Source organism: Lepeophtheirus salmonis, chromosome 6 (assembly GCF_016086655.4).
Source record: "Lepeophtheirus salmonis chromosome 6, UVic_Lsal_1.4, whole genome shotgun sequence".
In the NCBI taxonomy this organism is placed as follows: Eukaryota; Metazoa; Arthropoda; class Copepoda; order Siphonostomatoida; family Caligidae; genus Lepeophtheirus; species Lepeophtheirus salmonis.
The window spans coordinates 43,029,448-43,101,536 of record NC_052136.2 but is presented as its reverse complement, the minus strand read 5'-3'; the positions used below and the strand labels follow the sequence as shown (position 1 = coordinate 43,101,536).

General features: G+C 31.3%; 1 protein-coding gene and 1 long non-coding RNA gene across 3 annotated transcripts; both read right to left on the bottom strand.

Moving 5' to 3' along the window:
- Positions 1–60,477: 60,477 nt before the first annotated feature.
- Positions 60,478–63,011, bottom strand: LOC121120384 (uncharacterized). Of its 2 annotated transcripts, XM_071889531.1 has the most exons (4): positions 62,932–62,969; positions 61,740–62,870; positions 61,211–61,671; positions 60,478–61,143 (listed from the first exon to the last, which is right to left on the bottom strand). In XM_071889531.1, exons 2-4 carry the CDS (start codon positions 62,431–62,433, stop codon positions 60,640–60,642), a joined length of 1,659 nt encoding a protein of 552 aa, XP_071745632.1. In that variant the 5' UTR covers positions 62,434–62,870; positions 62,932–62,969; the 3' UTR covers positions 60,478–60,639. The 2 variants fall into 2 exon arrangements, with proteins under 2 accessions (XP_071745632.1, XP_040571185.1); XM_040715251.2 differs by having other exon boundaries at positions 61,740–63,011.
- A 3,660-nt stretch (positions 63,012–66,671) lies between these two features.
- Positions 66,672–70,646, bottom strand: LOC139905800 (uncharacterized). The gene is made up of 3 exons (XR_011780861.1): positions 70,177–70,646; positions 68,975–70,013; positions 66,672–68,896 (listed from the first exon to the last, which is right to left on the bottom strand). It is a non-coding gene; the product is annotated as an uncharacterized lncRNA (long non-coding RNA).
- Between the last annotated feature and the right edge of the window lie 1,443 nt (positions 70,647–72,089).

Below are 72,089 nucleotides of genomic sequence, written 5' to 3'. Positions count from 1 at the left end.
TTTAGTTCAAGACGGAATGGTCCAATTCCAAATGGTAATTGTTTAGTTCAAAATGGAGTAATCAAATTTGAAATGACAATAGTCCATAAATTTTTCTGGATTTCTATTTTTATTTGTAACATAGTCTCCCTGTAATTCTAAGCACTTGACCCAGTGATGCTCCCATCTCTAGGATCCGTCCAAATAGTACTAGGCGTTTTTCTCTTCAAAATAAATTTTCATTGATTAAATTTATACCAAGGTTAAATTTTCAAAAACAAATATTTAATGACATGATGTTCTCCAATTTCATAAAACACTCACATCAACTCAGTCAAACGACTGTTAGATAACATCTGCACGTCCAAAATAGCTAATACTTTGGTGAGTAACTGTCAAGAGATGCTAAATAGATGTGACTATCTTTGATTTACGAATGCTGCCATCTTCATTTAAAGATCGGAAACTTTTCAAATCACCTTTGTTCATAAATATATGTATAATAATGAATATATTAAATTCAAAAACACATTACTTGGATTTATACTTTACAAGCTCTAAATAACGTGTCAAGGCTTTGACATTTACTTATGATATATTATTATTTATTACTGTCAATTTTGTATATTAATATGTTTTTGCCTACCCTTAATAACTATAAATATTCTCATTTGGACTGGTTATAATTTGAATTGGTCTTTTCCATTGTGAACTGGAATATTCCCTTTTCGAATTGTCCTATCCCTGTTTGAATAACACTAATCACATTTCGATTTAGGATATTCCATTTTGTACAAAAATATTTCCATTTTGATTTCGACTTTTCCCATTTCGGGTACAATTATTTTCATTTTGCATGAAGTATACACTACATACTTTACAATTACTATAAGCCCACGAAGCTAATTTTTAAGGATGGCTTATAAAAATACTATATTTAAAAAAAATTAAACTAAAAGTAATGACCTGTACCTTAAAGGTCGGTTTTAGGCGGCATTTTCATCAGTAAGTATTTCCGTACTAAATAGTAAGTGATATTTGTTTTGTTTTTTTCTTCCTCTCATAGCTGATTGTAGCTTATCTAATAAAAGTCATGATAGCTCAGCTACTAGAAAGTTCTTCAAATTGTCAGGGTTACTATGTATATTTCTGGCTTCCTTCCTAATTTTGGCTGGATACACCGGACATACCACTGGCTACGCCAGTGATCAGAAGGGACCTTTTTATAGGTAGAATTACATAAAAGTCATCTATAGTTACAATTCTTAAAGGCAATTCAAATAGAACAATTAAGGCTATTTATTTCACAATAATAAAGAATAATAAAAATTCCATCACTCTTTATAAGTGGTAATGATATCATTTCCAACTTGCATGTGAGCTGATGAGACTAGAGAGAATTAGATATATCATGGTAGAGAATGACGTCTTAAATGCTTCTTTTTTCTTTAGTACCACTTCTACTACTACTACTAATAATAATAATAACAAAAAGAACCCCCCTCCTTTTTAATAATAAAAGATGGATTTTCAATCAATAAAGGTAGTGGTAGTCCAGGAGCAAGGAGAAGCCAGATTCGTCTTGGGTGGTTGGCCTGTTGGCTCTATGTACATATGTACGTTTCAAAGATGATCGATCAAAAAATAATGATACCTAACTTACTTTTGTCTCTTTCATTTTGTGGGGCCATTGGAATGCACCCCTCCCCCCTCACAACCACCTTCTGATTTCGTGATGGTAATATTGTTGTTTTACACTATTGCCTCTATTTTTGTTTGTCATCGTTCCGGTTGTTGAATGTCAGCAGTCAAAATCACCTTAATTAAAGTGGTCTCTGATATGGCTGTTGCTCAAAAAGAAAAGACTCAAATCATCATGTCGACATAGTGTGTTCAATGTATATAAATAGAATTGTAAATTCACAGCACAGTCAATTTAAATGATGCTAAGAAGATGGAGCAGCTTAACTATCATGGCATTTATTAGATTAGTTACCCGGTGGTCTCCTGAATTCGGAAAAATTCCAGAATTCATTAATTAGTTAAGGTCGAGTGATTGGAATTAATTCATATTTCAATGTATCAATGCATAAACAATTAGTTACTAAAAAGGAAATGATCTCTCTTGCTTATATACAAGTCAATAAAATCGAACACTCTAAGGAGATCTTGTTGTTTCACACCCGAGTGCCCATAAAGCTATAAAAAAGTGAATGGAAAGAGCCTTGTAAGGGTGGAGAAGCTACTTATGACACAAACAATGAAAGAAAAACATCTCCTGTTGCAAGACTCTTTTGAATGAGTCTATTGATTTCTTTTGAACTCTTTTTGGACACTTATGACCTCCCTACAGCCTTAATACAAACCCCCTTGACTACACATTCTGGGTGCATATCGAAGGGAAGGCCTGCAATGTCCTTCATTCGTACACTAAGGCCCTCAATGCCACTGTCAGCCAGCATGGAGACGCCGTGACGGAGGACAACCTCCGTAGTGGGTGACAGACCTTCCACTGCCGCCTGGAAGCTGTCATTGGCGCTAAGGGAAGCTGCATTAATGATTAATAGATCAAAGTCACACACATATTAATAGTATTTATTTTGTTGAAATTATACAGTTAATCAAGAAATTATATCACGTTGGAGCTTAAAGTACAAAGTGCTCAAGGACCACTAGGTAGAAGCATTTATAAGAGGAAGGAAATTAACACAAATCCTACTCCGGATGTAGCAAGTGTGGGGCAGGAATTATTCTAATGTCGATCTTTAGGTAGTACTTTAGTCTTTTGAGCACTTTCTGGCTTAGCTGCACGCTTGTTTCTAAACCTCATCTAAAGTAATTCTTTATTATTTTCGATTGGTATTATACTCATTATTAGTCCAACAGGGACTTATACTTATAAGCCCCAAACAAATATTTGATGTCACACTACATTTTCAATGAGCCCCCATTCTATTAATTACTTTACTTAAATGCTTTCTCTTCAAGAAAATGCTAGAATGGACAGCTCTAGGTATACATATATAAGTTGCGTAGAAGTCGGTACTTGTATTTTCAAATAATACAAGTTGCAACTAAAAAAAGAGACAAATAATTTAGAATACATGTTCATTCCAATAATTTAATAATGAAATATTCTTTGAATGGTTGCTATATTAATGGTATAGTTGTTGAATTTTCGAATTAAAATTACTAGTTGATAATAATTATTATGTGTTACACTATACAGTTCAAATGCCCGCAGTTATTGTATTATTTGTAAATGCATAATTTTAACATATTAAAAAAATAAGGAATTAACTTTAGTTAATAGTCTGTAATACAAAAATCACAGATGTAGTAATTAAATAAAATGTAATGATACGAGGAAATTGAAACATGTACAATCTGCTTATACAAGTTACAACTTGTACACGACATATTCAGAATTAGATAAAATCACTAAGAAGAAAGTAAAATTGAGAAAAAAAAGTCCAATTTTGGAGGAAATAATGATTTTAATTTAATTTTTAATGGATGAAGAAACATACGAAAAATGCCCTCTTGGAATAAAGAGTGCTAAGACTTGGGTACTCCCCTTCTAGTTATGAGTACTATATTAATAAAGCAAAGTTTATCTATCCCCACGTTTGTTGAGGCCTCATTATTTAGAGTAGGCTTAATATCTTGGATATGCGTGATAACTCGATCTAAGAAATAACAATATAGCATTGATCGACTGAAGCTAAAGCTGAGTACGTCATATTTAAAAACAAAAGAAAAGGGAATTACATATCTATATTATTAAAAAACATATACTGATCTTCTTGGTCTGCCACAAAAGTAATAAAAGATCAAAGAAGGGTCATTGGAAAAGTCCATGCAATCTACGAGAAATGGCACTACTGGAAATTATCGAGATTATGTTTGGTGTGTAGCATCTCTTGGAAGAACACACACCAACTTTTAACCAGATCGGTATATTTCTTTCTGTTTGGCATTCGTTTATAATTGATAAAGTGGAGTGATTTTCAATTTTTTTAAATTTTCTCAGTTCCAAATTTTGATGGGCTGCATTTACTTCAATTCTTTTACAAAAGCTGAGGAAAGGTTGGGAGCTTGGGCAGAGGTCGGGTCACTTTTTTTTAGTGTTACTCAAAATAACTTGTAGTAAAATTAATTTATCCCAAATTAGTGTAGGAATATTTAGCGAGAAGGGGGTATAATTTTTTTTTTTTCTAAAAGTTTTTTCAAAATATTTTCAAATATAAAAAAAAAGAATAATTATTATTTTAAAAAGAACTTGAAAATGTTATTTTTTAAATTTTTTTCCAAAAATCTAAAGATGTTCACAAGAAAATTTTTTTTTTGGCAAAAAACTTTTTTATTAAATTCTTTTGCAAAAATTTTTATTAAATTTCATATATTAAATTCTTTTTTTTAAAAAATTTATTTTTATAGATGAAATTTAAAAATTTAAAAAAATTAAATTGGGAAAAATAAAACTTTTTAGAAAAAAGTTTCAAATATTAAATTTTTTCGATTTGTTTTTTCAAAATGCAAAGCTATACACAAAAAATAAATTTTTTCTCCTAATTTTGTTTAAAGTTTTTTCATCCTGACCAAAAAAAAAAAAAAATATAGTAAAAAGCAAAAGTCCTTGATTGACTGTTACTTCAGCCCACACCCTGCGGACGCCCCTTTAGTGGCAGGTTCTTTATTTGTTTAGTTCATTTAACACTAGGAAGTAGATCTCCCATTACTGTCAAAAAAATTCTACATGATTTTATTGAAATCCCTCTTGATGTATTTTATTATTTTTTTAATCTTTATTTTGTTCTTTCTACTATATTGATAATTTAAATAAAATCCAAATTTCAAAAAAAAAAAAAATTCCTTGTTCTATAGAACATAAAAAAGAATCAACTGATTAGTTGATTAAATTATAACATTTAAAAAATATATATAATTTGTTAAAATGTTGTGACATCCTTATTTATAAAAGAGTTGAATGAGGAACTCGTTCACCATCTGTTGCTTTTTTTTTTTTTTTTTTGCAAAGTAAAAATAAAAAATCCCTTTATCAAGTCCTAGTGCTTCTTTCTACAACTATTATGTACAAACAATGAATCCTGGAATGGAAAGGAAAAACAATTTTGTATCATGTTTTTTCGTTTTCTTGAGTCCCTCTAATAAGAGTAAATGTGTTGTCTATAACGTAAAAATAATAGATAGTAAATCAAGGGGAGAGATGAAGAAGCAGCTGCTGGCGCTTGTTATTAGAAAATGTAGTACCCATGTAATAATAGTCATATACATATATATTTTGATTATAAAAATACAACAAAAAGTTAATAAAAGTAACATTTTCTTCTTAAATGTAGAATGTATCTGTCAACTTACTAGGTCAACTTACACCACTGTCATCCAGTGAGCGAGTGGAGGACTCCAACCATCGCTACCACCACCTGCTCATCTTCATGGACCATCTAGCTACTACCTATGTGCATTTGTTTATGAATATACATATTATGTAGGGGGGACGGAAGAAAGTTGCAACACTTTTTCTTTTGATGGTTTGACTAGGAGTGACGTCCGCAAGGGGTGGGATAAATGAACTAAAACAGTACCGGAACAATAAGGAAATTGCCCCCCAAAGAACTATAATAATTATTGTATAACAAAAATATATGGTTGGATGTCTATGACGTCACCATTGTATAATTTGTCACACTCTCAAATTGCAAATGCATGTTTGACCCGCTCACTTAGATACAGGACCAGATTTATTGAACACTTGCACATGGCTCCACTTTTGAGTGGTGATACTGTACAAGCCATAATTTTGAAGAAAAAAAAGAAAATTGACTTTTTTTTTTTAAAAGGTCCTTTTAAAATAGAATAAAAAATGTCATTTAAAAAAGTATTACATATTATTTTGTCAAAATTAAAAAAAAAAAATCAATAATGACAATATGTTTTAACTCAAGCCCGATATTGTGGGCACGTGTACCTGTCCCATTATTGTTTGAAGGCCCCGTGCATGTCGAAATTTGAAACGATATACTAGGCCTGATATCCGTATTTTGATACTTTATAAACAAATTAATTGTGCAGTACATAATAGATTATGGAGCTAACTCATCTGGAAGGATTGAGTAGTTCCGAAATTTGGGAGGTTGTGTCATCGGTGGGACATTTTTGTTTGGTATGACGGTTTTTGACATCTGTTGCCAATTTCAATATGTATTGAGGATAGTACCGTTTTGAATACGTCAATACCCTGGTGCGACAAAAGTACTGGTATATCGCACAACACTTGTCAGCTGCTGGAATAAATAGCAGCTATGGCATAGGGTATAACATAAAAATAAACAGTAGTAAGAAAATTGCAAAAATTGTTGCAACAGATCCCCTAAATACTCAACGTTACAAGATCTCAAATTTCTCTCCAATAAGTGAGTTACTTTGGAATTTTGATCAATTATATCAAATTTTAGGAAATGAATCAATAGTTCAGAGGATATAAGATACGGCAAAAACGTCATTACTACAAAAATATTGGCCCTTCAAAAAATTACTTTAATTCCTCAAAATTGTACATTAGTTTTCCATAATAATTTGATATTATACTATATAGTTGTATTGTAAATTTGGTAGATATAACTTGTTTGATGGTTGAGAAAATGGGCATCTTGCTACCATCCCTTTATCCCCTATGCATTTTTCTTTTTCTTCATATTCCTTTTAATAAGGATGAACCAAGAAAATGCAAATAATAACAATTTGTTAAACAAACCAACCAACTGCAATTAAGACATTCCAAAAAAGAAAAAGAAAAATGGAACAACACTTCCAGCTGTGATAATTACTTTGTACCAACATCATTAGTTATTTATTATTTGGTTGACACATCTTTTTTTAATGTTATGTGTGTTTTTTTATTCTTACTACCTAGTTGATTTACACAAAAAAATCAAATTCCACCCCCCTTTCATATAGAGCTGCAGTAAACCATGGTGGTTTTTTGCGTGTTTCCTACCGGGTGGCGAATGGTATTTTTAGTCATTTCTCCCCCATTGTACACATATTTACTCCATGAATGTGTATTTTGTCAATAAGTCACTAATCTCTCAACTAACAACAGGGATTATTTTTCTTTTTTTTCATTCCTATCCCACTTGTTGTGATTATGGTGGTGAGGTATTATTATTATTGATAATACCATAGGAAAATGGTTCTACTGGTTGAATGTATGGGACAACTCCTTTAGGATGGATTATTATAATATTCTACATATCCCCACTCAATCTCTGAGATTGACGAAACAGATAAAACAAACATGAGTAATTAAAATCTGATCATTCATTTTGACTGTATGGAAGTGTATTTATATCTGAGTATCTGTGAATGGTTTCCTTGGGTGGTTGTTGTTGAATAAATAGGTGGATTGCCATAAAGCAGATTTCCATATTATTACTCATGTACGCGATATTGAAAAAGGATTATCCTGTTTATTTAAATAAGTGTAATAGGAAATGCACATCAACTCAAATTCCTGATAAGCCAAATTCTTAATATATTATTATGTGGCAGACAATAATATTTTTTTTAAGTAACAGTATATAAATTAAAAAAGGAAGCTAAGAGTATTAAATCAACTACCCTCCTCCTGTCAACTACTGTATCCGTATCCAACATCTGATGGAAGTAGAGTGAACCTACAATATCCTTTGGAGACAACAGGAGAAACCTCGAAGCCTCCGATTATTTAACTACAGTTATAAAAATATTATATGTTGCTGCTAATGTAGAAATTATTGGAAGGGGTGTGATAATTAATTTTCCTATTTAAATGTATCTCTCAAAAAAAACCCGTTAGAAATACCTTCATTCTAAACTTCTTCTAACAATGGGGATTGCATTGTTTTTTAATCAAATTACGGAGAATCATTTTACCTCACAATCTAAAATTAAGTTAAAATCACCATTGACCACTCTATTGGAAATTTTATCGATTGTCTGGGCATTTTGCACATTGCCTGGGAATTCTGTATATTGCCAGACATTGTGCAAAATGCCCTATTTTCCACATTTCCCCTAACATATACATACTATATGATAGCGAGAGAAGAGTTGCTCTCAAGTGACTTCCTTTAATCATATAATCAGAGGTAACATATATATGTATGATACCGGACGGGGATTTTAAAATGGGAAATTTAAGAACAATGTAAATTACAATTTATTTCTGAAAATTAATTCCGCAAATCACAAATCTTTTTCTCTTTCATTTCGGGGTCCATAGTCAAATAAATCACTCAAATCAACTTCAATCAGCTTCAATTACAGTCTTCAACCTGGGCCTAAAAGCTGTCAAAGCTCTTGATTCTGAACTCCTTGCATATCCTGGCCACTGTCTCAAGAATGGAAGCCCGAGAGTCAACCGCGTTAATTGCACGCTTATTAAAGCCTCTTTCTATGTCGCCCGACACATAGTAGTCCAAGGGGTTCAGATCCGGCAATCTAGAAGGCCACATTACCAATACCTAAAACATGTCCAGATATCTAGAGTGCAATTTTGCTCTCAAACGGTCATGAGTATTCTTTGGAGGTGTATCCAACACATCAGACTTATTGAAAGCCTTGGCAACATCGTAAACAGTTGATTTGGCTTGCTTTGCACATTATGGTGACACATAATAATGGCGCATTACGTTCGTATTCGAAGGACATCTTATGGATTTTGTATCTTTTCTTATATAGTTTGTTATCTAAGTCTTATGAACACACCTTCATAAGCATAGATCTCAGGGTTGCCAAGATAATGAGGTCTAAAGTTGTTCCGGATTTAAAATCCTGACCCTGTATATATATACAAGTAAACGCGTGATAGATGTGGTAACCCCATTAACAAAGATAATTTTCAGGATTATTATTTTTTTTTTTTTTTTTTTGAATAACATTTCTTATTGATTATTTATTCTCATTTAGATGGTAAAATGAATGTCTCACAATTTGAGAAACCTTTATGGAAGGGTCAATTTAATTTCATAGTTCTTCTTTATATTTTTGCAGTGAGTCTTAGATATTACATAAATGGATCACAATATTATGTAGACCAATATATTTTTACACCTAGTTTTGATATTTAAAATCCCCCCCCGCTTTTTTATCAATATCATGGTTATTTTTAACAATAAAGATGTAGTATTCCTTCAAATCTACCCTCATCATCAAACTTGATGAACTTTTTCATGTGTATTATTTATGGTGGTACCATAAATCAAAAACCATTTTAGAAAGAAGTAAGAAAAAATTCCTCATAAAAATCAAGAGGTTTTTTTATGTGTAGTACCCGTAGTTAGGTTGCTTGCTATAAAGAGATCAAATAAAAAATAAAAAAAAAGAGTCACGAATCAATCCGTTGTAAGAATAGTTTTTTTTTTTTTTTTTTTTTTTCAATTAGAAAAAAATTCAAATTATATTTTTGAGGAGGGAAATGTGTAATTAAATTAGATTTTTTGGGTGATTCTCCTCCCAGGAATTTATATTTACATAAAGCCTTTCAACTGAATAGCATTCTATGTATTTATGGTATATGTGGTTGGCCTAAATAGTGCTCGCCCAAAAGAAGGAATTTTTTCTTTTATCAAGAAAAGTTTGAATTTTTTCCAAAAAATTAAATAATTGAAATTTAATTAAATTTTTCAATTTTTTTCCCAAGAAATTAAATTTTCTGTAAACAGCTATAGATTTTTAAAATGTTCTAGAAAAAAACTAAATATTTTTTGTGAACAATTGTAAATTTTTTGAATTTTTTTCTGAAAAAAACAAACATATTCAATGTCTTGGAAAAAAAAATTCAAAAACCAAAGCCCTCAAAAAATAAAGAAAAATATATAACGCTCTACTTCTGGCTAGACACTTTATTTAGGTGCTGATGGTGTGACAGTTGACTCCAAGCTGCTCGATGTTCGATTTGTCATGGCAAGCAAGGATGAAAGTAGAAATATCCAATCTTTTTGTTTAGATTTTTGTCCAGTGATGAGATAATTTTTTTTCAATATCTCGTTTGAAAGATAATACCAACAGCGTTTTGTTAATGTGCCCAACTTAATGATTAAAACTCTGAACACCTTTCAAAAATAAAGTTAAAAAAGTAATGTAATACTTATTCCTTAAAATATAATATTTGAAATTTGTTTTCAAAAAAGTTTAAGCCTGAAGTTTAATAATTTAAATTTTTTGTAAACAGTTGAAATTTTTTGAAATTATTATCTTAAAATTGTAATATTTGAAATTTTGTTCTAAAAAAATTAATTTATTTTAATGAATATCTTTGAACTTTTGAAATTTAATAAAAAAAATGTAATATTTGAAAATTAATTTTTGAAATTTTTTTCCAAACAATTTTATTTTTTGTGAATAATTATGGGCTTAAAAATAAATTGTTTTATCAAATTTTCTTTGAGAAAAATTTAGTTTTTCATTTTTTTTCCAAATAATTGTAATTTTATTTTTCAATTCCAAATATAATCCTGCGGATATTGTTCAATTGGAACAAATTTGAAACTCTTCCTTACCCCCCATTCCTAGTATGTACTTCACTTATGCTTTAAACTTAATATAATTCTTTGTATATGTAGTTGGTACAACAGGTGATCCGGCTTTATGTCTATATATAATGTACATAAATGGGTCATCAAATAAATGTGGATTCAAATATAAGAATAAAATTTTTCTCAAGTTGTTATTTATTAATTTCTACCAAGGTCATCATTCATTCTCCCCTCCCTCCCCATCTACTTCTTAATAAATGAATTTTGCGAATCACAGGTGGTTGCGTAGATGTTGTCATTTAAGGAGACGACTGGACATCCAGGAATCAGCTGGAGAATGGACAATGGTGATCTGTTATCTTCTCGATCTATCTACATACTAATAAAAAACATGACGAATATGATATCAAAAGAAATATTCCGTCATAAATTCAATTGTGGGAATATTTATAATAATGGACCTCCATACCATTTGAATGGTTTTTCACTGTGGGACAAAAGTGCTGGCTCATTTATAAGAAAAGTTGTGTTGAATCGACTCAATTCAATAAATTAGTAACAAAATTAAGTAGCTCTATTAAGAAAACTCACGGACCGACAAATGCAAATGTTAACGACCGGTCGCAAGACTGGACTGGACCGAGTAAATAAAGAACAACACAACACTCTGTGCCATCACCATTTGAGTCAGTTTAATCATTGTTCGAGTATACACAAATCTACAGAAGAGGTATTCAATAAGAAGCAACAATAGCATGATCAGTTCACATTCATTTCTAAAATAATTATTTGTATCAAAATACTTATATGCAAACCATTTTTTTGTTAAAACAAAAAATAGATGAATTGAGGTGATAAGAAAAAAAAGGTTTATTTGTTCGTTAAAAGTAAAAAATAAAATAAAAAAAATCGATATTTATTTATTATCACCTTTTGGTCATAGGCAAGTAAGTTTGCCTCAAAACGTTAGAGTTCCTTATCTATCTATAACTTTATCTAAAGGATTTTTCTGTTATTTTATTTTCAGTGATTGCTCCCGAATGGTTGCTTGCTTGGTTGATATAGGGACGTACAAAACATATATGTCAATTCCTAGTGAGCCCAAAATACAAACGTTTAAGAGAGATAATAATATAAGTATCTATCTCTTTAGAGTAAAACCATAAATTCAAACTACTTATTGTCACGTAGGAAGACAAAAAAAAAAAAATAAGTAAAAATCAACTAAATGGTTTTGTACATACATAGACCGTTCATATCCTGATTTTTTTTTTTTTTTTTTTTTTAAGTCGTCTGTTTTTTTATGTCTTTTTTTAAGGGGTGATGATGAACCCAAGAGGGATTGATCATCCTCATTCAACTCGACACACACCTGTCTCAAACTTTCACCTTTGCAAATCCTCTGATCGTTTTATGATCTACTTACACAACATAAAAAGTCATGTCCAAGTTGTGAATACCAAAGGGTCAAACCTATATTAAGCGGTTAGGCAAAGTAAACTGAAGAATCGACCCTTTCGAATTCCTAGTGGCCTCTTCACTAAGTTTCCAAATTTGTAAAAATTATACATTTGAAAAATTGATATTCTGCTTATTGGGATGACAAACTTAAAACGAGCTATACGAGTTTTGACAAAAAAAAATCGGAAAATACGTGCTACTGTGATTGCCTTATTATATTTTTTTTTTTATTGCCCCAAGCTAATATCATTATTCTGGTTTAAATAGAGCAGATATAAGTATAAACTAATCAATAGTGTGGGAAAGACGAAAATAACACTGAAGATTTGTTGCAGACTTGAGTCTGCCTCCTCCCAAACCATTCTTCAAATTGTCAGGATTACTCCTTCACTTTTGGTTTCTTTTATTTTTACAAAACGGTTGTTGCGAGTCCTCCATCTTCTTTTTTTGTTCCTTATTTAATAAGGCATGGGTGTGTTAACATCTCCCTCATAAAGAGGAATTCTTGTCTATCTTTGGTGTAAAATGATTCAAAAATGCATAATAAAATCAATATATGTGAATTGAAATCTAATTATAATATTTTCCCTCTATTAATGCTATTTAAAATGCTGAAAGTTCTCCTATTAAGAACAGTAATTCATTTCCCCCAAAACCATATAACAGACAGCTGATATTAACAAGGGTCTTAATTCAGTAATAAAATATGTCTCACTCCCGACTTCTCCTCGCATTCTTACACAAATTTTATCTCTACATATATTATGAAAGTCATTCGCAAATAATGTATCTCGCAATATGGCTAATATAATTAATCTATTAATCCCTATTCGATACGGATAAACGTGTATATATAAACTATTTATATATATTTATCAATATACACACGTTGAAAACACTTGTGGTGAACTCTGTTCAATCAATTAAAGAACTCCTTTGTATCCACTGCTAGGCCATTTACGAAATCGTAGGTACTGCTTTAAAGAAAGAGACGACAAGCATATCAATGAAGAAAAATATCACCTTGAATTTTTATAGGCTTACAATTGACTAAATGCACGTCAATGTTAGACATAGGATTTTTGTAGATATATATACATACATTACAGTTTTTTTTCTTCTCGCGTTCTACAAAAGCCGAAAGTAAAGAGATAACATATTTACTTATAAACTATAAAGTGCAATCACGAATGTGTTTGCTCATGGATAATGGAGAGTAACACTGAGAATGTGTTGGGGAATTATAAGCACAAGTCCTTGTTGGACTTGGAGTGGAATTGAGGATCAACATCCTTGTATTTTATGCATATATTCTCGCTAGATTCTGATAAGGATTTGTGTTTATTTCCTTACTCTCAGGGCTAATTGTTCTAATACAATGAAACGTAATAACAACTAAGCTGCTCTTCCCTCAAAAATTCTTCAAATTGTCAGGGTGGCCAAGTTCCTTTTCGCATTGCTTTAACATAACGGTAGATATTATCATCTTCTTCTATGATTATAAGTGGTGATGTAAATCGTGTGATTTTTTTTAACTCATCCAGTTTTTTTAGAATTGGTAATCAGAAGAATAAATTTTATTTTCCATAGGAGTTGGCATTATTATTTAATTCCTATGTTGTTAACTTCCATTCATTAATAGATATAAATGTAAGTCCTTATTGGACTCAGAGTAGAATTGGGGATCAAAATCAGAGTAATTCTTCACAATGCCCTTCTTGTTTATTTCATTCTCCCCCTTCCTCCCTTGTCAAAGGTAATTATAGCTGATCTCCTTTAAAGCATTCTTCGATTTGCAGAGTTACCATATCGGTTTTCGGTTTTTTTTAAAATATTTTGCCCATTATACACACACTTTTCATCATTAGCTATAAGTCTTAAGCCCTTTTTAGATTTAGAGTAAGGTAGAGGATCAAAAATAGAGTTACTCCTACTTATTTAATCGCTTAATATTTGGAGTGGGACTTGTGTTTACTTCCTTTATATCAAAGCCAATTTATTGAATCATCATGAAAGCTAAAAGGCTCGCCTTTCAAACATTCTTCAAATTGTTAGAGCTACCATGATGCTTATCGGTTCCTTTCATTTTAAAAATCAGGTGGATGGTATACATCGTCATCTATGGTGACAATAATAATCCAGACGGAACTTCTTGAAACCACAAAGTTACATAATTAGGTTCAAAAATAAAATAAAACGGTCCTTAACTCCAGTCTATGATTAATTTCTAGACAAAAAAAAACCACACTAGTAGGTTTCTATAGATGGTATATTTTGTATGATAATAAACCTTTAGTTTATTGTATCATTACGTTTCTGCAATGTATGACCTGGAAATTCCTGGCATATCTATTTTGAAGTGTTTATCTATGTAGATATGTGCAGCGATCTTAAACACATGGCGTATATTATTATAATGGATCTATGTAGACAAAAGGTCAATTATTTTAATTAATCGTGTTTTTTGTAATGAAGAAAATGGTGCTACTGAAAATCTCCACATTTCTTTCTCTTTCTCGTGCTTGACCCATATAATTGAAGGCACGATTCCTTTTATTCATTACCCACATATTATACTACATTATTACCATGTTAGACTGCTACTTATTAAGAGAGTGAGCTCGGAATAGATCCCTTATCATCAATATACATACTTAAAAATCTTTACACGAATAATTTTCTTTCTAACAATCAATAGTACAGGATGTCTCACTTACACACCAAAAAAAAAGAAGGGTTATTATGTGAGCAGCAGCTGTAGTGATCTACAATGAACCTACTTTTTGGTATGCTTCATCTCCACCTATGTAGGGATGTACATACATTAGGGTGTTCCTAAAAATAATTTAGTCTTTTTTAATATGCATTTTTTTATATTTAATTTCTTTAAAATAAACTAAAGTTGTCTAAATAATACCTTAAGGTGTGCAAGATATTTTTTTTACATGCCTACTTGAAAAGGGTTGTTATATTTTTGAAAGCTTTATCTTTTGTTGTTGTGGAGGAAATCTCTAAGTATCAAGTGTAGGACTCACGATTGACTACTCAGGATTTGTTGGGCAGTTATAAGGGACCGAAACCTAAAATATGTCCCACTGGTATGTAAAAATAAAAGAAACCGAAAATAAACATTGGGAATTTATAATGATGGGACGATTTATCACAATCGGAGAATCGGGATTTAAATCGAGAAAATAATGTTTAATTAACGATTCTTAATTATTACTGGAATTGAATTATTTATTATTTTCCAAAGTATGAAAAAAAAGATAGGATCCCCACCAAAATTAGGGAATGTTTGCTTTTTTCTAGAAAATTAAATTTTATTTTTCAATTAAAAAAAAAGAATTGTCAAATTTTTTTATAAAAATTTTAATTTTTCAAACTTTTTTACAATATACTTAATTTTTTAATTTTTTTTTTAAATTTTTTATATATGAGAAATATAATTTTTTTTTCCAAAAACATTAATAATATGTAAACTCTTGTGGATTTATAAATTTTTTCCACAACATTAAAAATTTGTAAACACCAGTGGATTTATAAATTTTTTCCAAAAAATTTAATATTTTCTGAATAGTTTTGGATTATTAAAAACAAATTTTATATTTGAAATTTTCTTCCGAAAAATTATAATTTTTGTGAATGGTTGTGAATGTTTGATTTTTTTTAAAATATCAAAGTGTATATTTGAGATTGTTTTCAAAAAATTGATATTTGATATTTAATTTTTCAAATTTTTTCGAAGAAATTTTAATTTTTGGATTTTTTTTTTCAATGAGGCAATTTTCAATTTTTCAATCTAACCCTGTGGACGCCTGTGATAGTAAATCGTTCTTGTGGTGGCATTACGTCATATAAAACGACACTGCTATAACGTAAACCCACGAATTTCTAAAATAAAGCAAGTAAAAAGCGGGTATCTAAGACTAAGCAATACTAACTTATAATGATTACACAACCTTTTCATAACTGTGGAAGCCCTAGACCGATGTTTCCTGGAATGTTTTACACTTTGTATGTAGTATGTTATCGTAGTGAAGACGTCACTGCAGAGTAAAATTATGAAGCAATTAAATAAATATTACGCTATTAGCCAATAACTGCACCGAAATTTATTGAAGCCATTGGAACTTTTCTCTGATAACCATGATAACCAAAGACTAAAATTTGCATTATCGTTTTTGTCTGTTTATTTATTTATGTGGTTTAGTATATTAATCTCAAAAATACTTCCTGCACATGCCCCACCAAAAGATTGCCATATCCCACTGGTGGGGCGTGCGCCCCACGTTGGGAACCACTACCCTAGACATATATTCTTTCATGGAACTACTAATTGTGGTCAAATATTTGGGTATACTCTAAAATTTTCAGCTTTTTTTCAGAAAATAATTTTTTTAATTACCTTACATCATTGTGCCGATGTCCATACATTAGAAACACACTTAATATTAATAAGGATTTGTTTCTTTGGTCAGTCCACACCGAATTTATGTGAATGGCTGAATTACTTGATTTTATATAAGTCATACTGGTCTATGCCCGATCAAAGACTTTTGTTTAGAAATTGCCGGATTTTGGGTGGAAAAAATATACTTTGTATACTTTGGAGCACCCTAATTCAAATAGTTAAAGTAATCTATATTTTCTTCAGTATATACATTTATATGTAGGTATTTTTTGTATGATTGAAACATTAGTTTATAATTAAAACTACAAGTTTATTAATAAGTTGAGCTCAGGTGTATTTTTCTGTTAATCTTCTGCCCACATTTTTTTTGCTTGTGCTGCTTAACCAGCACCTCAGGCATTTATTTTATATTTTAAGTATATATATATATATAACTGGACGAGCACATCCCCTAGCCCTGAAATAAAGTCATTAGTTTCCCTTACAATATTTTTATGTACATAAATATGTAGATAAATGAAAATTTCATAATTATTTTTTAGCACGATTTTGTGTGAAAGGAATGATGATTAGTCACTAATTGGGCCTGCCTTTACACATTCTTTTACCTATTTTTTGCAGTTAATCATAGCCATGTATGTATTATAAAAGTGTGCTGGAAATGTGAAAAAGTTCATGACCCTCCAAAAACGCAATGAATAATAACCCTATAACGCCACCTAAGTTTTTGAAAAGCAGAATTCCATTTCTATCAACAAAAATGCTTATTTTTTTAATATAAAATAATGTAAGTGGTGTGTCAACATCAGATAGTCTTTAGTCAAAATCAAGAACAGAAGAAAATCTTAATTTTTTTTTTACTTCATATATTGGGTGGTCCATTGAAATCTAAAGACTTACTAATTCAATAAGTAATGAAGGTTAAGTGATTGAAATTAATTTGTATTTAGATATATTAAAGCATTAATAATTAGTTACAAAACAAAACAATCTTGAGCTCTCTAAGCTTACGTACAAGTCCCGTATATGACACTTGAATCTGATTGACGGATACCCCCACCCCCCCGCGCACTCCAAGGGTTTGGGCGTCTCCAGGACATATTTCTGCACTATCAGGAAGTCAATAATAATAATAACTATCTCAATCATAAGAGGGTATTATTGTTATTTTTTTTAATATATGTAGTTCAAAATCGAAGATTTTCGATTCTTTTTTCCAATCTAGATTTGTGAGTTTTTGGTTCAAAATTGAGAAGTTTTTTCTAGTCATAGTAAGTGACTGAAAATTATGACTGGTGTTTAAATTAAATATATATGTTTCATTCTATGATAAATTGCCCCTAGGAAATGGATTTGACAAAAAAAATTTAACTTTTAAAAAAAATAAAATAGCTCAGAAATGAAATTTCGAATCTGTAGCTGAATCCAAACCTGAGTTCTGACGTTTTAAAGATAAGGAAATTAGCAGTTTGATTAGTAATATCTTGTTAAGCAAAGTTGGTAAGTTATTTTAACAAAATTTATGTTAGTTTTTTTATATTTTTTTATGAAAAAAGAAGTAAAACATGATTATATTTTTTGACCTTAAGGTATATGGCGTTAAATTTTAACCATATAGAAGTTAAACTCTTATAATTATTTTTTAAACTTTATTGTGAAAAAATTATTAATTTAGGAATAACGATGTGATTTATGTAAATCATAACTTTATTTAGATATTATTGAATTTTTAATAAAAAACTGTAATTATTAATACTATATAAAACATTAAATGATTTTTTTCTGTTGTATTAAAAATGTACTAAAAATTTCAATTCATCCATATAATGGCAATCTCACTATTTAATTAATTCAAATCAGAGACAAAATAAACAATAAATTTAGTATAATAAGAAACAATTCGAATAGAAGAAGTGTAAATCATTTCTTCATAATCAATAAATTATCATTATTATAAATTATTCATTTTGGAAAAGACTCATGGATTGACGGACAATCATACTATGAGGCAAGAGTATAATTCTATCATTATTCCAACAGTAAACAACTATATAATGCGTTTCATAGTAATAAACATTTGATATTTTGATACAAAAATACAAAGGGAACATTATTTTCAAATAAAAATGAACTATAACAACGTGTAAACCTCATTTATTTATGTATCAAGGGAAACTATCCTTGTGGCAAAATGGCGTTAATGCAAAATTGCCTAGGGCAAAATGTCCTGTGGGACAATTGTTTAAGACAAAAGTACCGACACCATCAAATATAGTGGTGTACATTTTATAGACACATAAAAGTTTTCAAACTCCTCTAATCTATTATTTCAAAATTTCATGTTTCAAATAAGATATCTATGACGTTATAAGACTAATTTTTTTAATCTAATTGTGACGTAACTTTTACTTCTCTCTCTGTTACAGGAAGGATCATGATCTAACGACACTCAATGGTAGATCATTAGTATACACCGGAAATAATATAACTGAATATTGTACATAGTCAATAATACATGTATGTATATATATATATATTTATCCCTGCCGTATAGGTATCATATAATCAATAACAAGTTACGTATTTACCTATCAATTTATTAAAGTACTGTCATCATTAATTGAATGGGTCTAATTGATTCAGGGTACATAAATAAAAAGTATACATGAATGCATCATTTTCTAAATAAGGAGTTCTTCCCTCAATACTCCTTATTCAATACCGAATAATTTATCTACATATACATGCTAGTGTTGTTATAATACCAATATTTTCGAATCGGGTTTTGTATTAAAATTGGAAGGGGCAATTATATATATTTTTTGATATTACATACAGGCTGAAGATTTTAAACCTAGAAAATTTAAGGATTGTGTATATTATCATTGGTTTTTCAAAAATAACTCAGATATTCACATATCTTTTTCTCTTACATGTTTATAGTAAAGTCAATCAAACAAAACCAACTACTTCTAACTTCCAACACTGCATCTAAACCTGGCAATGAATCTGGTACATTGATGAGGAATTCCTTGCCCGTCTTTATCGAGAATGGAAGCCCACAAGGAGTAAACAGTGTTATTTCTACGTTTATTGGACTTTCTTTCCAATAAACACCTCACATATTAGTCCAAGGGTTTCTTATTTTGTGAGCTACAAGGCCATATTTGCTTTGCCCAAAATAGAAATGTTTTAAAAATGATGGGTTTTCTGGAATGAATCGTGTTCTAGTTACCCAATTTGGACTAACTGCATCAACATAAAATTCTAGTATATCATCAGATCTGTTAACATTAATTAGAGCTCTCTATCATAATTATCCATGGAGTTATTTGAGTCCTAGGGCACGGGGGCACACAATAATGGCGAAACGACGTTAGTAGGCGGAGAACATCTAAAGAATTTGGTATTTTTTCTTAGTCAGTTTTGTTAGTACATAAAAACATGACCCTAGATACAATTCCGAAATACAGTCGTATAATTTTGGTTTGTTTTGCTGGTATGTCTTGGGTAGACATATTTTTCTAATGTCGCAGCATGTACCGATTTTAATAAACCTTTCGTTTAGTACTTTTTAAATGGGGTTGCCCCTTCGGCTCCGCTAACAGTACTGGGTACTGGTTTACCATGTAAAAATAATTAAGAAAGATTCATGTACTGATATTGGTTTATCATTATTTTTTAATTAAAGGTTTCATTTTCTTGTAAACATAAGATCATATATTGATGATCACATCCCTCGATGTTTTATACCCAACAACGATATGTAATAGTATGTTGAAACCAGAGTGTAAGTATCGGTAACTAGCTTAAGGGCACTAGTGTCGAGTAAGATCACGTCAGCTAGTGTGAGGGCACTGTATGATAAAGTTATTCTTATATACTCTTCAAAAATCAAGAAAACAAAAAAAGATTATTATATTATAAATATACCGACAACTGATGACGTCATTTTGAGATGATAACAACTTCCTCACCAAAAACTTCATCACTCTATATATTTTATATGGTTAAAAATTGGTCCAAGACATATTTTTCACTTCGCCTTTAATGATTTTTCTTTATTATTTTGAACAGATATGTTGGTCAACTCTGCAGTTTTATCAGTGGACCAAAATGTAATCGTTTTTACATCTTGGACCGATTTTTTCTTCGTTCTTACTCTATAGATCGATTTCTCTTGGTAATCTATTAACTTTTTTGTTACTCTATCAGGGACCCAACAGAGTAGTGGATAATGACCTTGCTACTTTTCAAGACTTCACAATCATCAGATAGCAGCAAAAAACATGGATTAAAAAGTTATTTCGTACCCTTCATTTTCGAAAGCAGTGCATGGCGCCTGTATATGGACCGATTTTTCCCCATTCCAGTTATACAAGTTTTACACGTATGAAACACTTGTTATATGACTCCACATGACGTCATGAACAATAAGGGACCAAATTAGTTTTTTTTCAACATTACTTATAACTAGAGCTGACATTTTTGTAAGGAAAAAGCTAAGGTTAAAAATTAGAAAAGGATAACGCATGTGCTTTTCATTCTTTTTCTTTTCATTATTTAATAGATCCTTGGGGCGTTAACTTCTCTCACTGAAATAAACATCCTACCCTATCTTTGTTTTAAATTGATTGGAAATGGATAGTAAAAAAAGTATATCCAAATTTAAACATAATTATAATTTTTTCAGGCCCTAATGCTATATTAAATCTGGATAGTTTTTCTTTTTGTAGCAATTATTCAATTTCTCTTCCCCCTTCTTCATAATAATATGTATAACAAAAAGTTGTTAGTAACAAGGGTGTTAATTATTTAGTAGAATATGTCTCGCTCCCGCCTTTTACTCGCACTCCTTTTTTTCATTTAATAAATGTCGACTCCACCTAGAACAAATAAAGTGAAAATGCACAATTGTACAGTCTATTACACTAATTTAGAGAAACAATACATTATTACATCCCTAATGCGCTTAAAGTCCTTTTTCCAATTGTAACGTTCACTGATCCACCAAGGATTTTCTAACCAAATCCCAACACTAATATTTATCAATCCACCGAGCTGTCAAAAAGTAAATAATTCACTTCTCATCCTAACTATGTGTGTATTGATGAACGTGAAACTCTCTTGTCAATAATATATATCATCAAAACAAGATTTTATGACTACCATCGTACATAGAACCTAGATTTTACTTCAAAGGTCATTGATTTTTTAATGAAAATCTATTCCTTATATACATATTATACATTTGAATATTTAATGTCTTTCATGAAATCCAGGGAATCCTTCTTAGTAAAGAAAAGTTTCATTTCCCTTTTCTCAAGGTTACATCATGAACGTTTCATATCCCTGCCATGCTAATGAACCAATATGAAACGCCTCAATGAATTGTTTGATTGTTTTTTGTGTCTATTTAAAAAAGGAAAAAAAAACACATGTAAAAAAAAGGTTTAAAATGTGGATGTAAAGAAAAGAGGTGCCTGAGCCATGGCTTTGTACAAAAAGAAGTGAGGTTTTTATGTGATTTTGTGTTAACAATATAACATTTTTTTTTCTTCATTGCAATAAAATCAAAATCATATTAAAACAGTTAAAACTGTCAGACATTTTATTAACTTTTTTTTAATATGATGTTTTATTTAGGATCCAATAAATCCAATGGTTGTTCCATGGTTTTTATGTAGAAATCAAATTATAAAAAATAATATATTATGTACTAGGATCAATCATTTGCAATAGGTGTTGAAAGATCTTATAAACTCTTTATTGTGTGCCTACAGAGTTATGTCGTATAACAACATGGTATTTGAACTTTCTTGTAGCTGTAGTGTGCATTGTACGGTGTAGAGATGTAAATTCTAAGATAGTTGGCTGTGTAAAACAAAACAAAACATGGTAAGTCTGACAATTTGTAGAATGTGATAACAAATGTTGTGTATGTCCATATTTAGGAATGAAGACGGAAGTCCCGTCCAGATCCGTTTCAGTATGGTCCAATTCAGTACTGTCATCAGTCTTAAAACTTATTAAGTATGATCCTTGATGGCGTCATACAACTTTCTCATTATTTTTTGAAAATCAGTTATAATACAGGGTTGATCTCATCTAGTGGAACCCATTTTATTATTCTCAATTTTCCAAAAGTAAAATTTAAAAAACAGGCTTTGTGAGGAGATTTACTTAACAAAAACAACTGAAAATAGTGCTCAGCACAACTTTTATTCATGAATTGTCTCAACACGAGGCCTAAATATCTCGCAGACCTTGACTATGTAGTCAGACAGGAGCTTGATCCACGCCTTCTTAATGGAAGCCTCTGGAAACTGGACACTCCTGTGAGGTGTAGTACACACCTTCTTCTCCAGACATACCTAGATGGAGTAGTCCAAGAGGGTTGTGTCTGGAGAGGAGGGAAGCCAAATATTGAGGTCCATGAAATTAAGTTCCGTCTTGAGGGAAACCAAAGTTGTAGCCGAACTTTTCTCTTGCCCTAGGTAGCACTTTTTTATCCAGTCGTTCGATTTAAGTATCTGCATATCACTGAAGCGGAGACATTGTTTGGATTTTCGGTTATGATGTAGCAGCTGTACTTCTTATTCAGAGTGGCATACATGGTGAACACTTTTTCATCAGAAAAGAACAAAATTTTGCCCAAATTTTGTTGGCCTTGAGAAAATTAGAATATTTTTTACTTTTTCCCACCGTCTCAGCTTGCTATGTTAAGAAATAAGATGTCTTATTGTCCTCTTCCGTGATTTTGCATCAATTTAATTCCGGTTTGAAAATAATAAAATGTGTACCACAAAATAATATCAAGCCTATACTGACATTTCAAAGGACTGACAGTTTATGGACCAGTATAATGAAGGATAAGATAGGTCCCACAATTGGACTTTACTGGACCGAATAAATAAGGATGTTTCATTGGATTAGGTACAACTAGTAAAGTAGTGAAGAGGAAATAAACTCAAATACCTTTCCGTATCTAACTTAAACATCAACAGGAATGTCTCTGATATCGATCCTCAATTCTATTCCGAGTCCAAAAAAGACCTATACTTATAACTAGAGTTGTATAAAGGATTAACTGTCGCTATAAGAGAAACCAAATAATTACATAATAATGTATAAAATAATAGCAGCTTATTGAAAGTAACGTGTAATTAAAATAGCTGCGAGTAATAAAATAAACACTAATCTCACCCAATATTTGGGGGGAAAAAAATACTCTGATGTCGATCCCAAAAAAATTCTCAGAGTTACTTTTTGTCTTTACGAGATGATGACTTGAGATTTGTGAGTAGCTTTGTATTTGAGCCCATATTTTGAAGACTTGCAATTCAACTTCAACTCACAATCGAAGGCTTGCGACTTGACTTGGGCTCAAAAAGTATTTTATACTTAACTCAATAAGAACCTTAACACTTTGGATCTTATATTATAATTTAAATGAGCTCAAAAGAAAAATTTAGTGGATAAAAATATTGAAGAAGTCAAACTGTGCTCGATGAAAGTATTTAAAGACTTGGGCAAAGTCTTGGGCTCCACTTGGACTTCCAGTTTGATACTTTTCCTAACCAGTGGCATATACACTTTAAACTTAGATGTTTCCTCCTCAAGAATGAAAGAACGGCTTTGGAAAATTTAAATAAAATCCTTGCTTTGATTACCAACAGCAAAAATTTCAAACGCTTCTTAGAATTAATTTTTTATTACTCTATGTAAGATTGCAACTTTTGTTGAAATAAATGAGTACGTTTGCAATTGCTATATGGTTATTCGGTATCATTCTATGAATTAATTTGTATTGACAATAAATAATAAATACTCCTTGTAAAATTGTTCAAATAATCTATTTTGAAAATTTTCTTGAAATCATTTTTCTCAACAAAAGTCGCAACCCGGAGTATAAGTAGAGTTGTAGAAAATATAACGTGCAGGTATGATAAAAAAGCAAAAATGACATGGTGATCCTGACAGTATAAATAATGTTAGAGAGAAGGGACTCTTAGTTGTCATGAAGTTTTATTAGATTAACTGCAAACAAGTAAAACATGAAGGAAATAAATACAAATCTTTAAATAAAGGTCATACGGGCAAATTATGCAGAAACTACCATTTGAAATATTTTCCTAAAATATTTAATTTTTGATTTTTTTGCCAAATTTTCTGTGAATGGCTTTAGATTTTTTAAATATCTTGTATTTAGCTATAAATTTTTTAAACGTGTTTGGAGACATTTAATAATTGCAATTTTTGAATTTTTTTCGGGAAATATTTAATATTTGAAATTGTTTTCCAAAAAATTAAATTATTTGTCACCAGCTATGAATTTTTGAAATTTTTCATATTTGTGATTTAAATTTTGAAATTTCTTGATTTTTTTTTAAATTTCAAAAACTAACACCCCCTCCAAAAAAAAAAATATATATATATATAAATGCCTGCGTACTTCTCTGATGAACGTGAGTTATTTGTATTCGTAGATCTTAAAGTTGTATTTAAAGAAAAAAAACTTTGACTATTCCCTACTCCGTATTCTATAGTGAAGAAACTATAGATTTATCATACAGGATAAAACTTTGAGTTGTACATCTAAACGCCTGACTCCAGAGAGAGTATCTCTAGAGGTGTAAAACCGGTGATCCTAATTTTGAGCATTTTGGACATGTTATAAAAAAAAGAAAACAAATATCAATTAGAAGAATGTTTTGGAAGAGAGCAGCTACATGCAGCTGTCATGAAGGGGAAGGAAATAGGGAGTGATTAATTTGATTTCGATCCTCCATTCCCCTCCAAGTCCAGTAAGAACATTTACTTATGACCATTTATACTAATCTTGAGCATTTTGAGCAAAAAAAACAACTCAAAATCACTATGGTAGTCCTGAGAATTTGAAGAATTTCTGGAGGAAAGCAGCTTAGCTGTCATGACGTTTCATTAGTTGGGCTTGAGGAAGCTTTGAAAAGCGAGGAGAGGGATAAGGAAATAAATATGGCAAAAATTACTCCTATGTCTTCAATTCTACAATGCATCCAAAAAGGACACACAATTATAATATTCATCAATATGTATAACTCCAAATCATCATTGTTACTCACCGTCAATCATTAGAAGGTTCTTTTTATATGTAGATGGCCTCTTCTCAATAGTTAAATAATTATGGTGATAGCTTTGGAAAATAACAACACCATTCACATTGCAAGTACAACAGTTATCTCTTAAGGTCATATTTTCTACAAGTTTTAATATAAGACGTTCCTCAACAACTCTTTATCAATAACATGATCAGAGTGCGAAATCCTTTTCATTTGAAGAAAAGTATTCTAATTGAAAAATTCCTTAGCTTTTCTTTCTTTAAATACTACGTCTCAGAAACCTTTTTACATATTTAACGTGTATTTTTAGTCCATTTCTCCACTCTTATCATTCAAGCTACCCATTAAGAATTTTTATGACTTCAAATCAACTCACGACTACTTAAACCCCTTTAATCATCTGTAGAAATGAACAAGTACTTCTGTTCATACATATGTATGTTCAAGTATATACCTACAGGGTGGTTGGTTTTTTGAACGGTCTAATAGTAGATTTTTAATTAGATAAATGTGGTGAGTGAACACAAAAACAATCTAGAAGAAAAGGAGATCATTCATATTTTTATATTCTAAAGCTAAATATATCATAAACAAGTTTCAGTCAATTATTGGCTTTGTATTCAAATTTTTGGTATTTATGGAATAACTTTTTAATAATAACAGTTTTTTTAAGTTTAGTGAAGAATTGGAAAAGAGGGAAGTTTTGACAAAAATAGATTAGTATAAGAGGACATTTGACCCGAGAATAGTTTTTTTTTTTTAATTAGGTGATAGGAACGAAGAATTAAACAACTCAAGAATTACTGATGGTAGAAAACGATATGAAACACTTCTTACAGTTGATTGTGAGAAAGATCAAACGATTGCTATTAGAGTAATAAAATCCAATAGATGTGTGGAGGGCTCTCCAGAATGTTATTGCATATTGGTTAAAACATCGAATTATGACAAGTACTCTCCCTTTTGGTAGTACTCAGGCATGATCTATCGAAGAAAGCATTTCCTTCTTCTGTGAGAACAATATAGATACGTTTAACCATTTTTATTTTAGTATAAAACAATTAGTAATATATAGAACCACTTAACCCAAGACTTTTTTTTCAAAATTCAACTTGATTTTAAGACCAAAAGATTTTTGTTTTATTTATATTGATCTTGGGTCAGAAAAAATAAATTTTATTACAACTAAAGTACAGCATATATTATATAAATTAAGAAATATGAGAACCCCCCTTTTTTCCCATTTTGTTAACTCGTGTATTTAACATGATTGAATTTTGTATTGAATAGATGTTGTAAATATAGTTGTGCTGTTGTACAAAAAAAAATATTGGCTTTGTATTCAAATTCCTTGTATAAGTTGATATATCCATGAATATTCTCTATAGTTAAAAACTTTCAATTAGTTTTCAAATCTTGTTTTGACCCGGATCATAGTATGCCTTTCAAATAATATAAAATAATTTATTATTGTTCCATTGGTTTGGGGCACACTGTATAAGTTTGACCACACGTCATACTTTCTTTCGCAAAATTGGGTACAGTGACAGTGAAAAGTTAAAACTCAATTATCACAACTTATAAATACCCAGGAAAATACTTGTCATTGGAGTAGGAGGAGAGGGGTTTCGACTTTTTAGACATATTCGGGCAATTATCACTTTCGAGGATGATGAAAATAGATGGAAGGTCTCATTATGTAAAAAAGGTGATCTGTTCCTTTCTTACGGAGGAGGGAAAAAAGGGGCTCTGAGTCGATCCATAGACTGAGGAACGAGGCCAGAGGACATCACATCGTAGAAACAGTTGTAGTACTTTACATAATGCGATGTGATCTCCCCCAGCCTCATCCTTGGATCGACTTCTAGCTCCTCTTCTCCTCCTCCAATAATAAAGTTTTTGCGTCGCTTCATTTAGTAAGTTATTTATTTATTATTAAAAGGTTTCGATAATTGAATGTCAACTTTCTACTGACGAACTCCAATTTAGAGATTGAAAGAGAAAGTAGGACGTACGGGAAAACTTATGCGATGTACCCATTTTAACAATCAATTTAAAATGCAATTTGCGGTCAAAATATTTTATTAATTGAAATTGACGTTAATTTGTCAAAGGATACAACTGTAATCCAGGCTCAATGTTATGATAACACATTCTAGTTTGCTTTTTTGTTGAAAGGCTAGATATCTGTGTGAGCCGACTGAAAACTTATAAGTACATTTACAAGATGTAAGTATGCTAAATAAAATAAGAAAATTTTATTCAAAATGGCTATGCTTGGCCTTGCTAACCCTAGCCAAATTTTAAATACTTTGTAGATGGCACGCATAGTTTATTTTAGGATTTTTTCCAAGATTACTGAATGGACCAAGGGGTTGTCCTTATTGGCTCAGTAAGTTTAATTGGTCTTTTTTCAACCATTCTCTACAACATGGAACAATTTAGATGATTTTAGATATAATTGAAGAGACAGACCAATTTTTATTATCCGAAAAGTGATTAAAGTTATTCTGAGACCAAGAGTGTACTTTCAAATCTGTATGAGAAGGTACTTCATCTCTTGGATTGAATAATTTCTATTTGAGAAAGGTGTTACAGACACATGTCATAAAAAATAACTCCAAATATAACGCTTAATTCATTTTCACACCCTCTGGAGTCCGGTAAATAAGAAATATTTAGCAAGGTGCCACCTCCATTTAACAACCAACTCGATCTATTTTTAAAACAGATTTTTCCTGAAATAATAATCCGATTTTAATAAAAACCAATGCCAAATGAAAGTTGAGTTTAAAAAAATATTAACATTCCATATAATAGCCATTGGTGTCAATAATCGCCACCAACAAACCACAGAAACGTTAGAGCGTTTTGATAACAAAAAACCATATTTCTCCCTTTTATTTAGTTATTTATCAAGAGCAATACTCCGTAATTACTACTTGACTTTTATGAAGTAAATAAAAATAAAAAAGACACCAAAAACTCAGTTTGTTTGTCTAAAATGCAAGAATTTATTCGTAACTCGTCAAAAATTATGTTTCTCCCCTTTTTATTTTTGAAAATACTCGACTTGCAAAATTCAACTCGCGGTGCATCACTACTTTTTTATACAAGCAATATTTTTTTTTTAAACAACTAAGACATTTTTCGACCTCTTTTGAATAAAAATCCCATTTATCAACCTTTTTATAAATCATTTATATTGAATATCCCTTTTTTTAATAGAAAAAATATTTTTGGATGATTCTTTCTTATAAATATCCTTTTTTTTGTTGACCTTTTTATATATTTGATATATAAAAATCCCCCCTTCCCCCTTCTTGAACCTCCTCATACCAAAAAAGGGGAGTTTGCGCATCACAGTTTGTCGATCCCTGTCCTATACAAATACAATTCACTTAATACGTCATATATAGTGCATCAAATTGTTAATTACAAATAGAAATTTGGGAAAAAAAAGTAATTTTGATTTTCGTTCCTTTTTTATAATGTATACCTATGTATAAGTATAATAAAAACGATGACGATGGAGAATAGTAAGTAAAAGAAGCTTGAAATACAACAAAATACCTTTAAAAATCAAGCATTCCCAAAGTAATGAAGAAGGAGCAAGAAAGAGAGAGATAAAAAAAAAAAAAAATCATTATCACTGCTTCTAATTGGGGTCTGCTCGAATAACTACTACTCCTTGTAGTAACTTCCACTTCTTCTTAAGATACTTTGTTTCTTTTGAAATAAAGAAGAAGAAAAGTGGGTATCATAAAAATAAAGAAAAAATAACAATAACAAAGAGAATATTTTCTTTTCTTTTAAAAATAGAAGCTTGTTACAAAACTTGAAGTGGGGGATGAGGAATATGATTTGAAATTATATAGATACATATTAAATATGTGAGTCGTCAACACAAAAGGAAGCTCCAAGGATTTTTCTCAAAAGTGTGGCTGGATTATTAAATTTGGGGTGCGTCAACATTAAAATATCTGGAAAAAAATTTTGATAATGAGAAATCCCACACTTTTTTTTATTACTCATAAATAACGAGTTTTGCTAAAGTTATAGTTGTGTATACATTCAATACCCAACTCAGTTTTATTACTAGAATGGGCACTGGGTGGGTAGACTGCAAAACCTAAAATAAAATTTACTTATGTAGTTCAATTTTTTTCAAAGTTAAGTTCGATTATGTAATTTTACGTTTTGCGATAGTAGACCTTTGACCTCTCAAATTTAATGTCTTCCTACTGTGACCACATACAATGTCCGTACCAAGTTCGATCTAAATGGATCTTGAACTTACCTTTGCCGTAATCCTGGTGACAAACAAATAGATGTAAAACGATAACCACCTTTTAACATTGTTAGTGTAGGTAAAATAATATATAATAGTGATATTCAAGATAATTAATCTTGAATATGATACCCCTATGCAGTAATAACGGCTTCCAGGAGGTGGAATTTATTGTTGATGTAGGCTTCTGACATGACAGCCCAGTGCCTATTAAAAGAGTCCTTTAGGGTCTCGATATTTAAGTATCAAATTCAACAGACCTGGGACTCTAATTGTAACCAGACGTTATAATCAAGGACATTGACGTCAATGGCCATTTCCGTTATGGAGAGATCCGGGGGCTCGTTAAAAGCTTGGAATACAGCTTTAGTAGTCGATTTTCTACAAGGAACACTCTTGAGTAGTGTCATGACAGTCCTTATTTATTGGTCAATTCCAGTCAGTCTTAGGATCGGTCCTGTCAGTCATTGGGACCGGTCCTTTGGAATGTCAGTACTAGAACTGATTTTTTTAAAAAAGAAATAAAGATTAGTTACGTCATCAAGGACGGAACTTTTTAAGTTTTAGAACTGATATTCTGTAATGAACTGGATAGGACCGAGATTGAACTCGATGCCACTACAGTCTTAAGTACTAAATTAGGACCAACACAACACTACTCCTATGGGATTCTACGAGATCATCACCCTTATCTAAGTGTTCTTTGTCATGGTAGACGACTGCCTTTGATCTGCAATAGCTTCTTCAATGAACATTAGGACGCCAAGCGAGGTTGGAGTTTTTCGCCTTTGTTGTTCTTGTGACATGATATTAAACTCTTTTGTGTTAAACTAAGAGAAAAGACTCGAAGCTTTTTAAAAAGGGAAAAAAATCATATTGTTGTCGTATACATGGAGCTATTAATTTTTTAAAACTTCTCAAAACATTTCGCACGATCTGGTACATATAGTTCAATTTGTGATATACATATTTTGTTCAAATATAGGCTCTGTATTCAAAATTATAGGATGAGTTATGATACCCAAGGATTTTAACTAAAGTTTTAAATAGTTATTTGAATTCAAAGATTTAATTTTGCACCAATGTGGTCTTCAAATAACTTCTGTCAGTTTAAAATTATTTTATTGTGACAATCAATTTTGTCTGCTTCAAATACAATTTCTGGGTGTTCCAAAGAGTTAATAAGAAAAGTTTCGTAAACTAAAACAAATGTATTCCACATTCAAATTTGAGAAAAAAACACTTACACTTTTGTTCATAAATAGAAAATTTATCCCTCTAACATGCGGTATTTTTTGAAAATTACCAAAATGGTTATACTTTAAAAATATATACGCAATCAAGCAACACTTAATCTATATTCTCAATCAATATATCTGACTTTTGCTGTAATTACCAGTTCCAGCCTGGCTAAGAACTTTGCCCACCAGTTCTTTACAAACCCCAGTTCTAGATTGACTCAAGGAGTGATGATGGATGCCTTCAGTTGGCCCTTTGTTTTGTATCAGACGCCCAAAAGGTTCCCTTTGAGGCGCCTATAAAAATACCAAAGTCCATGTGGGAACAGGTGGGAGTATGTGGAAGCTAATGGTTTCGTTTTTCAAGCTTGTTATGAAGGATTTTCCCCGGATAATACACTTTTGCTTGGCTTTAAACACTGACTAGGAGTTTTCTTGTAGACATTGAGGCTTAAGTCTTGTTTCGCAAAGCGGTGGATGGTGGTGAGGCTACTTTCTAATTCACGAACAATGTCATTGACTTTGATTTTGCCTCTTCTACCTTTAAAGGTGCTTTTAACTCCCTTAACTAATTCTTTTGGCCACTTTCCCATTGATAGGGACCTAATGAAAGCATTTGGTGTGTCTCTCGCAGTTATGAGTACACAGTAGGACTGTTACAGGCCAGCACTTTACAGATCCCTGAAGGTGATTTTCCACGCCTGGATAGCTCCAGGATTGCAGCTCTGCGTTTCTCTATGGTTTTATTTATGACACTCTCATTTCTTGGTTGATTTTCCTTATTTTTTATTATTTTTATTTTTATTATATTATTTTTTTAGACAATTATTTACCATAACTCATAAGGATGAAATATCGAATATAACAAATAGGCAAATGCAACACCAAATAAAAAAAGGAGGGCCTGAATGACAATTCTTCTTTTCTGAATTTTTGTTCAAGACTGTTTTTGTAATAACTCACCACATATGCAATATTTAGATCTACAAATATATTTTGTATAATTGTATATTTCATTTGAGCCTTGATCCACCTGTCATTATCACGACTTTGTCTAACATATTTATGCTGTAGATATAATATGAAGTGTTCTGAAATACAAAGATTGCATTTTTTATTGTATTATAAATAGGTAATTCACAACAAACAGATGTTAAGAAATAGCTAGTTGTGAAATATGTACAAATGCCTTGAAGTGCAACTTGATCATCATCACCTTAGCTTATAGCTACTTTCATGCACTCCTCCTTAGTAGAAGGGAATTGGAGACTTTAAAAATAAGTATGTAAAAAAAGATCAGTCTTCTCAAAGTTAATCTCACACTCGTTATAAAACAGTTGTACATAATATAATTAAAAGTACTGGATAATAGAATGTCCCATTTTTGGACATGTAGCTTTTCACTGCAAACAATTTTTTTCTACAGGGGACAGTTAAAAAACATACATTCGTAAAAAATATGATAAGTTTCGGGTCTGATACAGACCCTTTTAATGTGAAAATAATTGTTAGAAAACTCATAAATCATTGAGCAGATCTTAGAACCTTAATTATTGATAGAAACAACTTGTAAAATAATTATCAGTGATTAATAAAGCAACGTTTGTCTGCTTGACTGTATGAAAAACAATCAGGGGGTGCACTGAATATAGTGCTCCCAGAGGTATTCATAAACATATTTTGCTCAAAGAAATATCAATGCATTAAGGTATTAATCAGCTATTACTGGTGGGTGCATATAGCATCGAACGTGAATAGAGGTTGCACTGTATATAGTACTCCCTGATGTATTGCATGAAATATATTTTGATATAAGAAATGGCAATGTAATCGTATTAGTTAAATAGTGTAGCATCCAAGATCCGTTTATTTTCGTTATTGCTATTTTATGTATATCATGATTCAATTGAGTGTATAGTGTATGTTAAGATATGAATAGAATATAAGCACTGGTAATGAATTAACAGGCGTTTGGTACATGGCATACGGTGATCACTGTTTTTTTTTTGTTAGTGAGCACTCTAAAGATTAAAATAACCATCAGCGATTCCAACATATTATTTTTCCCCATAAACTCAAAGGAACGGATATAAGTAATGAGTGGTTACGTGTGAGTGTGCTCATGAAAAATGTAGATTTTTCAATGGGGATTTCCTGAGAAGTTATCTTCTGTATTATTACAGCAAAATTTGTCTCTTACGCTTCATTACTACAGGTAATGCCGGGTAATACCGCCAGTTACTTCGTGGGTCCTTTAGTTTGCCTTTTTTAAATAAGGTATTAGGAAATAGAGCAAAAAGGTATATCAATTTTCTTAGTGTGATTATTAGTGCTGTAAATCGTGTATATTTTTTAGCTGTCCCGCTTTTTTGGAATTAGTAATCTGAAGGATGAATCTTCTTTATCCTTAGCTGTTGTCATTATTATTTAACTATTGAGGTTTGTGAACTTCTTTTCCTACTACAATCAATTATACTCAAAACATTCGTGTATACTCGTAAAAGACGGAGAGTAACCTTGGGGATTTGTTACGAAGTTATAATTGTAAGTCCTTGTTGGACTACGAGTATAATTGATGATCCACATCGAAATAATTCTTGCCTGTATCCTAGTTTATTTCCTTCTCCCTCTTCACAGATGATTGTAGCTAGGGATGTAAATCCTGTGTAATTTTCAACTCGCCTGCTCTTTTGGAATGGTTAATCTGAAAAATGAATTTTCTTTTCCTCAGCTGTTGTCATTATTAACTTACTCCTGAGTAAGTTAAATTCAATTCAATTATAAACATAAAATCTGATTGAACATTAGTGTGTGCTCATAAAAGAGGGAGAGTAACATAGAGAATATGTTGCCAAGCTATAATTATAAGTCCTCATCTTGGATTCTTAGTAGAATTGGTGATCGACATTGGATTAATCATTGTCGATGTCCTTGTTTAATTATTTATTTCCCTTGTAATAGCTGATCGTAACATATCTAATTAACCATAATGACAGCCAAGCTGCTCTTTGTCTAAACATATGTCATATGGTCTATGACTGTGATCAAATGGTCCAACTGTTAAATCACTTTATTTACTGCATACTATATACACTTAAATGAATATGCAACAGATATTATTTAGCTCAACTTAATGGCTTTTTAAAGTTGAATAAACTCTACTTTTTAATTGAAAATATTAATTTTTAAATCCTGTTGACATTATTACACGCACATTTGTAACTAATTTTAAAGTTTTTACTTTATATCTCTTCTGCATATGAATGGTGATATACGTGTACTTGAATCTAACACTATTTAAAATAACATCACTCTATTAATAAATACTGAATCCATTTCAATAGATTTAATGTAGAAGAGGGTAGCTGCTAAGGCAATAACATTTTTGGCTCTGAAATAGGCATTTCAGAGCTATGATGATGCTCTTGTCTAAGGTACTCCTTGACGGATGTGGTTAGACAAATGTCTATCGATGTGACCCCATGCAAAATAATATATCAGATTAAGATTGAGGAGATTAGGAGACCATAGATACATACTTGGTAACAATGTGGTATCAGTTCCCATATAGCCATATTATAGACCTGTTTGACAAATTGTATCTTTTAAGTTTAGCAAAACTTATATTCTTAGATATATTTCTAATTATGAATAAAATATGTCCTGCCGGTATGTAAAAATAAAACAAACTAAACATTAAGGTAATCACCCTGACAATTAGAAAAAGGTTTGTGGGAAGAGGAGCCTCGCTGTCGTGATATTTTATTAAATCAGCTGCAATCAGCCGTGAGAAGAAGGAAATAAACAAAAATTCAACTCTGTATATAGCAATGAAATATATTGTGGAATTACTCCGAGTTCAAGAAGGACTTAGACTTCTTACTCCCGAAAGATCATTCATTTTTGCATCCGTAATTTAATGAGCACACGAACAAATTGTTATCTGTCAGCTTTTTTAAATAAAAAGTAACCCTGGACACATTTTAGTAACCTAAGTCCATACGGTTACAATTGTAATTAAGGTATCTCAATTTGTTTGCCTTAGCATCAATCATATCTTCAACCGTATTTGGGGTTTTCTTACAGCTGGTAGTCCTATTAATGACCATTACTGTGTCCATAGTCTCCTCAAACATATTTGAGTGCCTTTTAATACGGCCTTAAAGTTGGTTCAACTAGATCTATACATCCTTTGTATAAATTCGGAGGGACATTTATAAATGAGCAAGTCAGTCAGGATTAAAAAGTCATATTTCGATAGCCGTAATTGAGTATAATTCTTTTTGTTTATGAGCGGGACCGATCTAGAGTTAAGGAGTTGGTTTGCCATTTTTCTTAATTTAGACTTAACTAAAGTATTTATCATTCATAAAAATATTATATGCTCATACCCATGGCTCGAACGCCACGCTCGCCCGTGGATAATAAAAACCAGTTGGACTAGTAGTAGCTTCGAATTTAACCTGTTTGACTACGTAATGCCATACCTTAAATATTGCTACATATATCTACACAGGCAATTTTGTGTTCTAATCAAAAGTGTTACCTTGTGTCAACGTCTTATATGTCAAATAGACAATAAAAAGAAATATCATGTGTCATTTTTTTTTTTTTAAAGCCAAATTTTGTAATATTTCACCTCCGGTGTAGTTTGGAGTTTTTTTATATATATAACACTTACATTTGGAAGCTGCAAAACAATCAGTAAATTTCAATTCCAAAATCAATAGATCGATCTTACATATTACGTAAAGCACTTTGTTTCCTTGTTTCTGGTTGGGACAAAACAGTATTGTACAGGGGTTCTGTGTTCAAATCTAAGCCAATCCAATATCTCGCTCTATATAAGAAATACATAGGTAATTTCTATGGATGTTTGAATAAATTGAGTCGTTTTGAAATGGTTAGATAAATTACAAACCCCCAGCCTCCAAGAAACTAAAAACACAGGTTGAAGAGGACAAGTATTTGAAGACAAGGGAGTATGAAAAATCCAAGCATTCACGGACTATTAAAGTGACATGGGAGACTATATTTCCTTGGTTAGAGGTAACGTATACCAAGGGGTACATAACATATTTTGTTTTACTTTTATGAACTATGACAAAATTACAAAATAGAAACCCTTAAATCACTTGCAACAAACAGTAAATTGGTGGCTAAATCATCTACCTAAGCTTCCTCTGAAGCAAAAAATATATTGAATGTCTTAATAAAGCTGTTTTTAATAGGATGTCAGTGTTGTTTTTTAGTTTACTTTTTATTAAGTGTAAATCGGGGTTCTCAAAAAATATATTACTTTACTTTTGTAATCCCAAAACTAACATATACTTACTTTAAAACAGAAGTACCTATATACTCGTCAAAAATGATCCAATATTTGTAGTATTCTAGGCTAGTAAAAAAATTGACTAACACTGTTGGCTAGTGGGTAATTTTAACGACTATGCATCCTTATCCCCCATTAAAGATAGGCGATATATATATTCATGACGCTATATAGCAAAAATAGTTTTATAGGATAACCTTTGCGTCTAATTTGGACTTGTCCTTTAGATTAAGAGATGAAACGAATGGAACATCAAATTTTTAGACAACTCATACATTCTGATAAATGGTCAAGCCAGAGAGGCTTTAAATGAGTATCTTACCGATAACCATAATTGAATGTGTCACTAATAAATAGAGGAGAGAAAGTCTGCCAATTAATTATAATCATTCACTTTCTGGGAATTTTTTCAAAAACCATAAAAAGTGTTTAAGTGCAAGAGATCCGCTTTTTAAATGGACTACACTTTAAACCCAAAAAAATAAAAAAGATACAAAAATAACAATAAAAAATAATAAAGTGACAGAGAGACTCTAATATCGGTGATGCAAAGAGGAATCACAAAAGGCTCTATTCAAGGTAGATAGTTCATGGGAAAAAGTTACGCCCTTCTGACAGTAATAGATTTACACATATTACCCATATCTAATTGATATTTCTCCTTTTGAAAAAAACTTTATCAAAAAACGAAGAAGAAAAGAGATCCCAGGCATGGATATTATGGTGATGAGGCATTTAGGAACGAACGGACGAAAGGTACATATACACCTGACCCACTAAAAATAAGAAGAAGAAAAAAACATGGTTTTATTTTATGATGTGTTGTAAAATGGTATAGCCACTGGTTTTCAGGGGAGGGGGGTGAGAGAGAGTAATTGGAGTTGTCGTAAATATTTGATTTCATCGTCTGTTGAATATGTTGAAATTGCAAAGCTTTACTTAGTATTTCATGAAATACTTCGTTTGGGTATGAGCAATCAATTCACAGAATTCAATTTGGTATTTATTTTCTGTTTTTTCATGAAAATCTATCTGACACACATTGTACCTGTCGTTCAAAATATGTACAGAGTGTTATCATGATATACTACCGATGGATTTTGGTGTTTTTTCATTTGATAGATGAAGCTTTAAGCTTTTAATAGAGGTGCAGTTTGCCGTAATCAACAAATAGATGAAAAAACAAGAGCATGATTTACCAAGAATTGAACCAAATTTTTGACCTCCTAAATCTTTAGGATGAGTTCAAATCGAACGCAAAAGCCACCTCATAGAGCAATATTTACTAAATGATGTCATTATGTATATCAATCAGTCTACCATTTATTATTTTTGATAATTACCTCCACCAACAAAATAGAACGGACGCTTTGTTTTAGCCTCTATTTGTTTGTCTAATGTCAGCAGGATTACAGCACATGTTACCTATTGCTATTAATCTAACTTGGTACGAACATGATATACAGTCATAGTAAACAACCATGAAATTTTGAGATGTCAAGGTCAAAAGTAAGGTAGCACATAATGTTAAAAAATACGTAATCGACCCGAATTTAGGAACATATTGAAGTGCAGAGCATACAATGCCTTATATGGTTTTAATAAAGAAGCTTCTTCATATAGCAAAAATCTAATTTATGAAAAATGACCATTGGTGGAGGTTGGTGCTTTACCGATTGCCCATTCTTGGGGGTATGCGCAGAGGTGGGATGGAGGGACTTTAGCCCCCATCTCAAAAAAGAAAAAATAAGAAATTTTTACTTTTTACAAGAAATGTTTTCTTGTACAAAAAATCATATTTGCATTTCTTTTGAAAAAAGTATATTTTTTTGTCAATAGCTATGGATTTTAGAAAAAAATTAATATTTGAAATTTATTTTTTATTTTTTTGAAAATTTTTACGAAAATTTATACATGAAACTGAACTTTTTAAATTTTTTTCCAAAAATTTTATTTTTGCAATTTTTTTCAAAATAAATAATTATCTGTGAAAAGCTATAATATTTTTTTTAAATATCGAAACAGACAAACAATCATTTTGATTTTGCTAATTTATTATTTGAGTTTTAATTTATTTATAGGTTTTAACCTATCCTTTTGGTCTATAGTTGAACAAGAGAAGAGACCGATTTAAAGTCTCATTTTCAGGAGCGATACGACCCTAGAAAGGATATTACATATGTTTAAAAAAAATTAAACGGGGAGATTTCAATTCCTCACCCTGTACATATGTATATATTGAATGAATATTTGTCTTGTAGCGTTGAGGAAAGACACACACAAGAAATTCATCATTAATTCCCCCTCCCCCTCTCTGCATATTCTCTTTCTAAGTATACATATATATGTAAGTACTTAGAAGAAGAAGAAATAAAGAATTTTGACTATTTTTAAATCATGAAATTTGATGACTTTTAATTTAAATTAATCCTATACAAATGTTTTTAAACTTACTACAACATACTTTTTTTATCGTTGTTCGTTTGTTGTTCCTAGTTTTATTATTCTTCTTATTATCGTTCCTCTCCATTTGAAAAGACATAATACCTTTTCTAATGTTGTATTTGTGTCTTAAAGGAGGAAAAGCCGAATTTTTTTATTTTCCTATTCTTTTTCATAAGAAAATGTCGATCAAGTTTCGTTAAGAAGACACAGGAAGACAAAAAACAATATTATCGCGTGTTGGAATGTTCAAATCATATACATGTAATATGTGGAGTATAGATATAAAAGGTTTCTTTCGTAGGATCCCAGGATTTCTCGGGGTTTTACTCCTAACAGAAGATTCTCGGGAAGTACTACATTTGATTATTTTCTTACTATAAGTTTCATTTAATTACACATAATTAGTGAAAGGTCCATATATTTCGGTCTAGTCTTAAACCAGTCCTATTGGTCTTGGGGACAATACTTAACTGTCGGTCCTTTGAGCTTTTTATAAAAATGTCAATATTTCATTAAGCCAAATAGGATATGTACGAAAGATCTATGAAGAGTATTGGACATCTCTTGCAAACAATATTCCCTTTTTTCATTATAACAAGAATGAAAGTAGAAGAAAAGAAACAGAGAGAAGGAAAATTCGGTCAAAAACAGCCTCTTAATGACCTTGGAGGCTCAAAAAATATCATAGGAACATGCATAGTTATTTTATACGACTACTTGCTAAATTTCATAATAATTTCTTCAACCACTTTTCACTTCACGGGTAATAAGACCAAAAACAGAATTACATTTAGAATGGGATCTCGGTAGAGCGCTAAACCTTAGCTTAAAATCAAATTGAGTTGTGTAGCTCAATTTGTTCCAAAGTTTGGTCGATTGAATATTTTTTACGGTTTGTGTTACTTTGACTTTAACCTCTCAAAATTTAAATGGTCTCTTACCGTCCCATATATAATATTCGTTCCAAGTTTGATCCAAAACGATCCACAACTTTCCTCTTAATCCTGGTGACTAACAATCAAGGAAACAAGTGACAAAAGCATAACCTCCGTTCAACTTCTTTGGCAGAGGTCAATATCTATAAGATTCCACGGAGTAATTATAAAAAAAAGGAAAATACCCTCAATGTCGTTACGATGGGCCGATTTTACCTTCTTTAAGGAACAACAATGTGGAATGGAGTCCTCGATCCTAAATAAGGTCCGATAATTATGTAATGTAGTAAATAGCATATTGTGGGTTGGAGCGGGTCGCCGAATTCAAAGAAGTGGGAACTGTGGTCTTTATATAATAAACCATCTGCGTACTATTCCTGACAAAAATAATAATTGATTAAATAGGGAGGATAAGACCATTTAAAAACTTATTATTTTTTTAACGTATGAAAAGGAATATTTAAATTTAACAGTATTTATCATTTATAGTTAGGATTATGATATTTCGGTGGATCCCTTAATTTAACAATTAGTTAATAGAGCGACTTAGCTCAATAAACAACCTGCTCGTGAGAAATTATCATCTAGAACTCACTCTGCCTAAGATTGATACTCAGTTGCTGCTCCTAGAAAAGGAAATGTATATGAACTTCAAAGACAATTCCTAGGTCAGATGAAGTAATTGAATTACTTTAATGTTTATGTATACTTAATCTCTGCTACCAATTTAAGGAACATCCCGGGAAGAAATGTTTCCCGGGAAATGAGAAACCCCCCTAGACATATCATCCTTAATAATATATCAGTACATAAAATATATATCGATATATATATAATATCCTTATGTTTGTCATTGATTATTGACGTGATGAGTCATCATCTCTCTGATTAGGAGGACTTTCCGCAAAGTATATACATCATAGATTGTAGACTTAATAAGTAGTGCGATCAAAAATCACGACACTTAAAGAAATGCCGAATTTTTTGTTTTTCTATTAGATGGTTTTTGCTAAATAATAATAATATGTAATTATTTGAAGAATTTCTCAAGATAACATAAACGCTTTTAATAATTATTTAGTGTAAAGACTCGTTCCGAGATTGACTAGTGTACTGACCACTTTCAACATAACAAAAAGTGGGACACATATAATTTTTTTGGTGTGACATGGCGGGGTATAATATAGGCAATTGTATAAGTGGTGTAAGTCATAGTTATGCCCCCCCTCCCCCAAAATTTATTTAACTAATTTTTTTTTTATCTCGACATGATGATTTTATAAATTATCTTTGTTAATTAATTAATAAATTATCTGATCTTTTTCATAGAAACCAAATCTTTTGGCCTTCTCCTTAAAAATCCTATTTTTTGACATATTGTTATCAACCCCTATTTTTGTGAGACCATTTCGTTGTAAAAGCTCTCCCCCTCGACTCAAGTCTCCGTTTACCACTAAAGAATTAGATAACCTCTGGTCCTAAAACAGCTCGATTTTCCCAAAATAGGTAGAGTTTGTGATTACTATTCCTTTCCCTGATCTCTTAATCATAGTTATGTGAGTTGTTAAAATAGGATGAAACGCTTTAAACTTCCTATGACGTCATCTATATTAATAAAGCAAAGTTTGTTTTTCTGCCGGTATGAATGTATGTATATAGGAAAACGAGTCACCTGGTGGACAGTATAGAGTGATTTATGATGTTTATTATAAAAATATTTTTGATTTTAGAAATAATAATGTAGTTGAATTAATGAAATGATGCAGGCGTGCGCATAAAGCATCGAATGTGTAAACAGGGTGCACTGAATGTGTATACTATATAGTGCTCCTTGATGTAATTTTTTTGTATATAAGAAATAATAATTTAGTCGTATTTTTGAAATATTATAGACGCATGGGCATACACAGCTCTGTTTTTGTTATTAGGTTCTTATATATACATATTATAACTCATGTGCATTTTCAGTATATGTTAGGAATGAAATAAACATAAACGGTTGTATGTTAAAATGAATTTTGTTTGATGTTATTAATGAACACTCTAGAGTCTAAAGTACTCATTAGTCATCCTAACATATATTGGTTTTTTTTTTATCAAACTCTTATTCTTCTTCTTGAGGACAGAACACTTATTAATTGATATAGCTTATATAATATAAACATTATTGTATTGAGTAGTTACGTGTGAATATTCTTATAAAAAAACGGGGGTTAACACTGACAATTTCCTAAGGAGTGATCATCTATATCATTGAAGTAAAGTTTGGATATTCGTCAACGCCTATTAACTCGGGGCATTTCCGGATAGTTCCAATAGTTGTTCAAAACTTAAAAATATAGATGTTATCATCAGCATTTAGATCAAATTGATTTGTTGTGGGACCGATTTAAGGCCAAGGCTATAAGCTAAATGAGCAAGACTCTGCCCATTCAAATAATTAGTTCAAAATTAAGTTGACTACAAGAATACTTTTTGTCCACTAGGGGAATTTGAGTAACTTGAATATTATTCTATAAATAACTACGCAGCCCTCTATAAATTCACCCTTTCAATTGAATTAAAAAGGTGAAATTAAACTAAAGGGAAGACATTTAAAGTTATGTAGTTTTTGATATCTATAAAGGGACATCTTGTCAGGAGAAAAGGTTTTTTCGTAGCTAAGGTCATCTTTGCATGCCCCTACATTCACGTTTGTCACTTGATTTGAAAGGTTTGCAACAATCCAGACTGCACTTCTTTAAAGCACTGATTAAGTTTAGTCCAGACCTGTGACCAAGTTAGGCAAAAATTATAAAAAAATATAGTTAAAATAAGTGCATATTTTAAGAAATTACTCCAAAATTACGAAACCCTTTATCTAAATGAGTGCCAAATTTTATAATCTTTTAGTAACATGTGTTATTTTATTGGAAAAGTAAAGTCATTTTATCGGAATCTTACTTTAAAATATTGCCAATCTTTCAGTTTATTTGTATACTTTACAAGTCAAGTTAAGTATAACTCATGACTAGCCAGTAACAATTATAAATTGACTTCAGTCCAAGTTACTGTTATGTAAATCCCAATTTCAGGCTCTGTCCAACAATATTTATAAACAGGGGCGTCTGCAGGGGTTAGGCTGAAATGACTGTTGTCCCTTTCTAATTTCTGAAATTTTTTATGATGAGCTGTGGATTTTTGATGTTAATTTGAGAAGATTTAATTTTTCAAATTTTGTATTCCTTCCGAAATTATCAATTTCTAGTAAATAACTGTGGATTTTTGAAATGTTTTTCCAAAAAGATTTATAATCCTGCCCGTGATTCAAATCGGTTTCGAACTTTTAAAGTTACAACCAATTCTATCTTTCATATCAGAGGATATAGATATCTTCATACTTACAGCTAACAGTGGTTGTATTGCACCTCTCAAAGGATGGAGGGGTTATGTCGTAATTATCATACTTTCGTGATTGCGACCTGCCCTAATTTTTGCATTATATTAATTTTGTTTAAAACTAATTATAACCCTTGCTTACAAAGAATATAAACAAAAACTTCTCTAACAAATTAAAAACAAAAAACCAACGCAGCGGCACAATTTCACAGTGTGACTCATTTTCTACTTTTTTTTTTTTGTTATCATTATTATTTATAACCCTCTATTCTTTACAATATCAAAGCCAGATTATGCTTTTTTGGGTTGTTAAATTATACAGATATATACATTGTATATATCTGTATACTATACATAGATGGTATAATGCCTTATAAGCATATAATAGGATTTAATATAATGAAGCTACTGGGCAATAAAAATGTGTGTATATCTTCATAGTATTATGTATTAGGGTTAACCTGGAGAGAGAAAGAGAATATAAAAGTTAGATATGTATTAATATTAAACATATTCATATATAAATTTGTAGATATTTGACAAACAAAATTAGTTTTTTAAATATGCCATTGCTACTCAAGAATATGTTTGTTTGAATTGTATTTTAAAAATATATATTTTTTGTCTACAAGTTGCAACTTGTATAAGCAAACTGAACAAGTTACAACCAAAATATGTGATGAATCATTTTAAATAAAGGATTTACAGATCTCGGGATGAGGGTAAAGCAATAATTTAAGATTCCATGAATGATAGTGATGGTGTCATTTTTGACTAAATTGTTTTATTTTTTTAATTATTTTACTCAACAAACTAGGACTTTGGACGATTTAGGCCGCTTCCAGGTCACAAGACTTTCAGGAAATCATCATTTTGTGGGTCTTCACTATCCTGTTTGACCCGACCGCTTTAGCCAAAAATACATTGTCTATTGAGCCATTTAAATTGCACAAAATAAACAAAAGTGTAAAACGTTTTTGTTCCTAATTAAAAGAAGACGTGGGTCTGTGGTAAAAATTAAATAAAACGAATTTTGGCTTTTTACAAGAAGAAATGTTATATTTGAATTTTATTTTTTTTTAAATTTTATTTGAGAAATCTAATTCTCGATTTTTTTTTATATCAGCTTGGAAAATTTGAATTTTTTTCCAAAAAATTAACCTAATACTCTTTTGTATCTTATGAGTCAAAAGTATCAACCTGTACACTGTATCTGCTTCTACAAGTTGCAACTAGTCGCAGCAACGTGTACAAAATATACATGTATTATTTGTAAAAAAAAAAAAAAGGAGCCAGAAAATTAGCTCGTGTATCATGCTTCTAATTTGGTTCTTTTTATTATTATTGCTATTTTCCTTTGCTTCATCACCCCCTATCTGATTTCTTTTGATACACCATAATATACCTAATACCTATCTGAAGCAGCAAGGCAGCAAGGAACGTATCTAGAATGAAAGTAAGTAATGAAGAGATTTAAATCTAATGAGTTAAGCCTCATAATAAGTAGTAGTTGTATCTTACTTCTTACAATAAGAAGATGAAAATATGAAAATGTTGTATAAGAAGGGGTTAGGCAGCGTAACGAGGTAAGAAAAAAAAAGATATGTGAGTATTAAAAAATAGAGTCACGAATCCATGTTTTATTATTCAGAAGCGGTTTTCTACTGGACTTTAAATTAACTTATAATTTCCTTTACTTTTTTTTTATTCTTTATAATCTGAAGCATTATTAATACCTTTATATAACTTATATATATATATATATATAGGGTGCGTAAGGAAAAACATTTGCCCTTGGATTGAAATATGTTCCTGACTGCGTGTACCTCGAGAAACAATGAAAAAAACCTTTATAGCCCAAAATGTTTGTTTTATTGCCTACAAAGAGCAACATTATTATCAATAAGCCTTAATAGCTTAATCAATATATAAATATACTTTTTCAAGTACCAAATCTTAAATAACCTTAAAAATATTATTTTTAAGTATGCCATCACATTGCGACAGGCTATAATGTCTGTCATAAAAGGCTTCAAATCAACTATTGGCAGAAAAAAAAGTTGCTTTAAATATTTTCAACTCTTTCTGTTGTGCCTGAGAGTCTCTCTCGGGTTATTTGGGAGTACAAAAACGGTTATTCACAACTTCATTCTTTATTTAATACACTTTTTCATTCATTTGTAAAAAAGGAACAATTTTTATTATTATTTTAAGAGTTTATTCTAAAAAAAAATGTCAAATTTGAATGAACCAGGGTACTAAAGACGCAGTCAAACATTCAAACCACAGAGAACAGAAGTGGGACATATTCATTCACTGTTTTTATTAATATAAAAATATCATATACCTATTGTACAAAATTAAATCGTAATTTAAAGTTACGACAAGTTTTGAGTCTCCATTCTGTTCATAATTTATGTATGTACATAAATCAACTTTATACCTTTTCATTACCGAATCATGTATTTCTGGCATACTATAAACACCGACAAGGATGGACATCTACTTCCACAATCCTAGCTATGTCACTTTTTACCAAAATGTTCGTCAAAGAATTCTTGGATTTCTTTGCCTTTTTCCTAGCTGTTATCTCATTTCCACTCGATAGATTTTGGTCCAACTTTCGAAAACGAAGCTTTATTTATTATAAATAAAGAAAACATCAAAAATATTTATCAGATATTTTACAATGTTTGTTAGTTACAAAATATAACATGATTTATCGGGACATTCTTCCTATTGCACTCTGTAAATAATATATATGTATATTGTGAAACGCTAGGTACAAAAAAGGATTATCTCTTCTACAACAAGAAGATTCATTAATGAAACATTTAAAATCAAAACCACGAGTAGTTGTAAGAGGGTATTAAAGCGGTTTAATTGCATTTATGAGGAATAGGGTTAATCCTTTAGTGAAGTGACGTATTTATATAACGGTAGCATATTTGGTATTAGAATTTTGCAGGGATCTATTCAATGGCCCCTTATTTTCAATTGCAAGTTAACTTTAAGTCAGGACGGTAGTATCGGTACAATGACCAATGGAGGCATTAGAAGCCCATGCATAAAACTGTGAGATAAATTTATAATAACAATTTAGATTATATTATGTGTCTCGGTTGTTCCTAGAAAAGAAAATATACATTATGCACGGGCTGTAGTCCTCCCCCCCAAAGTAAGGAATTACTAGAAAATTTGAAATATTTTAAATTTCAAATAATTTTTCCAAATTTTAGTCTCAAAAAATTTAATTTTTTTAAATAGATATTTTTTCCAAAATATTTAATTTTAAAATTTTTTGTTAATAAATTTTATAATTTAAATTTAAATTTTTTTTGTGAATATCTGTAAAATTTTCTTCTAAAAAAGTTAATATTTGAAATACAATTTTTTAAACTTTTTTTGACAACAGCTATGCACTTGCGATTTTTTTTTTTAATTAAATTTTTTTTTTAATTGCTTTGGATTTTGAACTGTTTTTCATAAAAATTAATATTTAATTTAATTTTTCAATTAAATAGTTTTTGATATTTTGAAAAAAAAATAATCAGAGATCAAAAACAAAATGATTGGAATTTTAAAGTATCCTGATAGTGATGTAGTCCATCTATGTATGTATTTGAGAGGTTGGTCATTCTGTGTTTCCTTCTGTATTTTAAAATTGGAGTATTAAAAAATAGAAGGTATACCTATAGGTAATATGTAATTAGAATAGGTAAGTAAGACATTGATGATAATGAGGGTTTAAAGAAAAAATAAAAACGATAAAAAAAGGGAAGATTCAACACCTACCCATGAGTAGGAAGGTACCTTAACCTCCCACTGCCCCTCATTAAAAATGAGCAATGATGTTGGTTGTTCTGATTAAAAAGTTGAATCCCTTGGACTTTCTTTTCAACCTCTCTTACACTATAATGAGTGATGATTTTTGATCTGAAAAACGTATACCCATGTCAGACTTTTATGGTTTTAGTAGATCAGAATGATTCGATTCTTTAAAATAGTTCGGTCTGGATCGGTCTTACAAATAGATAAGGTTATCTATAAATAAATTGTTGATCACTTCATGGGTGTTTCCAAATTGTGAACATAAAATACTGTTCCAAATTGGCCTATAAAAATTACTTAACATCAAACAAACAGACAAAAATCAGTCATGGACCGAGTCTCAACACTCGGTCCATGACTGATTTTTTTTTTGGATTGGTCTAGGACAGTTTGAATTACTTTTGTTGGATCTAACTAATTTCTATTTTTTTCAGAACTTTGGTCGAAAATTAGTCTAATTTAAAATTTGTTCCTAACTAATATGATAGATTAATTGTAAATGACGTCATGTGCGTTTCTAAAGTGGAAAGATAGTTGCAATTAATGTATTTATAGAGGTAATTATATATATTTAAATTCTAAACTGTTCTGAGACAGTTATAACTGTTCTTGGACCGAACTTATTAGGTTTTTTTTTTAAGTTAGGGTGGATCACTCCGAAAGAAGAAAGTAGGGTAGGAAATCGGTCCATAATATGAGAAAAAAAGAAAAACAGTTATCTGTATTTTTAGTTTTATTTTGACAATGAAATTAAAATTAAAATTAATAAATAAAATTACCGTATCGTCCAACTCCACGATTTCCATATTTTTTTTTCTGGATATTTTTGATCATTGGCCTACCAGGTCGTGTCACATCTATGACGTCGATATTATTAGAATGGAATCGTTAGAACCACCACTTTGTTGTTGCATTCGATACTGTATTGGGTCCATAAACAGCATCGTAGTGATACATGAAGAATATATCGAATTTTCTCTTTTTTTACTTCCATTTTGAAAGCTGAACAACACAGCTTCACCAAATGTAAATGAACTTTTTTAAGTGTTGCTTAACCTTTTACATACTTTAAGCTTTTTATTATATAATGTATTAATTGTGAGATATAGCTCACTAAAAACATCTAGCGAAAAACGCTCAAAACTTTTTAATTGACCTAATATTAAATTTTTGTTCTACGGTCTACAACTTTGGCCTTAACCGATATTATCGGACCTTATCACTCCACAAAAATTTGTTAAGACCGAACTGAAAAGCATCAATTCCGGATAGAGTCTCAACCCTAGAATGTATTTATGTATATAGATAGACCCTTACCCTTATAGATTTTTCATTTATGGCCATATATTATTTAATCAGATTCATCTTTCAAAGACGCGTGTGGGTTGTTGGATAATAATTACATTTATCGACATTAAAGTCGTGTGACTTTTTAAGAGCTGTGTACATACATAGTAAGTGCCTATATAATACACAGAGAGGCAGCTCATCATTTTGTGGCTAAAAAAAAAAGTAAATTCCACAATAAAACTCCTACCAAAAAAACACCAAAATGTTACATACAAAATATTTACCTATTATTTAAATATAATGGCATCCCATAAAAAACTCCATCCAGAAGCACATAAGAAAACCAGGGGCTGTAAACAAATTCTCTAAATAAGATCATTTTTTTATAGCCCAGGAATTAAAGAGAAAGAGAGAGAAAGACCGGTAGCTTTATATGGCAGTTTTAAATATGATCTAAATACATACTCATTTACTATACATACTTATAACTCATAAATATATATATAAATCAAAAGCTTTTTTGCCAAAAGGTTCTTTAAAAATAAAGATTAAATACGAATATATTCTGAGGTAAACTCATTTGATATTTAATGTTGTTATTATTAGTTCGGATTGTTTATATTCAGAACTTATATAAGACCAACAAACAGCGGTTTAGTCGGATCCCATCTATTTCCACTTGTTGGTCCTGAAAGAAAGTGACGTCATTGAGGGGTTTCCCTTTTTATTAACTATTATGTTATATACTAGAATAAAATGTATAAATCCATATAAATGCATAGAATTAGCTTCTTTTAATTTTTTTATTATTGTCTTTATTTCACAAAAATATGTATGACACATATTTAAGATATTGAAAAATAATTAAAAGGAAATGCAACAACAAAATCATAAATAAACATTTTAATTTAAAAATATCCCCTCAATTATAGCCCAACATCCCATTAGATTTCCTTTAAAACATAAAACACACATACAACCAAGTAACATCCTCAACTCATCCAGAACTAAAAAACTAGCTTGAAAGAACGTTCACAATAATATTAACAAATATTAACTGTAATGTTCCAAGTGAGCCATTCTATTTTATATATACAATATAAATATAGATTTAAGAGATCAAAAACCATCCCCGTATTATTTTCTTTTCTTTTTATGAGTTGATCCACTCATTTTTTACTTTACCACCATCTATATAAATATTATGGTCCTTAGTATATGATAATATCTAACCCACCAAGAAGGAAAATATGGAACCAAATCTGAAGCAATGTCCCAATCCAAGGACTATTCACTAAGAATACGCAAGGAAAAATTGTTTAAAAGAACTAACCTTTATTTTCTTATGTTTGATTTTTTAAACATTTACTCGTAGTTCTTAGCCAGGCCGGATAGTTTTAGGACTGTCGTTTTTGTATTCTGAACACCTTGAAACTTGGTGTAACTCTGAAAATATCTGTAATGTTCCAAGTGAGCCATTCTATTTTATATATACAATATAAATATAGATTTAAGAGATCAAAAACCATCCCCGTATTATTTTGTTTTCTTTTTATTGTTGTTATCTAAAGAAGATAAATTAACTTACATTAGGTACAAACGATACAAATAATAACCTTGCACGAGTCCTTGCGTGTACCTATATAGGACCTTGTACAAGCTAGGTACCCATGTTTAACCCTAAGGAATCCGTCTTAATTGCCTTTAGATTACATTGTACATTAGGGTGATTCTTAAATGTGCCTTTTCAAAAATTTAGAGAGAGACATCGTTTAAAAATATTCCAAAATAAAATAATAATAAAGTATTAATCTAATGATATACATACATAGAACATTAAAAAATGCGGGCTATACACAATCAAAATATATTTTATTTATCTTTTTTTTATAAGAAAAAATAATTTTAGGGGGATATTATGGTTATACTTTTAAAAGATTGGTTATTCCTCTTCTATAACTATTTTTCATTAATTCGTCATTGTGATTGATATGGATTCTTTTTGAGTCAAAGTGTTATTTAACCTACTCAAATTATGAAATTAAGAAACATAATTAGTAATGCGGAAGATCTAAACATTGCTCAATGTGGCTTAAACTTCATAAATCTTAATTTTTATAAAAAGTATCTGTGTTAAACCACGAACCTCCAACATTTCGAGAAAAAACTCTAAGTAAGAGCCACTCTAACATACATGGATAAATAAATACAAACTCTCCTTTAATCAAAGAAGCCATCACGCCATTATTAGAAATTGCATTAAATAAAGTTATATATATATGTGAAGAGTTTGCTTTTAACAAATTATAATTTGAATTTACGTTTTGATATCATGAAGTTCCAAATTGTTCGTTGTTTCTGTACTTTTTTTCCTCGTTTTTTTTTTTTCTACTTCTTTGTAAATTTTTTCTCCATTCTATCTGCCTACAAGGAACCAACCTATGTGTAACGTACTAAATAAACACACGAATCAACCATTAACATAAAATATGTATAACAAAGTTTCCTTTCATAATCATAAAATAAAACTTCTATTTTTTTTTTTTTTGTGGTATAACCATCTAATAACAAAAATAATAATAAGAAAAAATAACAAGATATAAAAAACCATACGCCTTAAAACTCATTTTCAAATAATGAGCTACTACTGAAAGTGCTCCAGACATATAATTAAGCATATTCAAACAACAACTATGTTACACCCAGTATGTATGGGTATGCTGCTGCCTGTAAGTGCTAATCAGGCTGAACAAGGGTCAAACCAACAGCACCATAACGTGCTAGGAACAGTCGCGCATAAATACTATATATGTATAACCATAAAGGTTAAAAGTATTTTTCATTAAGGCTAACAAAAGAAGCAGGTAGTTGATTATAACACATGGACTGAAAAATCCCGGTCTTCACACACTGACGGTACTATTTTAATTACAATTCACCTCATTTTCAGTGTGTAACCACCTGTTAAACACCCCAGTCAAAATTTCATGATAGTTTGATCTTTAGTTTGTGAGTTATTGTGCTAAGTGTGACGAAGGTACTTCTGTTATTTTCAAAACTATGAATCAAAAAAATTTTTTTGCTCTAATTTTACACTACTTCTTTATGGGACAAAATCCTGTTCAAGCAAAGCAATACCTGGAAAAGTATTATGGGGAATCCACTTTATAAAATGACTAAAAAAAACAAACAATTTTGAACGAAAAAAGGGTTTTCTTTTTTAAGTCTATTCATGACAGATTTTGGGTCTTAATATAAAATCCAAATTTTTAAGTTCTCAGTCCTAGATGCCACAAGTATTTTATTATGCATTATAAAAATCGATTATATTCTTAGGTTCCTTTTCACATTGACTTGTGTCAAAGGACAACAAATTGACTGGGACTACACTTGAGACCGTCTTTTATGACTTGGGACTCGCCTTGGACATTTTAAACTGACTTACGACTCTGTACGGTTATAATCATTTTTCATGTGTGGATCTAAAAAAAAATATAATAATTTCGGTCAAAAATGCGGCTCAAGACCTCAATTGTGGTCTTTGTAAGATTATTCTTAATTATATGGAACCGGAACTGAGTTTAGATACATCTAATCCGGTGTTATGAAAAAAAAACCGTGAAGTTTTTTTCTTTTTTCAAATCAAGTAAACTTCTGGAAAAAAATTTTTTTTAAGATCTGCAAAATCGCTAATAATTTATTTTTTATTAATTAATTATCCACAAATATATAAGAAGATATGTGGCCAATTAAATTGTTCTAATCTCTTAAGTCTCTAAGCCAATAGTTATTTGAATAGAAACATAAAATGAAAAAATACCTATTCGGTTCGGTTTATTAAACACTGGACGTATTGCCTATCTGATATGATTTCCAAAACTTTAAGTGTGTACTCGTACTTTCATTATTGATGTTTTGAACAAAGAATTCATTTGAAATACAATTTGTAACGATTTATTCTTCAGTAAAAAAGGCATTGTCAAAAAATGATGTTTAATGAAACACCTATATCCAACCATCAAATTTGAGTATTAAATTAGACTAACCTTGTAAGGAAGAAAATATACATTAATTTTCTGATCTTTCTACGGCTTGTTTAAAACTTATGTTTATATAGCCAATATATAAAAACAGTACCTAAATTTCACAATATTTATTATTCACTATTTTATCATGAAGCTTACCACGATAGTGAAACTTAAAAATCTTTTTCCGTGAAAATAAAGGGCCTTAATACATACAATTTACCTACATATATATCCGGAATATACACCCTTATTTCTGAGAACTTATTATTTTTACTCATCTCGAAATTTCCAAGGATTGCTAAATTTAAACATCAATTTCCTGAGATTACACTTAAGGAGCATTCTCCGGAAATCGAAAGGCAATAAATATCTACAACATAAATAGGAACAGAAATAGAGATGCTTCACTCGAGACTTGCGACTCAAGTCCCTATTTTGAGCACTTCAGCACACAATTAAAGAATCAACTAGGACTCAAAATTCAGATCATTTTTTTCGCTGGCTATAAGTTACTATTTCAAGTATCTTTAATTTTCTGAGGAGTTGAACTGGACAAAAAAAAAAATATAGTTTAAGGAATTCCAGCATAACATATGGATCAACTGTTGTAGGGCAATAACATATGCATATACACAGTATCACAGGGAATCAATAATGAAACAATGGAAAGGGTTAATTAACTTACTTACTGAATAATTAACCTATTTTTTCCGTAATATCAACTGGTAGAAACAAGCAAACAAACAATTCTTGTCAAAAAAAAACCCTCTTAAACAGACCAAGGACAATTGAGATGAAGGCCAAAAGAAATCGGATGTCAGTGCTTCTTGGTGCAGGAATGAATTATGTCGATAAGATCTCCTACATTGTCTCCTGCTCCAAGGCTCTCATTACCAAGATTAAAAAGCTGAAAGACGACAGTAAGTGTCTTGACAAGCCAAAAAACCCAAAAGTGGTGTGAAGACAACTAAGCAAATTTCTGGAGCAGGTCAATGTTGTCTCTGTGAAGGAGTGGACTGACATGTCCAAGAAATCATTGAAATCTTATATATTATTGTGTTGTAGGTATCTCTAAATTTATGTAGTTATATTTCAGAGTATTTTTTATTGCCTGTCATTCCGGAATTTCCAGAAAAATGCGACATCCTGGCTCTACCTATTTATTTGTATTATAAGATAATAATAGATTATATGACGTGTCCTTTTGATGATTTGAGAGGCCTTTGGTACAAGGGGCGCTTTTGGATCTCCTGTAATTTGAGGAGTTCTAATGAGTTTATGAGGACAAGGGAATATTATACTTCCGCCTTTCTACTCCACCTTTTTTTTTTTTTTTTTTTTGAATTCCATGTTTTCCTTTCTTATTAAATAACTGCAGCTAGGCTGTTTGTCTCTTTGACAACTCTCACTCAACGCCATGTTAATTATAAAGTAAAAATTTTTTGTTCTTCTTAGTGTTTTTGAGGTCCCTCTTTGTAGGTACCTATTAGTGTTGGGTTTTGGTCTGAAAGTCCTGGACCGGTCTGAGACATGTATGATTGATTTTTAGTGGATCGAACTAATTCGGTCTTTTAATGAAGTTCCGTCTGGATCAGTCCGGAAGAAAATTCAGTCATGATCCTTCCCATGAAATTCGGTCCTCATTTATACTATTACGTCATGTATCTTTAAATTTGTGATCATGGACCTACAATAACGTCATATGAAGTCAAAATGTAATGAATAAATTATATATTTTTAAATCTCATAAATTAGGTAGGAGAGAAAATTGATCCATAGATTGAGACCAAAAAATTGGTCTATGGTTTGAAAACTATTAAATATTGATCCTAGTTTGTGGCTTCCATCGAAATATTTCGTCTAATCGGCTTGCAATAACTACTTAAGACGGATCTCCATTTTTTTTTTTTGGTTGGGATCAAGTCTTAACAGTAACTTGTATTAGTGTTGGGGTTCGGTCTGGACACCATCTTGTCTACGACCGTTACAACTTTTGTTGGATCGAACTTATTCGATTCTTCAAAGAAATTTGACAATAATTAATTAAATTTTTAATTCGTTTTAGACCAATTTTATAGGTTAAATGTGCACAAGACGTCATGTGTGTTTCCAAATAGGAAACATAGTTCGGTCCATAGGTCGAGACTGGAAAAAATCGGTAGAGTTTATATTGAGACTTTAAAAAAGCCGTCTATATATTTTGATGACAAACAAAATTGGTACACAATTTGAAAACGATTTTATTTCGCTCGTAGATCGCAGTCGTGACTGAAATATCGGTCCAAATCTGTATTGAAAAAATCCCTTAAGACCTAACTGAAAAAAAAAATCGGTCTCGGACCGAGTATCAACACAAATATCTATGTATTATGTAGGTATATTTGTAGGTAATAACTAATAAGATTGGAGCAAAATAAGCCTGTTAATTAAGGCGACAAAATGGTTTTTAGGTATTTTATGATTTACAAGTCTCTGTGGTTTTGTCTTTCCTTTTTTTGTCTTTTTTTTTTTACTCATCCCTTAATTGTTTTTACTTTTGACAAAGAAGTGTAATTTTTTTATGTTGTTCCTCTTATTAGAGTTGCCCTTGTTCCTTCCAGAGAATATGGAGTGAAAACCAGGTATGTGTTTCTTCTGAATTAAACGGTTTTTTCTGCCCATGATTTTTTTCAGCCATCCTCCTAAATATTACAAGGCATAACTTTTTTTGGACTTGGTCTTAAATACAGGCAGTATTTGTGAGTATCATGAAGGTTAATTTTAATATACAGTCAACTCATATTTAATGAAAAATACACTTATATTCAATATTCTTTCATTTAATAATTTATTAAAGCAGGGTATGGGAGCAAAGCGTGTACTCCAGAGATGGATTTATAAATACATCAATAATATTATAGTTTCAGTAAGAGAGAAAAAATTATATTAACAAAACATGTAGACAAGGTTTTTGCAAAACTTTTTTCACTCAATATGGCCACTTTCCATAATCAATCCCAGCCTTTACACGTCGCTTGAAGGTCATGCAGGAGTTGATGACAAACTGTTCTGACAAATTGTCCCATGCAACCCCTATGGAGGACTTCAGTGAGTCCACATTTAGGCAGAGGTCTTGTTGATTTTCCTCTCCAATGTGCCCCATATAGAAACGTATAATGGGTTCCAATCTGGTGAGGAAGGGGACATATCTCTGTGGACCAAAATGGAGCTTTGTTATCAGGAACAGACATTTTGGAACTTGGCATCGTTCTAAGTTCACACGTAGTTACCCTCCAGGTAGTTTGTCTTTAGCCATGGCAAGAAGATGTACCTAAGCACCTTATCGTAGTCCTCCTAGCCGATATTATGTCCAGTTCTGAAAAAGAATGGAGACATCTTCTTTCCATCAGAGAACACAAAGACGAGAACCATTGTTTGGGCCGAATATTTGGTGTAGTAAATTCCTCGAAACTCTTTTTTTTGTTTTTGCAAGCCAGAGGTCGTTCTGACGGTTGTGGAATTGACCAATTTTGAGAATCTTCTTTTCCGAGGAAAATTTCATAATTGACCTATATTCCTTTATCTGTACGAGGATTTTCTTACACCTCTCGAGCCTCCTGGCTTTCATACCCTCTTTCAGAAGGTGGCACAGGGTCCTTGGGAAAGAAACTAATCCCAAGTTGTGCTTTATTTCCCTCTTGATAGTTTTAGGGGCCCAGAAACCCGTTGGCGAGACTTGGTGGGATCCTTCTTTATATTCTTCTCCAAACTTAACAAGAACTTTGTATTCCTCTTAAATTATGCCCAACACTTCCTCATATCCTGGAGAGGTCTTCTCCATTTTTCCAAACTTGGGCAACTTAAAAACCAGGCTCTTAGACCATTTAACAATGTCCGTAATCTTCATCACATCAACTCTAGCACCAAGGAGATCTGAAATTATCTTCCTTTTTGTTACTTGCATGCTCATGATTATGAAATGATGTAAAATATAAAAAGGACGACGGAAACAGAATATCAAAAAATAATCACTAAACCTTTTCATAGTAATGAGAAAATAAACATTAATTAACAGTCCACGTTTTACTTACCGTACACTGTACATAAAATACTTCACATAGAAGAAACAAAGAGTAAAAAAATCCCCATAATGTGATATGATATTTAATGAAAAAAAGGTGAGTCTTTAGTTATGTTTCTCCCGAATTAAACAGTTTTTTCTCTAGACTACCTTATTCTTTTTTAGTAGTTCCAATTATTTGCAATATGTACCTTTAAGTGTTTGGGTACTTCCCTACCTACTTTCCTTCCATGATATTCCTCATTTACGTACATAAGATCAAAAAGTCAAATAGGGTCATACTTTTGATTCTCTATTTTTTCTTATTTGAATTTTTTTTGTTTTTCTCGTATGCATTACAAAATATTTACATTTACACATCTAAGTAAAAGATCTGAAGCAGTTTACAAATTTTATCAGGGATGACCATTTTGTGCGATTCACGTCCCTTTTTTGCAAAAAAATCTTATAGTGGTCAGTATAATCAAGTTGAGTGACAAAAATTAATTTATTTTTCAATGTATTAAAGCATAAACAATTAGTCACAACAAAGCAAACCTTAGCTCTTTAGCTTACGTAAAAGTCGAGAAAATGACACCCGAACATGATCGACAAACTTCCATTTGCACACTCCAAGTAGTTGGGAATCTACGCCGTCAGCAAGTCCGAAACGTTGGTGAGGAAGAAGGGTTCTGTAAAAAATGCCAAACATGAACCCTATGAGTTAGACTAAATAGCCCAGGTAATGAACATTGAACTGCCAGTCAGATATCTACATCAAAAGCATATACAGTAAATTCCACTGCAGCCTGGAAGCTGATATTGCAGCCAACAGGTGTCATATTCAAAATTCATTTTCAAAAATATCATTGTCATAAAATTGTTTTGAATATTAAATGTATACAAAATTATACAGAATTGTTTAATTCTTTCATATAGTCTCAAAATTATTGTAATACTAATAGTAAAATTGTGCAATTCGTGGTATATTCATCAGGGATGGCAAGTTAACTTATTTTTTTTATAAATAGTTGAATTAAAGTTAATTTCCATTTCAATGAAAATTAACTAGTTAAGGTTAAGCTAATTAACTTTAGAGTCATTTAAGTTAAATTCCCTCATCAAAACTTGGGTAAGTTAAAATTAATTAATTAATTAATTTCTCAAAGCTTTATTATAAAAATTATTCTGTAATTATTTAAATAATTAAATAGTTAAGTTAAAAGTTAATTAACTTAACTTTTTAACTTATCTAAGTAAAGTTAAGTTGCATCAACTTACTCAGCTCTGATATTTATGTTCAGTCCATTTCTTCAGAGATGAGAAGAACTTCATTATAAACTGTGATTGATTTACAAATAAATTGAGAAAAACAGCGCCAAACAACTCAAAACATCATTTAATGAGGTTGTGTAATGAAAATCAAGCCAACTCAATTTATATTCATTATAATTTAAACAAACTTGTTTTTTCGTATATAAAAATCGTCTCACCTCTATTTGACTATAGTCAAAAAATAATGGTGTTGCTACGAACCGACTCGATAATCAATACAACACTAATATTAATGACCGTGTATACCTCGGAAACTCTACTTTTGTTCATTATTCATTAAGTAGTATGCGAATCTGCAGTAAACGCAAGTAAATTGAAGTTCAAATAAAATGAACGTTCCTGACTCGTCACCAGGGAAAAGTTGTTACTTATTTAACGGTTTACAAAATGATGGAGCGGGGGGATTTTGGGCTGTCATCATTTTCTTTACTTGACCAAAATGACATTGGTATGTATATACGTGTATCCATCGTTGTCTTTTGTATGTGTGATGAATAAGATTGGTACAATAAGTATATATACCTAGAGACTTGCCCAACGCCTTGAGGCGGGATTCGTTTATGATTCAATGTAATTTTCGTTTCTTTCACTGAAAATAGGCGAAAGAGTGACTCCCGGAAAAATAAAAAGTTAATTAATTGTGTTTTCAATTCAGTGGTTATCTCTAGTTGTGGTGTTTTCTTCTTTCTTTTTTTTTTTTTTGTTAGATTTTTTATTCAATTTATTTCCTCTGTCTTTGTTTTGCCTTCTCCATTCTTTTTTTCTTTTTTTTAGTTTAACAAATTATTGCATCCATTATTATTATTATCTTTTTTTTTTTTGAAGAGTAAGAGAAGTAAATAGATTTTAATCAGGAGCAAACGTTGACCAATTTGATTGAGGAGCAAATTTATTACCCCAAACAATGACACTCCATCTACATATTATTTATGAGTACCTGCAGTGAGGCGGTAATTACTTGTTTGTCAAATGAATTCGCAGATTGTAAAAATATAAAATTCATAAATAAATAAACAAATTGATCTTTTCAGTATTGAATAAATCCTCATAAAAAAAGTAACGTTTCGCCGGGTTTTTTTTTTTTTTTTCCGAATATAAATTTATGTATATGTATTTAGGGGAGTCGAGGAATAGTTGCGACAATTCTTTTTGTTTTAAGTTCAATTACTAGGAGCAGGTTTAATTTATTACAAAATTAACAATATACTGTTAATTTTGTAAGTTGAGTCAAAATCAATATAATTTTAAACAAACATCAAGAAAAGGTGAAATCACAATTTTTTTTTTTACTTCCTATTTACATGCATTCCAATAATTGATGTACATATTTGAATCAATTATTTTTTAGAGTGCCGGATGAGGGAAGACAGCCAAGAATTTTAGACTTAGTTTTAGGGGTATCCAAAGGATTATATTTTTGGGTAGGGCTTGGCTTTGGGAATTTTTTTTTGAAATAAATCCAATACTTAAAATTTTTAGAAAAAAATTGAGAAATTTAATTTTATGGAAAAAAATTTCGAAAATCCTTAGTTATTTTCAAAAAAGTTAGCAAAATCCATAGTTATTCTTAAAATATTAAATTTTTTAGAATTTTTTTTCAAAAATCCATACCTATTCCCAAAAAATCAATTTTTTTTGGAAACTTTTTTTGTGAAAATTTTGATCTTCTTGTAAAAAAAAGTACGGAGCCAGTTATAACTTTTCACTGTCCACTCTATTTATTTGTTGCAAAGTGCTATTAGGTATATATTTTTTGAACAAAGTATGATCATAGTCATAATATATAACTAATAGCCCCAGCTCCTATAGCCGTTTTCTACATTGCATTTGACCCTTGGATCAAAACGAGTGATTACAGGTCAGTCCTCATCGAAAGTTTGATTCTGTACTCCTTCAGGAGAGTCTGATAATCAGTAGTTGACCTAGTTTGCATTTATATAACTTTTTACTATTAAATCATCTTCCAGGTCGTATCTTTTATTGCATAACTCAACTTTTCACCCAAACAGACGAAAGGCCCAGAATCAGTTGGTAGCATTTATCCCCAATTCTTCCCAACTATGGCACCATTTCTCTATGATTATTAAAAAGCTCCATAATAACTAATTATATTGCAAAAGAAGTTAGGCACATCGAAAGCTGACAAAAAAATTACAGGTTATATCTTATGTATTAGCGAAATAACGCCGTGCTTCATTTTCTTGTTTTTATTAACAAATTGTTGCTAAATCTTTGCTCTGCGTAGAGTGTCTCCACCCGTGTATGTTTTATGACTTTGTGACTTGCTTGCTCTTTATGCTTTTCAGTAGTGAGCGAATATTCATTTAATTATGTTTAAACAACAACTGTGTTGAGTTTTTGACTATGTACATTATTAATATTAATTTTTTTTAATAGAGGGTCTTTGACAGTTTTTTTTATTATTTTAATATATCATTTTCTTACTTTTTAGTTTGTACATATTGCCGAATGAGTTATTGAGTTCAATGATCTCATGACGAATCAAAGTATGAATGCCTTCCTAATCCTATTCTTTTTTTGCATAGAGCCTTTATGTACCTGTCTAATTGAGTTTAATGTTGAGCAATTGAGGCTCTATGAGTAATAGGTGAACCTACTTTAATATTATGTGTCCACGTGTAGACTATCCATAAGATGTTTGTATAGAGCGTGAGGTAGGGGGTTTCGACGCTGCGTAGAACCAAACCTTTCTCCTTAATGCTCATTGGTTCTGCAGAGAATCTCCACCCTGGTAGGAGGACGCTCACCTGTGATCTTTAATGCTCACTGAGCATTGGCCGTTAAAAATAAAAAAGAAGTAAGATATTAAAAGGCAGCGGGCTTGGTGCATGAAATCTTTATTTATTATTAATATAATTCTAGTATAAACAATTTTTGGAGAGTGAAAAAGACAATTAGGAAGGGTGCAAAAAATGAAGGAAAGTAAGGAATGACGTAATAATATGATGGATAAAACGGACTGCAAAAAAACAACAACAAGGAGTTAGGACTCATCCACATTGACGTCGTCATCCTTAGAATCATCTTCCTGATCCATTTCGATCTCCTCTTTGGCTTCGTGCTCTACTTCCAGATCTTCATCCTCTTCTTCTCCGGTTCGCTTGCCCTCAACAAGATGATCCCCAATGTCCTCATCCTCTTCTTCTTCATCATCTTTGGGACAAATGTCTTTGGCTGCCTGTAAGTTAGCGTGTTGTTTTAGGGAGATCAATGGGAAGGGAAACATGAGATGCGGAGGAAAGGTCCGTACATGTCCGTCCATGAGGCTCAGTCCACCCGGTAAATTGTTTGCTGTAGATGTGCCTGTACTGAAGGGAAGGAGGGAGGGTGCTGTGTGCTGTACTACAGTAGGTGCATTGGAAAGGGGTGGACTGGGGGACTCGTGCCCTGACATGGGACTTCCCTTTGAGCCACTCAGATCATAGGGTCTGAATAAACTCATGCGATGATGGCGTCTCCATTTGGCACGACGATTTGAAAACCAGACCTGATACATATTATTAAATTATTTAACAACCATCAAGATAAAAATATTGTAAATGATCTCATCCTACCTGAATTCTTGCTTCAGAGAGCTTCGTCACAGACGAGAGTTCCTCTCTAGTTTTAAGATCCGGGTAATGACTTTTTTCGAATTCTTTTTCCAGAAACTCGAGCTGATCTGGACTGAAGGAGGTACGGCTTCTTCGGAACTGAGGTCGGTCATCATCAGAGGATCCGCCTTCTGACTTTTGGTCCAATTCAAGCTTAGGACTAGATAAAGAGTTGAGATCATCCCCTCCATTTGAGGTTCCGTGGCTCAACCCTCCTGAAGTATTTAGAGAAGAGAGAAAGGATCCCGAGTATGGAGGGTTGCCGGGGGATCCATTCCAAGAATAGGGAGAGCTACCATTCCCATAAATACCTCCAAAGCCAGCTGCACGAGCAAATTCGGCTGCAGCTCTCTCGGCAGCACGATTTCGGAGTATGCGATTAATACTAGAGACGCTGGGTGCTGTAGAATTTGTACAAACTCCTGTCAAGTCCAAAATGTATAGTAAGGAGATTGTAAAAAAATAAATTAATTTATATTGAAGGACTTACCGTCAGATATGAGTTTTTCTCGTATTTCCCAAGCGAAAATAGTAGGATTCTCTCTCTTATAGGATTCAATTTTGGATACAACCTCTGGAGTAGCAACTTTTGGCTTGGATCCCCCAATCATACCAGGAACTCTCCCAGTGGGTCTATGCTCCGGAATGATTCGTGGAGGTGGGAGATCGCTCGGCGAAGAGGGTCGATGGGAAGGGGAGAGAGAGGTTTGAGGCAGAGGAGTAGGAGAAGGCGGAGAGTCTGCTGTTGTAGAGGATGAAGATGACGAGACAGCAAGTTTAGGAACAGTGATGAGAGAAGAAGGAGGCGAAGAGGACTCTGCAACCCCTGAGTGGCTGCTGCTGAGAAGATTTGGTGATGGTGTAGTAGGAATTTGAAGGCCAGAGGCAGCGAGCCTAGCAGCTGCAGCATAGCGTGCTTGAAGTTCTATGAGTTGCCGGTGATGTACGGAGAGCATTGATAGTGTAGGAAGAAGATTTGGATTAGCCGCATTGGCGGCAGCCGCCGCTGCAGCCGCTGCAATGAGTGTAGAATGATTGTTGCTCGGTGATGTGGATGGAGAGGATCCAATACCGGATAGTGAAGGATCCAATCCATAGAGACTTCTTAGTTGTGAGGCAAAGAGGGAGGATCCGTTCCCAGGAGGGAGAGGAATGGGGTGAATTATTGGAGGTACTTTACTCATGTTCGTCTGAGAGGAGAGAGGAGTTTCCAAGGAGATTCCACTCTTCTGGCTTAGCCCAAGGAAAGTAATAATTATAATACTCTATTTATTTTCTGTAAGAAGGGGTGTGAAGTCACTCAAGGAAAGAAGAAGAGGAAAAAGGTTGGACCAGGCTGCAGGCACCGTAACATTCAAAAGGCAATTTCTCAACTGGGAATCTTTCATGTTGCTTTTTATTTTTTCATTAAGAATTGATTAGAAAAAAAAAGGCGCACCAACCTAAAATAACTTTTTCGCGCTTTGAATCGATTAACCTGTGTGTGTATGTGAGTGTGAGCCTCCAAGTTACCTTTACGTGTGTGTACAATACACATATGTAGACAGCTTAGGAAAGGAAACAAAAAGGGGCTCGCTCGCGAGACTTTAAGTGTCGTTCTTCTTTCGTTTCACAAATACACCTTTATTTAGATTAATCACAGAATTTAAATCTGATTCAAATCCTAGCTTAACTCAACTTACTTCAAACGTCCTCCTAAACAGAGACACAAGACAGTTCTAAAAATAAAACAATATAATATGTACGCACCTAGGTAAATATTAATAAAAAAATCACGTCACAAATGGAACAAAAACACTTCAAAGCGACCTCCCAACAGGAAGTACCCAATTATCTCATTCCTACAATATGCCAATTAAATACTTAACATTATCAACAGTATATATGTGTGTTTTTATGATGATGTGATAAAACGATATTCAATCATAATAGCAAACGATATCATTTTTGTATAGTCGAGCGGTTTTACTTTCAACTTTTTTGAATTTTGATTACGGCTGGTACATATGGCATGACAATCACCTATGTAAAATTTAATTGTCCTACAAGGTCATTTTTAGGTCGCCCATATTAATCAAATTATGAAAAAAGACAAATACTCTTTTTAACAGTACATTTGTAATTGATTTTGCATTAAATAATTTTGATAAACAAAAAAAAAAGTTAAGAAAATTTGATGGCCAACATACTGTGTTCATCCTTTTTATTTTTCATTTACAGAAAAAAAAGATCCAACTATTTTTATATTATTCCCTATTTTGGCCCAAGATAATAACTTTAGAAAAAAACATTAGTTATATTTTTTATCGGTAAGAATAATGTGAATCATAATTAATTTATGCAAAATAATGATGATTGCATTATTTAAAACATATTCGCAAAATAAATAACTTTTGTCTCATTTCAAACTTTGAATTAGATGTGCGACCAAGAAGAAATATCTTAAGAAAAGGAAATTTGGGATTGAGTATTTTCTGAACACATGAAAACTTTTCCGAAGTACCCGTAATCGAAATTTTGAATTGTATAGGTCGTCAAATGAAAAAGTTAGTTAAGATTTTGTCACAAATAGTACGTATATTTTCGTATCATTATAAAAATATACCTTCATTGTTAATATACATATTTTGTGGACATATGTAATTTAATTACGGATATTTGACAATAGAAAAAAATATTTGCTTGATTGTGCCATTAGATTCCTATCAGCATACATGCATAATTAGTTGCATTGCTTCATATATACTAAGAATTCCTTGGAAATCATACTTTATATTCTATCATGATGTATTCCTTCTCAATACTTGGACTTAGTGATGTGTCAGTCCTTAGTTATTTGGTTCAGTCTAGTCTTGTGAGCGGTACTTTCATTCTTTGGCACGAGTCCTTAAGTCTATAATCCTTCAAACTGTCAGTACTCTAACTAATTTATAGAAAAAAGAAAAATATAGTTGAGTGACTTCATCAAGGACCGAACTTTTTAAGTTTTAGTACTAAACTGGATCAGACTTATAGAAAACAGGACTGCAGTCTTCAGTTCTAAATAAGGACTGACTACTTGAACTTGTCGAAAATGTGACCTGTCCTTAAGGTAACTGGGATATTAAATACCTCAAGATTACAAAAAAAATATATTTGTCGCTCCTTTGAATCTACATTTTATCGCCAATTCTTTCCCATATACTTCTGAAAGATTCAATCAGGTTATAATTATTTATTTATTTTAATAGGGTCATATTTAGGATTTTTTACATATTGAGCCATTTTTAATTGAGGTTCATTAAGCTTAACTAAATGTTTTACTTAAAAGTCATTCCTTTTGATTTCTTGGATATTTTTGTAGATATTATTATATATAATATACGGAACCCAATCAAAATCTATCGCACAAATTGGCAAAAAGTAATCCATATTCAGAAAGAAATGTTTTAAAAATTAAATGTAAAAAATTAAGAAATGTAAATTACACAATTATTTGAATCGTTTATGTTTTAATTAAAGTCGTGTTTTATTTTGGAGGTTTCTTTTCTACCACGTTCACTAACCGGGTAATAAAGGGATGGCACTTAATCAAAAATCTATTTGGTAGCCCTCAAACGGGAAGAATATATTGAAGGAGAACAGCTTCGCTGTTATCTAAGCTAAAAAGCTAGTGCCTTATAGGTGTTCACAATATTTGCCAAAATATAACTTTTTTGTCGTCTAGTATACATAAATACTTTTGGAGGACGTTTCATGAATTGGCTGCCAGGAGCTTTGAGATGAAGGAAATAAACGCTAAAACTTCTCCGTATTTAGTAAAAAGATAGCCAGGAATTACTTCTTGTCTATATAACTGAATTTACAAAATTATTTCTGCGAAGGTTAGTTGCATAGGTCATGAGGGGGGAACTGAGGAAGTCTCGTCATCTGTGGTATCATAAAAATCAACATTTTAAGTAACGCTTAGTTGCAAGCAGCTATACGAAGAAGAATATTTATAGACATCCCCCACCGTATCTAGTTAATTCATTACGTCCATTTTGATTCTCTATTCTACTCCGAGTCCAACAAGTACTTATAACTATTGATGTAAATCGAATATATATTTTCTAAAGAATGAATTTTCTATTCCTCTGCTGTTGTCAATATTATTTAACTCCTGAGCAGTGAATTTCCTATCACTAATTGGATTCAAATATATTCCAAAACTGATTGTTCTTTCATGTGTGCTCCTAAAAAACAAAGGGTAATCCTAAGGATTTGTTGCAGAATTATAATTGCAAGTCCTTGTTGGATTCAGAGTAGAATTAAAGATAGAAATTGGAGTAATCCTTGCTAATGTCCTTGTTTATTTCTTTTTCCCCCTCTTCCCTCTTGTCACAGCTGATTGAAGCTGATCTAATCAAACGTCATAACAGAAAACCTGCTCTCCTCCAAAACATTCTTCAAAATGCCAGGGTTATCATATTGATTTTCTGTTACTTTTTTCTAACATCCCCAAAATTACACACGGTTTTTTTATTTACTACTTCTACCTCTCCAGGATATTAAGATAACAAGTATTGTACTTATCATTTTTTCTACAACTATAATCATGATTCATTCTAGGATTTCTACTTCTGTATAGGTAAGGATGATATTTTACACAAAAAAATTACACTATCAACAATGAAACAATAAGAGGTTGTGTGATAAAATAAGGACCACATTGTTCCGCTTATTTACACTGTAAGATATTATCTACTCTAGCAAACTCCTATAATTTATTTTGATTTTTTTTATAATGACACAGCTATTAAAAAAATTGTGTAAATATACATTATCGCCAATTGTATATGAGAACAAGTGTACTGTAGTCAAGAACCTAATTCCACACTTGTGTTTATGTATATGAAAAAAAGTAAGCATGGAGAAGAATTAAATCTTTTTTTTTTTTTCATAAATCACACTATTCGAAACATGATCTCTTTGACTCATTCAACTGCCTTGAAAGTGAATCTGTTCGATTTGCTCCTCAATTTATAGAGTCCGATATCTAAGTACAAAAAAATAATTATCATTTTGAATTTACACACATATGTATGCTGTTTCTTATAATTAGTAGACAGATGTGTGATCCTTATTAAATTGTAATATATAAATATATATATTAGTTATATGTTGTGTTAATAAAAAACAATCTCGAACAGAAATTACAATGAGGATAAATTGTTTAAATGCTTCTAGGGGTACTAAATATTTTTTTTTTTTTTTTTTTTTTGGGGGGGGGGCTTGGTTTAAGGATTTTTTTTTCTCTACATTAACATTTTTTTAAACAAATTACAAAAATCCATAATGAAGTTCTTCGCTTTTGAGCCCTATAAGAAGAGTTATGTCACGAAATTTCAGCACCCCCTTGTGACATATATCAAATGGCCAAAAAAGATCTTAATACAATAAATTAATACTAAAAAATTAATTTTATTGAGCTTAATTATTATGAAAAAATTGAATAATTTCTTTAACTTACTTAATCTCGCATACACATTATCGTCTTAGAAGAAGTAAAAGAAGCTATTCTATTTTCTTTGATAATCGCAGTTTACATTTGTAAATGTGTGAGCATTCTTATACTATCATAATCAGACACATTAAAAATTAAAATTTTATTACATATGGCGAAATTTACAGACGTCTTAATTAATGGAACCACTACTTCAGTTATTGATTTTACAATTTTTTTTCAATTGATTTACATAAGATTTGAATAAAGCTTCTATTTTTGAAAATTGATCCAAAAAGTTCTTGGAGCAATAGATGAATTGGACAACATATAGTTCCTCAACGAATCTTAACTGAAGTGTATTATTGATGCTTTTATTAGACCAATTTTGAGAATGTGAAGACTTGCAACTTAAAATTTTTATATGGTTTCAATTAAATACCGAAGTGAGGCGTATTTTTAAAGACTTAAAGTTTGATTCTGCGTCACAAATTTTGACATCTTTCTCCTTCAACTTCTTCTTGAATTCCTTTATTTCTGCTTCATAGACTCCAAGTTGGATTTGTATGTTGGTATTTATTTCCTTTAGATGTTTTACTTTAGTAGAAATATCTGTAATACATACAATTATTATTTTCTAAGGATAAAGTAACTAATACAAAAAAAAAATATCATTAAAAGAAGTTTCATCTTCTATTGTTGATGAAATTAGATTTATGTTCACTATGTCTATTTCTCTTTTTTCCGGAAGTAGGAGGTTCTAAATAAGGAGTCAAGTATGTTTGATCCTGAAATTGTGGAGATCTTGCTTTTTACCTGAAATGCGAAGTAAAAAAGTTACTTGAGATTATCTTAATTATTGAATTTCAGCATTGTTCTCCAGAATGAAAATGGTTTTGTTCGAGTTTTTGGTGAGCCTTGGAATTTTAGGTTTTAGATGTTTAAACAACGTTGGAATGGCTTGAGAGTTGGAATTCCTTATTTCTTCAAAATGATTAGAGCACACTCGAGAATTATATTATGGTTTCTAAAGATTTCATTTCATTTTTAGGAACCAATGCCTTCCAAGAAATTTGTCCTATGGAAATGAAAAAAGTGTAATTCCCTCAGCTCAAGAACGATTTCTGTAATCCACGGCGCACGACAAGAGGGCATACTTGGAGTATTTCAACAAAATATTTCGCCTTTGTAGAGTTCTTCAACTAAAAAATAGTATGGAATTTTGAATGTCTTGGGCCGTGACTCAACCACATGAGGAAGTCAGCTATCGTCAAACTCTACTTATAGGGGTCTGGTACACATATGCGGATATTTGGTGGTTTTCGTGTTTCCATAGAAAGTGAAAAGCATTTGATTGATCTTTATGCAGATGACTTTACACTGATGGTAGAGAGAAATTCGGACAGAGAAGTAATGAATAGAATCGAGATTTTATTCTCCAATTTTGATAAATTTTCTCTATTTTCGGGGATTAAAATCATAGTAGAAAAGAATTCCATTCTTCCTGTTGCTAGATGGTGCACTAGGCCTCTCATAATAATTGAAGAATATAAAGTAGTTGAAAGCGTAAAGATTTTCAGAATAGAATTGGAAAGAAATCAACCTTCTTTATTTAACTTTGGGAGGGTAAATTCCTAAGCCCACAAGAGTTTGAATATATTATTTGATAAAAGATACGGCACTACCCTGAAGATACCTCGGTCTCAACTAGGAGACAGACTTGTATTACTTACAAATATTTTACCAAGAACTTGATATAAATATTTTTACGGACCTCACGTCGAAACATAATTTGGAATGGAAGAGATTCATCACTGAGTCATCTGTCTATAAGATGTTGATGTTTGGTACGGAATATTCCATCGACACTCCATTGACTCGGCAGCAACACCAAAAAATATATGGAGTAAATCACCTGTGTCGTATTCCAATAGTACGATCCAAAATTTACACAAGAAGACATTCTTTGAGAACCTCCGAAAACAACAGAATGACAACAATGGAAATGATTGCCATGAACGAGAACATTCTTACATTTCATGAAATGGAGCACAAATCAAGTCTGAATACAGGAAGATTCTACTGCCGTCTGCAGAGATCAGCAAAGTGGAATTTTCCACTTACTGCTTGGTATCTGAAATTTAATTCTGAAGTTTTGAATTCTCCAGTTGCGTGTCTTATCACTAAGGAATATAAAATGAATGTAAAATACAGTTATCAATACATCAATCAATCCAAAGATTATAATGAATCATCCTTACGTCTTTAAAAACTAAATAGTTCCACAAGGTATAGTAAGAATCCTACATACAAATGTTTGAACCACTCTCTATGTTGCTAAATTATTTATTTATTGCTACTGCAATTCGAATATTTTGGTCAACTAAGATGGTGTCAACTTCTTCTTCACATCTTCACTCTATTTTGGTTATCTCTATGTTTGAATTGCTGTCGTGTTAATTTATTACTTAATTTTTATAAAGTACTACAACGGTCAAATGTCTCAAATGATCCTTTGGCAAAATGTTCGTTAGGCAAATTGTCCTTCGGCAAAAAATATTATGGAGTATAGTCCTATCACGATATTTTTTGACAGAAAAGGCAAGATTTATTATATAATAGATCCTAAAATGTTGTAAGAATATATTCTCAATTAGAAGGTATACATATAATAAATTAACTATTACAATTTACAAGGATCATATATTTTTCTCAAATTATTCTACTTAATTTGTCCGTAATAACACATCCAGAACAGAATTAAAAGGGTAGACTTAGCTATTAGAGGTATTAATATTAATCAAAACAGGTGCTATGTTGTTGGTGTTTTTTTGTATATGATTTAAGTCATTTAATGAAGTTTCATCTACACTTCCAAGAAATATGTCCATTCTAAATCATAAAAAGATCAACTATAAAAAAAATATATACATATGAACCTTCAATTGTGCGTCGACTACCATTATGAGAAGAAAATTTGTGAAAAGGTTCTAAAAAACATTTTCCTGTCAACTCACTCAAACGACTGTTACAAAACAACTTTGGCTCCAAATTGGCTGAAACTGTCAACAAATGCTTACAAATATATATATTTATAAGTGCTGCCTGATACAGGAGCTACTCAGTGCCCTATTTCTCAAAACTTGGTAATGGAGTACAACATCGAAAAAGGACTCAACTAAAAGAGTCTCCATCATAGCAGCGCAAAATTCAAGCTTGAAATGCATGTGTGCAGTCTATCTTCGGATCAAAATTGTAGAAATCTTAATAACAGACTTCACGGCATACGTTACTCCAGATCTGCAAGATGAATTAATTGTTTCATGGCATGGTCTACAAAAACTGGGGATTATAATAGAATCTTTTCTTCAAGTCATTCTAGTATCTCCAAATGAATCAATCATCCATGAGACAGTAACAACGACGGGGAATACATCTTTCCAAAATATAAAAAGGGAAGTACCTGACATGTCCAATGAAATTAAACAGTTGATATCAAGCTGAAATTTATCCACGAGCTAGCTAGCACATTCGTTATCTCTGGAATCACTCTAACAAACTTCAAAGTCAAGGGCCTTTGAATCCGTGTCTTCCGGCCTAATGAGGTCAACAGGAATACATAATATATCGTCGTCGTCGATCGCTATTCAGGGCGTCCCTCATAAGTCAGTTACGAAAGACTTCAACTAAGTCAGTCACTGATATCATGTTGACGTCGTTTGAAGATCGGGGGCGTCCAATGCATATTTGAAGGGACGGTGGACAATTGTGTAAAAACTGTGTCCAGCCCAATGGGTATTTGGCTTCTCACAAAGAACTCGGGTCCAACATTATCTTTTGTCTTCACTTGCCTATCACCTTCTCATTTTGAGGGGGCGAGAGAGAAGAAGAGAAAGAAGGGCGTCTCATTCAAAGAAGATGTGGAACACATGTGGAGTGATAACAACCACTTGAGAAGATACAACATCCTACTTTGTGAAACGCTTCCTAAAAACGTATCAACCAGAATGTCCCTAAAACACACTATTAGTATTCCATAATCAGTGTTGTATACTAATGTTTTGTAAAGTGTATTAATATTATGTATTTGTAATATCAATATATTATGATTTGACGTCTAAGGGGGAGATGTGAGGTCATCGTGTAGAAAGATTAAAACCTGTATGTATATAATATTAGAATTTTCCTTTGTATATGTAGAATTTACATATTTATTTTAGTAGGTATCCATAGGATTGTCGATCAGTAGAAAACGTCGTAAGATAGTACCTGAAAGACAAATAACATTTTTTTTTTTAATTTTGGAGTTTAAAATTTTCAGAAGAGATTCAAATTGAACGAATTAAATTTTTTTTTAAAAAGAGATTCAAATTGAACGAATTATATTAAAAAGAGATTTTTTTAAATCGAAATTAAGACTATTATAACAGTTTCAAGAATTGGAATTTTTGTATTCAAATTTCCACTAAAGTACCCGATGGTTCATACATATTATTCCAGCACTACTGATTATTATGGTAAACTAAATTTCGACATAAATGGATAATGATGCCATAATCATTTCACCTCCACTTGTTGCTTATAGCTTTGCCCTTAAGCAGTTAAACATAGATTAATCATTATTCTATATATGTTCAACTATGATTCATTTAATTACATGTGTCATTCCTTTGAGAGCAAACAATGATACAGGCGGAAGGAGCATATAATGCTCCTGAGCTTCATCTTTTAGTTATTACTTATTCTCATTATTTGCCAACGCGTGAAAAACATGGCCAGAGAATGAATGTAATTGTAGAGATTTACAAACAAGTGTTTTTTTAAATAACTCTTTTTTTTTTATTGTGATGATTCTTAGTCTTAAGTAAGTATTTTTTTTCATCGAATCTTTATTTCAATAGGCCTTGAGGAATTTATTTTTTTGGATTTTTTTATTCCAAAAATTCATAGCTATTTACAAAAAATTTAATTTTGTGAGTAGTTGTGAATTTTTCATTTTTTTTTTTTTCAAAATTGACCCCCCCCCCCCCAAATTTCCAAGAAAAATTAATATTTTAAATTATTTACAAAAAATGTAAAAAGAAAGAACTAAGGATATGATTAGAAAATTCAACTCATCATGTCCAAAGTAAAGGATGGATTACAAGGAATGGAGATGAGATTACACACAGAGTTGGAATGGGAGGAAGAGTGGAACTGGTGGAATTCAGATCATGGTGGACAAGTTATGAGCTCTACTATTCCACAAAAAAGATAGCACAAATGAGCAAAGTGGAGCAACAGGGATATTTAAAAACATTATAGATTTAACATTAGAAAGTATATTATCATTCATAACACTCCATAGTTCAGTCTTCGGAACCGTCCTTAAGACAG

What these genes read in the sequence shown, in the direction of transcription:
- LOC121120384 (XM_040715251.2), bottom strand. Translation starts at nt 62,433, where the DNA reads ATGAGTAAAGTACCTCCAATAATTCACCCCATTCCTCTCCCTCCTGGG. An exon ending in AGAAAAACTCATATCTGACG is followed by an intron (nt 61,672 to 61,739) that starts GTAAGTCCTTCA and finishes TGGACTTGACAG; the next exon opens with GAGTTTGTACAAATTCTACA. An exon ending in TCTCTGAAGCAAGAATTCAG is followed by an intron (nt 61,144 to 61,210) that starts GTAGGATGAGAT and finishes AATATGTATCAG; the next exon opens with GTCTGGTTTTCAAATCGTCG.